This window comes from Arvicola amphibius, chromosome 1 (genome assembly GCF_903992535.2).
Source record: "Arvicola amphibius chromosome 1, mArvAmp1.2, whole genome shotgun sequence".
NCBI classification, from domain to species: Eukaryota; Metazoa; Chordata; class Mammalia; order Rodentia; family Cricetidae; genus Arvicola; species Arvicola amphibius.
The window spans coordinates 110611874-110674722 of NC_052047.1; the positions used below are offsets into that span (position 1 = coordinate 110611874).

The 62849-nt window shown below is 48.9% G+C and overlaps 1 protein-coding gene across 2 annotated transcripts; it reads right to left on the minus strand.

Annotated features, from left to right (window-relative positions):
- Positions 1-11824: 11824 nt before the first annotated feature.
- On the minus strand, positions 11825-48124 carry Lmo1 (LIM domain only 1). 2 transcript variants are annotated; one of them, XM_038345975.1, is made up of 5 exons: positions 47979-48084; positions 43352-43611; positions 16768-16981; positions 13943-14068; positions 11825-12191 (listed from the first exon to the last, which is right to left on the minus strand). In XM_038345975.1, the coding sequence occupies exons 2-5, from the start codon at positions 43374-43376 to the stop codon at positions 12086-12088; spliced, it is 471 nt and encodes a 156-aa protein (XP_038201903.1). In that variant the 5' UTR covers positions 43377-43611; positions 47979-48084; the 3' UTR covers positions 11825-12085. The 2 variants fall into 2 exon arrangements, with proteins under 2 accessions (XP_038201903.1, XP_038201909.1); XM_038345981.1 differs by lacking the exon at positions 43352-43611 and having other exon boundaries at positions 47979-48124.
- Between the last annotated feature and the right edge of the window lie 14725 nt (positions 48125-62849).

Genomic DNA, 62849 nt, shown 5'->3' on the forward strand with positions numbered 1-62849 from the left:
CCCCATTATTTTGACATTTGGGGAAACTGACATTACTCTCAACTCATTTCCCACCAAGCCCCAAATGCTCCGCTAGAGGACTTAAAAGAGAACCATGGCTCATACAATTTGGTAAAAGTCATCTGTCCAATATGAACAACTTTCCCAATTTTATTCTCTGGGGTGGGAGCTGTCTGAGGAGTGAAGAGTGATTGAAATCCCTGGTAGGTAATCTGGATTTCTAAACAGAAAAATAGACTTAGGGAACACTGGTTGAATGGGAACACCTGCCCTCTGACACCTCCAAGAGGGTTGAAGTAGGAGTTTTGATGGATATAGACAAAAAAGTAACCAAGGTGGCCGTGGGGGTGGATTAATAGAATCCCAGTACTTAAGAGGTGGAAGCGAGAGAATCAGGAGTTCAAAGGCATGCTTGGCAATATAACTAGTTTAAGGCCAGTCTGGGCTACAAGGGACTTGGTCTCAATTACCCCTCCCTCCCAAAAGAGTGCTACAGCTTACAGTCCAGCACTCAAGAAACCAAGGCAGGGGGTTGCAAGTTCAAGGCCTGGCTAGAATACTTAGCAAGTTCTGGGCTTGCCTAAATTATAAGAAGAACCCTTACCTAAATATTTATTTTTGAAAAACAAAACACAAAAATGTTTATCAAGGGCTCATAAAGAGAAAATAATGCAATGTAAACTCCTTACCTGGATGATAGTAGTGGTGTCTCCAAGGCTGCTGTCTACTCTGTCCCCACCCCTGATTCCCTCTGAGTGGCCCTTGATGTCATCCATGAATGATCTCTCAAAGAGTGTAGATCCAACCATGTCCTTGTTCCATTAAAAAAGCTTTGCCATTTCTCTGTGGCCTTGTGGGTGAAGGTTTCTCTAGCTTGAAATGAGAGTCCTGTTATCAGCCTTGCAGGTCACCTCCAGGGCCTCTGGATTGCAGGCATGCCAAGCTACCCACTCTCTCCCATCTCTGTGTCTCTACCTGCTGCCTCACGCTCATCCACCCATGTTTGAGATCTCAAAAACTTTCTTCTCCTGGAATGCTGGTCCCCTTCATGCAGCCTTCTTGCTGCAGCCTCTGTTCTGAGCACAATTGATTTACGACATTTCCATGGGCTGGCTCCTGACTCTTCTCTTTGTAATGGCTTTTGAGGAAAGGACCTTGACTTCATTTATCTCTTAACCTATGTTAGACATTGGTTAGATAAAAGGATAGATGGAAGGCAGGATGGAGGGATGGGTGGCAGTGGGGGACCAATTAAATCACCTCACTTTTCTCTGCCTCACACACACTCTTCTTGGAGCTGATTCCTGATTTTACAGGTGAAAGGTACCACAAATTTCCATGCAGGTAGGTGGTACCCAGGAGAGAATAGACATCAGCGCTTGTGGCTTCTTGGGATAGAGAATATTGTGGTACATTAGATGTTGTTGTGGTTTAAAACTGAAGTGTTCCTTATAGACTTGTGTTTTGGGTAGTTGTTTCCCTGATGGAACTGTCTGAGGAGGATGTGAAGCCTTTAGACTGTGGGACCCATGTGGTGGAAGTAGATTATTAGGGGTGGACATTTGAAGGCCATCGATGTCTGGCCTCTAGTTCCCGACTGTGTGAACAGCCGTGTGCTGTTAGTTTTACACATTTGCTGCCAGGATGGACTGAAACCATGAGCTGAAATAAATACTTCCTCCTTCCAGCTTTGTCCCACCAGGCATTGTGATTACGGTGACACAAAAGTGACCAACCCAGGTGTGGACCATTAGCATAGTGAGAGTGGGTCATGACAATTCTGGGGAAGGGCTAGCTCTTGTGACAGAAAATACCAAAGGATGTAAACATCAAGCTGCTCCTTGCAGATACAGCAGCTGGAGACACGAGGGAATCTGCAGTCTTGTCTGGATAAAATAGAAGGTAGGCCACTGAGAAGTGGGGTATGCTTAGACCAAACAGGAGCAGGAGTTGTGAAGATCTAGACATCACCCAGATGGGGTCAGAAGCCTGGAATATATATGTATTGGGGTACTCTGAAATGGGTACCTCTTCCTCTACATAGAGCTTTTCTCGCTTGCAGACATCAAAAGGCAAAGCTTGAATGTAGGCAGGACTGACAAAGTCCAGAAGGGGACTTAGATTATAGCGCCTCACTCTTTGAAATGCCTCTGCAGCTGGGGGTCAGCGGGGACAAAACCAGCTGTGGAATGTAGAGTCTGATTCCTGGTTGGCACACTGGGAAGGCTTTGGCATCTCCAACAGAGCAAGTAGCACCACTTTCCCATATACTGCCCTCCATGCAGAGATCTCTGAGGAGCTAAACACTAATGTGTATATTACACGGTGAGGCTGGGAGGAAGGCATGGAGGGACAGTTCATACCACATGTGACGGCAAAGGAAAGGCTTCTGACAGATGCCAGGAGAAGAACCTTAGGGACTGCATTTCCCAGGCCTCAATAAATACAGGAAACCAGAGCCAGATGGAGTTCAGAGTCTAAGTTAGAAACCCTAATTCAGAGAACAAATATTAGGAAATAAACACATTTAGACTTAAATTAAGAATGAGGACTGGGGATGCATCTGAGTTGATAGAGTGTTTGTTGGTCATGCATAAAGTCCTGGGTCTCAATCCCAGTGCTGCACAAACCTTGTGGCAGCACACACTTTTTTGTTTTGTTTTGTTTTTTCGAGATAGGGTGTCTCTGTTGCTTTGGGACCTGTCCTGGAATTCACTCTGTAGACCAGTTTGGCCTCAAACTCACAGAACTACCTCTGCCTCCTGAGTGATGAGCTTAAAGGTGTGTGCCACCACCATCTGGCCATCACACACTTCTAATCCCAGTACTTTGGGGGTAGAGGCAAGAGGACCAGAAACTCAAAGTCATCCTTGGCTACATAGTGAGTTTGAGGTCAGTCTTATTTATTAATTTGGTGTTTTGTAACTACTTCTTCTGAATTGAAACACCCCCTCCTGTGTTCAGGAGGGACCCTCATAAAACTAAGGAACCTAACCAAGATTACAAGACCAAGGAAGCTGAGAAAGCCAAAAGCTTCCCAAGGTTATAAAAATGGTAGACAATTTCTGGAAAGAGGAAACTGTTTGGTGCAGCTGCCCATCAGCTGCATAAGGAGCTGCAGCAATGCAACTTTTATCAGACATCATCCGATGGGGTATTCTTTTCAGTGATGCAGCTCCATTTAAGTTACTTCTGTTCCTGTAAAGAACCCCAATAAATCATTGGTTTCCCAAGCTAGACTTCGGTGGAATAATTTCTTTGGTCTGTCATCAGTGCCCCATCTAGGGCACTCTCTGTATTTTTCACATCTCCCTAGGAAAAGATAATAACTCTATTCATTTTATAATCTATTATTTGTTTGTTTGTTTGTACTTATCTGGTTCTAAATAGAGAACCATCTGCTCTTGAGCCTAAAGACTTGTCTAGGAAAATCCAGCACCCTGGAGAGCTCCACGGAGCATGGCCACCCCAGGCCCAGCCTTGACTGACTTCCCCTGGGATACAACACAGGTTTATTTAAGTTCTGGTCTAGGGTCAGGAGATTTTACTGCAAGTTGCAGAGTGCTGGTGTCCCCTCACCATGCAGATGTTCCCCCTCCTCCTCGACACCACTCTATCCAGCTTGATCCCATCTTGCCTGTTCCATCTAGCCTTTGCTTTTGGGGATTCAATAGGATGCTGTGGTGTAGTGGGTCTTCAAAATCCAGCCAAGATAGGGGAGAGCCTCTGCTATTGCCCAGGAAGATTCTATGGGGAACCAGTTCCTGAGGTGGGGTTGGGTAGAGGGTGAGAGCAAGGCTCCTCCTTGAATGGGAAACGTTTAGTAATTAGCCTTAATGAGGAGGAAAGGGTGGCCCATTTCATTGCAGGAAAATGGGATTTTTAAATCATTTCAAGGGCTGTGTCAGTTCTAAATGGCCTGTAGCTGGGCCTCTGAGGGGTGGTAATTAGCTCTCTTGTCTCTAATGAAAGCAGAGGGGCAGAGGAGGGGGGGTCACATTTTGAACACAAGGATTATTTCCCACATAGGCCCCAAGTAAGAAGACAGGTGCAGGGAAGGAATACAGTGAAGGCTGGGGCTGCAGGAGCCCTAGACAGAGGGACAGCCAGCCTGTGAGAACTGGGAGCAGGGGTTTCAGTGCTCCCGAGTCCAGGGTACTCACCCCTACTATCCTTTATTCAATGACAGCCTCACTCCTTCACTCTGAGAAACTATGTGTAGAAGACGGTCTGCTGTCCCCAGACAAGAAGTGAATGATCTATTGTCACCTTAACAGGGATTTGGAAACCCGCAGTCCTGGGTGAAACCCAAACTGAAGCAAAATGGGAGGTCCATAGGAGTCAGCCAGCCAACCCCTCCTCTAAGGGGCACTGTCAGTAGCAACAGGTAGAACCCTGTGGACACCCCGCCTCCCCAGCCCCACCTGTGAGTCACAGCTAAGGGGAGCTCAGCAGCCTCAAGCTAGTTTTGTTCCGGGAGGTACAGAATGAGTGCCAAGGCTTAGCCTCGGCTCACAGCCCCTCCCCATCACAGCAAACTGGGCAGGTTAAGAAGGGCCAGAGGGAAAGAATGCAGGACTCGTCCTGCCAGCTCCCCATGTCCTGTGGTCCTTTGGGCATTGCTAATTCCTGCTTTTATAGCAAACCGTCTTTTCCCCTAGAAAACTAGTCATGCAGAGTATAGTGAAATCCACTTTCTGGATGCATCTTCTGCTCAGGGTAGTAATTTTAAGTGTTCAGAACAATCTCACCAGGAACCCAAGAGAATCTCCAGAAACCATAGATCCAGCCAATGTGTCCCTAGCTGGAACTGGGAGATGGGTGATGACAGCCAAGAACCCAAACCCAATTACTTATTTGTGTTTTACTAATCTGGAAAGCAGAGGGTAGGGAGCACTGAGGAGGTGTCAGGGCTACATGGAGTAGCCTGTCCTCCACCCTCTGTGTCCAGGCAGAGTCTTAGACTGGAACACAAGGCATGGCAGGTAGGAAGCAGAGGCCCAGGGCAGCAGGATAAGGATACCAAGTCCTCAAGCTAGATGGATCCAGTGTGTACTTGCCAATCATTTCTTTGGACTGCAGTGTCCCCAGAGTGAGTCCTTTGGGTAAGGGAGTCTCTATGGGTGGGTGAGCAGAGGCCACTCTAGTCTATCTATCTGTCTATCTATCTGTCTGGCTATCTATCTATCTATCTATCTATCTATCTATCTATCTACCTATCTATCTATCTATCGTCTATCTATCTATCTATCTATCTATCTATCTATCTATCTTCTATCTATTTTTTCTATCCATCATCCATCTATATGTCTATCCATCTGTCTATCTTACCTACCTATCTTATCTAAATATCCATCTTTCCATCTGTTCATCTATCTATCTGTCTGTCTGTCTGTCTGTCTATATGTCTGTCTATCATCTATCCACCCATTCATCTATCTCTGTGTGTGTGCATGCTACAGTGTGCTTGTGGAGGTAAGACAACAACATTTGGGAGCTGGTCCTCTCCATCTGAGTGTCAGGGATTGAACTGAGGTCATCGGACTTAATGGCAGATACCTTTACTCACCGAGCCATATTGTCCATCCTAAGGTCTAAATAAGTTTCTCTCTGCTGCTCTATGACTTGGAATATTTCCTGTCCCTCCTCCAACCTCTACACTATTGCTTTGCACTTAGTACTTTCACTTCTCAGATCTTAGCACCAAACCTGGTATGTAGCAGACACTAGATTCTTGTCAGCTGATTGACTAACAGATTTGCTTCCTGACTGAAGAACGTTGCATTGGGGCCCACCTCCCTGATAGGCTCCAAGCTTGGGGACTAGATGAGGAGCCTGCCCTGGTTATCCTATCTTGCATCCAATGCAGGTCAGGCTGAGCTGACTCGCTTAGCTAAGACATGCACTGAAAGACAAATATGTCAGGCCCTGTCTTCAGCCAAGAACCATTCTGTGTGCATCCTCATGGGTATGAAGACCAGAGGACAACATTCGGCATCATTCCTTAGGAGTCATCCACTCTACATTTTGAGACATGGTCTCTCATTGGCCTGGAACTTGTCAAGTAGGCTAGGCTGACTGGCTAGATGGCCTCAGGGATCCACCTGCCTCTGTCACCCCTGTTTTGGGATTACAAGGTATAGTAATAGTACAGGCTCACTTTTTAATATGCTTCTGAGATCAAATGCAGGTCCTCTTCTTGCAAGGCAAGCATTTAACCAACTAAGCATCTCCCCATTGCAGCCAGGGCTATGCTTCTGTCTGAAGTGAAACTTCCTTCTGGATTCCCAGATACTCCTACTGGCCAGATCTTTGCCTCTGAGATTTTCATCACTGAATAACTTGCATGGAATGAAGAGTCTGACCAGCCTGAGTCCAAATCCAGATTGCATAACCCACAAAGTTCCTAGGGGCTCAGTTTTGGGTTTTTGTTTGTTTGCTTGTTTGTTTTTGTTTTTTTAACTTCCAAACTGCAAAAAGGCTGAAATGGGCCGGGTTTAATCATATCTGTGAAAGCCCATTTGGCTGGTGTGGGATGAACTTCCTCTGGTCCCCACTGTTCCAGAGCACAGTGTCCCTTCCAGAGAGCAGGAGGGTACCAGGGACAGCCTGCGATGACGAGGCCAAGACTGTGGAAGTGAGCCAGGCCTTTGCACAGGAGGGGCCCAGAAACTGTCCTGGAGGTAGACCCAGGTCAGACCAGAGGACACAGTACAGTTATGGAACATAAAGGGTCCTACACCACACGCTTGTCTGGGCTGACTACCATGTCTGAAGCTGGAGTGTTGTCTAAATCTCAGGAGAACTCTGAAAAATAGGTATTGTCAATATTCTTCTTTCAAGAAAAGAATGTAAGCTTAGACTCAGGTAGCCACCGCAGACTGCACAGTGGCTGAGTCGGGAAGCTCCAGTCCTAACCACCTGGCTTGCGAGTCAGCATTTCAGTCCCGCCACACTGCCCGTCTATCAGGCTCATCCCAGAAATCAGAAAACTTCTTTCTGGACCCTTCCCCCATCCCTGCTCTATCCATCTTCTTGTTCCTTTCATCCCCATCTCACAGTCTTCTCCTTCCCCAGCCCCTCTTTTGTGCTTATGAGGCACAGTCTCATGCATCCCAGGCTAGCCTGACCTCACTATATAGCTAAGAATGACAATGAACTTTGGATCATTCTGTCTCTATTCCCTAAGTGCTGGGATGTCAGGTGTGCGCCACCACGCAAAATACTATCTTATATTCTTTCTCATTTCTTTGCTCTGATCCCTGTGTCCTGTTTGTGTCTGGCCTCAGATCTCACCTATACAATGGGCTGGCAGATGAGCACAGAAGTTGAGACAGGAGAAGGGGAGGAGCCTTGAGATTCTGAATCTTCCATAGGAATTTTTATGTTCACCAAAATACAGTGGGGGAACCCACTACATTGGGAGGTATGACCCACAGCCTGCCTTAGTCCCTACAAGCATCTTCTGCCTCTGGGAGACAAAGTCTAACTTGTCCAAAACCTAGAAACTCCAGTCCCTCACCAGAGACCCATTACAGAGCAGACTTAGGCCAGAATCTGTCACTAACATTCAGGGAAGACCCTCTGGACCACGTCCTTTCTGCAATCAGTCTGTGTGCCAAAGATGGAAGGGACAAGGAAAGGACCACAAGCAGCCAAAGGGAACCAGACTCTCAAGGGGTCTTGAATCCTCTGCCAAGACCAGGCACAGGGGGAATAACTGGGTAGTTGCTTTTGCAGGACTCAGAACCCATGAACTCAGAGAAGCAGACTCTGGACAGCATCCATTGGAAGCAGTGGGTAGGTATACAGCCTAGGGGGGTGGGTGGTCTGAAAAGAGGGGAGGTGGGTGTTCTGAGGAAGCTCAGCTCACCCAGGGCATCCACCAGCTCTCGAGGAGGAGTGGTGCCCAGAACAAAAACCACCTGGGGGAGACAAACTGAATGCAAGGCTGTTTGACACAGCCCCCACCCCGACCTGCAAGGAATAAGAGTTTAAAGACTGATTTCTTTTCTGAGTGCCTGTCTCCCTTCTCCCTGAGCCTGCAGAGAGTAGGGACCAGACCTTCCTCTACAGCTGTGATCAGCAATTGCCTTCTTTCTGGGTCTGACTCAAACCCTGGAGTGTCAAGAAGGTGGAACCCAGGTACAAGGAGCTTCATCAAGAGATGTCCCAAGGTCCAAGAAGGGGATACAAGTGGCTGAAGGGGCAGAAATAGTGTAACATGAAGCTTACTATTTTAACACTGGACTCAGCTAGGAGTCCAAGAGAATCTAAATGTGATAGCAGGGGCCAAGAGTGCTACAAAGCTGAAGGCTTCTGGTGGGTGACAAAAGTCATGTAAAGAGCTCAAAAAATAATCTACTTTAGTGGTACCAACAGTCTGAAAACTGGGACAATCCTTTGTCTTCCCGCCCCAGGGGCAAGAAACTAAGACCCTAGATGGGCTAAAACAATATGAATGCCTGCCCCTGATCTCATGCAGAGATAAATAAAGACTGACTGTGGTTTCTGAGTAAGCTAATTCTTTTCTGGTTTTATGAGTGAGTGTGTGTGTGTGTGTGTGTGTGTGTGTGTGTGTGTGTGTGTGTGTTTCATATGATTATTCTCTCATGATAGACCAAGATTGACCAAATAAATTTTCTGAACCCACCTATCTTCATATCAGCTCATCTATATACATTCATTTTCAGGAAATTCAAGTTTTAAAGGTAAAGATAGCCAACTATTGACTCACCAGCACCATTTTCTCTGTGGCATTTTCTCCAAGGGTGATGAACGGTTGCAGTCAGGAAGCATCCTTCCTGGGTCTGTCCTCCCTTGGTAGTTCTGGGGATCATTCGGCGTCTGACTTAGTTAGCCTGGCCACGAATGGTCTCTGGTGGCAGAAACCAAGAAGAGCCAGCATCTCTTCATAGAGATGAGCTCCCCCAGACGGGAATGTCATGTGACTTTTGTCAGTGCGTCCTGAGTGAAAGGTTATCATGGTCAGGAGAGAGACTCGTGTGAGATTCCACGACAGGCAGCATCGAGATTGGAATCAGGGTCCTTCCTGAGCCCTGCCCTGGGGTCAATCTGCAGGTGAAGGACTGGGGACAAGAACAGTCTCCATAATATGAGGCCCAGGAACCCTGTGATAATATTTCTGATACCAGACCACCAAGGAAGCCAGGGAGGGGAGATGGAGGCCTGCCCCCACACCTGGGGCTGGCTAAGGAAAGGTTTTAAGTGTAGTGCAAAGTCAGTCCATAGTTCAAGTGCCACCCGCCCTAGGCAAGACCTGATGCAGCCCCCAATGGCTGTTCTCAGCGATCTCTGTCCCTGAACCTCAATCATCTGTGGGTTGCAGCCCCCAAGGGAACCAAAGTAGGACAACTTATACCCTGCACTTAATTAACTCCTCAGCAGTAGCTGGGGTGAAGGAGGCGAGGCTTTTCCTAAGTCACCCCCGGAGAGCACAAATCCCCTCCAGATGCATTACCCCTAGGCTGCGGCGGTCAGTGCTGCCCTGCCTCAGTTGCCCCATGAAAGAGGGCTTAGTCTTTGTCACCTCCTCTCTCCTAGTGGCTTCACATGGCTAAGGCCAGGCCTGCAGAGTTTGCTTTCAGAGCATTCGTGGGCTGGTGGGGGCTTCCTGGTGAGGTGCATCCAACTCAGGCCCCCGCAATGTCCAGCATGGTGAGGCCAGCTCATGCCAGCCAGCACAGCCTTCACAGTGTAGATCTGAGTCTCCTGGCTCACCTAGGAACCAGATCATTCTTCCTTCCTAAGCGAGGTGGTAAGAAAACAATAAATTGGGTTCGTGACAGTGAGCTTGGAACACACAGAGCTGGGAGAGCCCCCTGATAAGCTCTGAGGGTGGACAGACCAGGTCTGGGGCTTCTGAGAAGGGCAACTCCTCTACTGGGGGCTTTCAAACGCCGCCTGTCTGATTTTGAGTCTATCTTATTGTGAGTGAATTAATTGTTGTGCAACCTAGAGTGGTGAGACAAGTTAATTACATAATTACCGCAGAATGACATGTTATTTCATGGCTGCAATATGGTAACTCTGTTGGAAACAATTGTAATTGCCCAGAAACGGCATTCGAGTGGCTCCGTTATCTCTCCATAACCATGTAATTAACTTGTGTTACAACTTTATCTACAGCAAACTCTGAAGTTAGGAGTCAGGCCTTTGGAGCAGGCACCCTGGACCTTAAGGGCCCACAGAGGGTCTGGTGTAAAGGGCTGTGCTGCAATCCAGGGAAGTGATCTGCTTTTTTTCAAGTTGAGGGAGAAAACTGTTTATCGTAGACTGCAATTCCTCCATCTCTGCATGTACTCAACCTCCTTCCCAGCCCACTATGGATCCCGCAGTCAGCACCCAACCCAGGCACACCCAACACACGTCACATACACAAACACCCCCTGGCATGCTCGCTCTCTCTCTCTCTCTCTCTCTCTCTCTCTCTCTCTCTCTCTCTCTCTCTCTCTCTCTCCTCACACGTGCATGGGCATAGATCCTTCACAGAGAATTCCTACCCTGTGATCTTTGGTTCTACCCATTCCTTCCCCTGGCCACAAAACCAGGCCTCAGAGAAGCAGTTTCTTCCAGGCACTTGATAGCCTTATCTCCACACTTCAGACCGGAGGAGGAAGGCTGACACAAAGCTAGGGAAGGAGCAGCCAGAGCCGGAGGCCATAGCCAGGCTCCCGCAATCCTGGCTTCCAGGCTATGGTCAGGTAGAAAACAGGCCCTGAGGAAGAGAAGCAAAGGTCTGGGTGGAGAGCCTCTCCACATAGCCTGCCTGGCCAGACTTCTGCTCCCTTGGTCTGCTCTGCTCCCTTCCAGGCCCTGTGCCCAGCACTGTGGCATTATCCCTGATACTCTCGGTGAGCCCAGCTCAGCCAGGCAGATAGAAATGCCACACTGTCTGCCTGTCTGCAGGTCCTGCTGTCTTCTGGCCTGGGCTATCTGCCTGCTGGCTGGCCTGCCTGTCTCTTCTGCCTGTCGGCACATGTGTCTGTCTGACAGTATGTCCTCTGTCCCTGACTCTCAGGAATCATCACGGCCCATGTCTGCTGCAGGGAACGGGCCCATCTCAGGTCTCCCCAGCAGCATTATGTCTCCCCTGGTGTGCGCTGTCAGTTTTCCTGGCTCCTCCCCGCTTACTGAGGCTTCAGCTTTCTAAGTCCCTGGCAGACTCTTCAAGAGCAGGGACTGTGTCTTATCCATGATTGAACCTCATGCCTGATTCCCTTGGGGTTAACTCCAGTGACTAAGACCTGGAGTAGGATGAGGGTTGCTGAGTGGCTCCCTGGCCGTCTCCAGCCTGCATAGATAAGCTGAAGGGAAATAGAATTGTTCTTAATTGGTGAATAAGATTCTAGGTTCCAAGTCAGTTACCATGAAAGAGAAAGGGGATTAGGAGGGTACTGCCACACTATGGGGGCTTGGGATTTGGGGCTCTACTGTGGAGCACGGCAGAACTGGGTCCCCATCTGGTCACTTTGCTAGGGATTCCAGTGAGGAATGTGTAGTCTAAAAGAACATCAAGCGTCATGCTGGCCCCCTTCTTAGGGCTCTGCATAGCACCAGGATGCATGCTTTGTAGGAGGGGAAGGGATATCCCAGTTCTCACCTGTGGCTAGGGCACTCTAAGTTATTCCCTTCCTTCTGATCCCCAAAGCCAAGCTTGTTTTTCTCCAGCACATGCTGGAGTCTGCTTCCCCACGCCCTACCCACCAGAGGCAGAAGGTGGGGAGGTACAGCTGTATCAGTCACGTGAACAACACAGAGTCATGTCCCCGGAAACATTCATAAGTTTAATCCACGCCAGTAATAAAATCGCATTACATTTCTCATAAAATAAATGTTCCCATTTATATACACAAGACAGACTGTACAGGCCAAGCCTGGCCCCAGGAGGGCCCACGGAGATGGGCGGTGGTAATGGAGAAAAGCCACCTTCCCATTGACGATGACGTCTAACTTGTAGGACAGCAGCTGGCCAGCCCGCGCAGGCAGAGTGGCTGGCCGGCCTGCCAGGCAGGTGGTCAGGCAGGCGGACGGACAGACGGACCTGGAGGCCAGATGCAGGGCATTACTGAACCTGGGATTCAAAGGTGCCATTGAGCTGCCCCTCTTCATAGTCCATCTGACACAAGATCATGTTGTTCTTCAGAAAGAATTTGTCTCCCACGCAAAATCTAGAAAAATCCAAGCAAGAGGAAAAAAAAAGCTATAGGTGAAGTCCAGCAAGAGGAGGTCCCAGCCGGGCCCAGGAGGTGGGACATGGAGGGGAGGTGGTGGTGCTGATGAGCTAGCTCTGGGAATCTTCCAGAGATACAGAAGAAACATCAGAGCAGGCCTGGTCAATCTCTCTCCACAGACCCCTGCAGCCTGGCGTGGTGGGACAGACAGTAAAGCCATGGGCCTCCCACCATTGTCTACTCAAGGAGGTGCAGGAGGAACAGTCCCGGAGAAGGTGCAAGAGGGCACGGAACCAGAACTAGACAGAGAGGAGACGGGTGGAGAATGAGAGGTGAGAGGAAGTGGGGAGGGAGACGAATCCCTTTGCCATCCCAGCTTAGGGCTTGTGTGACCCAAGCCCACAGTTTATTCTCCAACACAAGGGAGATCACACTTTGGTCTCTTTGTCCTCCGGAAGTATTGAGGGATTTCAAGCTTCTCCTCAAAGATATCTACTGGTGTCTGAGATTTTTAAGCCCCAGCATCACCAACTCAATCCCAGCATTGGATCTCAGTCCAACCACCAGGTGGCGATAGAACTTCACAGAGCCCTGCTAGGAGGCAGTCTGGCCAACACACAGGGCCAGCCTAGTGTCCCCCGTGCTGCCTCTGGATCTCTCAACCTGGGAACATTTGTATGAATGCCTACCTAACCTGAGGGCTCCTGAGGAGATGTCCTGATTGTTGGTGGTAGGTTCCAAGCCAGGGGTGAAGGCCTTAAATCCCTCAAGGCTTCCCCCAGGACTGGGAGAGTGTATGGGACCCAAAAATTCACAAAGGAGAAATAGAGAACTGGAACCAGATACACACGAGTGGAGTGAGGAGGGAGTGATATTTCCTGAAGAGATCTCTCACCCTGTGGGCCTGGAAACCCCTTCTCACTAGACAAGACACAAAACACATGCACACTGGTACAGGATAGTACACACATGTTTAAAGCATGTGCATAAACATTCTCACCTCACCATGTACACGCAGTATACACACACTCGAGCATGAACAAGTACACACCAATCCGATGTACTAGTATCCATGCGTACACAGACATTTAAAATACATACACAAGCACATATATACTGGACATAGTGGCCTACTCCAACAATCCTAGCACTCCCAGAACCAGGAAGGTAGAACCAGGAGGGTCATGAGTTCAAAGTTATCCACAGCTACATTGCAAGTTTGAGGTATTGGCCTACTTGAGACCCTGTCACCAAACAAAAATAATAGAGGTTGGATTGGAAATGTAGCTCAGTTGGTGGAGAGCTCGCTTAGCATGCACACAATTGGGGTCAGGCCCAGAAATGAATGCACCAGGCATGGCAATACAGGCCTGTAATCTCAGCACTCAGGAGCTAGAGGCAGGAGTTTAAGGTCAACCATGGCTACCCAGCAAGTTTGAGGGTGGCTTGGGATACATGAGACCCTGACACAAAAACCCCTCCCCGAATGACATATACTTAATATACATAGTGTGAAAATGCACACATACGTTGTCTTTAAGTTCATATAGAAAGTTGCCACCCATATGTGACCACAGGGTATAGATACACATATGCACACGTATGGTAATGACAGCATGCATACTCAGCTACATACACAAAAGAAGCCATACTTGCATGCATGCCTCTCCAGCACTCCTGGCTTAAGCAGCAGGCCTTAGTCTGGGGTCTGGGAAGTGTGTTGGGTTGGCTGATGGCCTGGCACTCACCTCTGATTGCAGAGCTGGCAGGCAAAGCAGTCAAGGTGATACACATTGTCTCGGGCTCGCATCACCATCTCAAAAGCTGGGATCAGCTTGCTGCAGGCCGCGCAGTTTCCTGTGGTGCCAAAAAGCCTGCCAGGGGAAGGGCATGGAGGATTCAAGGGCCTGCCAAGGAACTGCCTCCACTCAAGGACCTGCCCCTTTCTCTAGCTCATGGGATAGCAGGTGAGCCTATCCCATGGACAACTGCTAGGTTAAGCTTAAAAAACTGGCATCTCCCTTCCCAGGAGGCTGTGTTAGCACACACAATCCCCTACACCATTTCAAGTTTTCACCAGGCTCCCTCAAGGCTGGCCCCTAAGCAAAGGCTCCAGACCCTCACAAGCATAAGTCTCTGAGGCAATCTGCCCATTATGGGCTGTGTATCCTCAGGCAGTCACTTGGAACCTCCCAGAGCCTCAGTTATCCTGACTGTCAAAGACTAAAACGTAATGCTCACAGGACTATGCACTTAACAGCGCCTAACCTTAACCCTAACTGAACCTGTAGCTCAGAGGCATGCTAACAGTTTACAAAAAAAAAAAAAAAAATCACCTCCTTTGATCTCAACACAGCCCTCTGAGGTCATCCCCATTCAAGATAAGAGTGACTCACAGCAAGCTAAATAGCTCACTGGGGGCACATGCCTGGCTCCTCTGGGAGAGTGATCTATGCCACTGACTTCTTGCTTAAATGCAGTGCTTTCTGGAGGCTGTAGCTCCGTCAGAGCGCTTGCCTAGCATGCGAGAAGCCCTGGTTTCCACCCCCAGTACCACATGAGTCCTATGTGGTTGCCCATGTCTACAACCCCAGCACTCAGGAGGCAGAGGCAGGAGAAACAGGAATGGAAGGTAATCCGTATCTACACAGGGAGTTCGAGGCCAGCCTAGGCGACACGCCTCAAAAATAAGATTATGGTGTTTTATGAAATCATGTTCTGCTGTAATCTCACGGTGTCATTCACCTATGTATCCGTTTCCTTCTTGGAACCTCAGTTTATCTTTTTGTAAAATGAGGCTGCCAGACCAGCACAGCCTACCTAAAGATGCTTCTCATCCTGAACTGGTCCCCAAAGTAAGTTCCAAGGGAAGCTGGCATGTGGTCTCTTTGGGAGAACATCCCTCCTTGTTGCTGCTGGCTGCAGAGCTCTGGGAACAGGGGGACAGCAAGTTCACTCCCTCCCCATTCATAGCAATCCTTGGTTGGGCACTCTAATGGTCTGAGCAAACCAAGCTCCGCCTTGCTTCCTTTCTGCTGAGTGAGCTCCGAATGGTGCAAGGGGGCTGAGAGGCGGGTGGTGGGCCCCTCTAATCCCCGATTTGTCGATGCGGGCTCAGGCACCTGCAGACCAGCTTGGCTCCATTATTCCCTGGCCTGAGCTGCCTGGTGGCTCAGATAAAGGCAGACAAAGGCTGGGTCACACCATCTGCCTGCCAATGGGGGCCTTTTCTGCCACCAGCAGTTGCTGCAAAGGGCCAGCTCTGGACAGTCACCCCTCCCTAACTTACTGGCCTACCTGGCTCCAGAAGTCATTCCTTACCTCTGCCAGAGCATAGGTACAAAAGCCGCCAGCCCCTATGGCTTCTAGGGCCCAGAATGCAAGGGCCCAGAATGCCATGGGTGCTTTGGAGTTCCTGACAAGCCCACACTACACCATGATGCTCCTCCCAGTCCTGATTGCAGGCCACCAATTGTACAGTCACCTCTCCCTAGTCTGCTAATTCAACTACCCAGGTAGATGTCCCAAACCTTCAGACTTGAAGGTCCCCTTTCCATGCCCTTGGGTGTTAACTTCCCAAGCATATCCTTAACCTTTCCTCCCAGCCTCAGTTTTTCTCTCCACACTAAACACTATCACTTAAAAAAAAAAAATCTGTTTCTAAAGCTAAAGGCAACAATTGAAAGGAAAGGTGCAGACAGGTAAATCTCAGGCTCTCCAGGGAAGGTGGGCATTTCTAGATAGCCCTGCCCCCTCCAACTTGTCCTTACTTGAGCAGAAGTCCCACCAGCTCTCACCCCATTCTGCTAATTAATGTGATGGGGCTTCCTTCCTCACAAGGCAGCCCAGCCACCATAGAGCAGCCAGTGACAGCCAAATGCAGCTGCTGGGTCTCAGCCAAGGCTCCTGCTTCATGGCCTCCTTCCAGCCTTGCTGATGTCATACATGGCCTAAGGGAGGGTTAATTGGGGAAGGCAGCCCCAGGGGATGGGATCCAGGTTGTGGCAGAGGGGTAAGAGCTCTGAAGAATGCAAGGTGGGGAATGGGGGTTTTGAACAGAGAAAAGGTTCGAACTCAATGCCCAGGGCTGCTTCAAACCCAGGTCTTCAAAAAGCATTGGCAGTACTGGCCTTGCCCTAGGGTATGACTCCCTGCTAGCCAAGATAATGAGACCCTAATCCTAGCACACCTGGGGAGAGGTGGGCAGGAGATGCCACCAGGGAGAAAGGCCCAGGCAAGTCTGGGCCATTTCATCTGCTCCTCCAGGCCCCTCTGAGGAATCCCCTCCAAGATACCCATAGGAGATAGGTAAGGCTGAAGCCAGGCTGGTACCCATGGGAAGATTATCTTGGTGTCCGATTGCTACTAGTGCCTGCTTGGATAGTGTGGGGCCAAGTCCAAGAAGTTAAACACATAGGCCTGCTTTGGGGTAGCTCATAGGGCCGACAAAGGGGTAAACAAGGAGTAGCCACAGGACTGTGCACACTGGTTGTCTGGTTTGGAGCTTGGGGCCGAGTTGCACCAGACTGGAAGGATAGGGGCTGTGTGAGCAGGGCAGAGCAGCAGAACCCACCTCAGGTAGTCACGCCGGCACAGGATGAGGTTGGCCTTGGTGTAGAGCGTGGAGCCCACCTCGCCCAGGCGGCAGTCACAGCAGGCACACTTGAGACAGTCCTCATGCCAGTACTTGTCCAGCGCCTTCAGCAGGTACCTGTCCTTGATCTTGCGGTTGCAGCCTGCACAGCCCTTCTGCTTCCCTTTAGGTTGGACAGAGAGCATGGGCACACCTGCAATGGGAAAACAGACGGGCACGGGAGTGACCTGGAGCTCCGGCAGACCCTTCTCCAGGGAACGGAGGTACTTCTAAGTAGAGGCTCCCTGGAGTCCTCACTTCCTACTTCCTCCCCAGGCCCCAAGTCTGGCCTTCCAGCAACATGCCATGCCTTTGTCCTGTCTAGACCCTTCAAGAGGTCTAGAGGCTGCTGGCCTTGCTGGGCCCTTCCCTTCCCAGCCACTGTGCCCTGTGTGATCTGATCCAGGCAGACTCACGTCCTCCTAACACAGTCAAAGCTGGCCACATTAGAGCTAAGAAGGAGTTCCACCAAGAGTCCCACCTCCAGCATTTCTCTTTTTTTTCTTTTTTTTTTTTTTCTTTCTTTTTTTTTTTTTTTTTTTTTTGGTTTTTCGAGACAGGGTTTCTTTGCAGCTTTTTTTTTAGAGCCTGCCCCGGAACTAGCTCTTGTAGACCAGGCTGGCCTCGAACTCACAGAGATCCGCCTGCCTCTGCCTCCCGAGTGCTGGGATTAAAGGCGTGCGCCACCACCGCCCGGCCACCTCCAGCATTTCTTGAAGTGCAAGGGTCACTCTGCGTGTACCATGGCAACCTCCACCCACAAGTACAGAAAGGCAGCATCGGGAAGAAAGGGGGAGGCTCAGGGTATCAGCTGAGGGGCTGTGTGTAGCTCCCCTCACACACAACCAAAGTCAAATTTCTATCTGTCCTGGTCTGAGAGAGAGAGAGGAAGGAAGGGAGGGAGGTAAGGAGGGACGAAGGTTCCAGAGCTACTGAAGCCTGGTTCAACCTCCCAGTTTAGGAATCTCCCTCCAGCACCTCCCTCGCAAGCTTCTCAGCATATAAGGAGCACCAAGTACCAGGCAAGACTCAGTGCACAGTCACTGAGGGCAGAACCTGCTGGGAGGTAAGCAGGAACACTCACACACACCCTTGTGCACAGCGTGATGTGCAGGTGTGGACAGAGGTGAACACACAGGCACACATGACTGGTCCCTTCCCCCAGAACCACAGGGAAGAGCAGCTGAGGAGGAAATGGGGCACACGGTGTCCACACAAGAGACCCCAGAAACCAAATGTCTGATTTCCCAAGGAGGGCTGCTGAAGTACAAGCCCCTTAAGAGAACAGAGGGTGGGCTAGAGGCAGACTTTATCCATGACTAAGGCACAGCCAGCAAAGCCTACCATTCCAACAGGCCAGCTGCCGACAGGCCCGGAGTCTCTGCTTCCACTGGCCTTATCCTGTCCCAAATACATAATTTCTTTCCAGGTGTATCTTCAGTTCCATCTCCGGGTATCTCTGTCATGCCCAGCCCCAACTCTGTACCCACCTACAGGCCTGGCTGCTGAGCCACCTCCCTCCTTTGCCCTTTCTTCTACAGAAAAGAATATGTATGTCCTCTGGCTTCAGGGGAGAAGCTGCCTCCTAGAGACCTTAGATTCATAGTTGTCTGGTCAGAATGGCCCTTGGCTTTCTGGGCAGACGTTCTCCCCTACATGAAGTTCGGGTGGTGATTGTGACGACTGTACATTACTGATGGAGACAGCTTCAGGATTTGCTCCTCTCCCGTGTTTCTCCAGCCAAGCCCTCTGACTTCTGCTGGAGAGGAGGAGAGGCCCTAGGTCAGGGAAACCCTCTCTGCAAGAAGAGAGCTCAGATCTATGGCAACACAGGACCAAAGGGACAGGTAAGGGCCTGGAGGAGGACACCCTGTAGCTGCCCCAGGCAGACAGAGGTTGACCCCCTCCCCCCCCCCCCCCCCCCCGACCTCCAGTCACCGTAGGACCATCTGTTAGCTGCGAAGTTCACTGCCTAATTTTCTTAATGCAGCTCTAAAGGTTAATTGGTCTGAATGAGAGATAGTATTCAGGATGATGGCCGTCCCGGGGTCAGCCTGTGTCTCCTCTGACAGAGCTCAGCTCTGTCTGCCCATGAAGCAGGCCTCATGACAAGTTCCTTCTAAGGCTTGGCCTACAGGGAGGGATGAAGTATAGGAAAATAGGGGGCGGCCTGGCGTTCCTAGGATGGGAAGACTGTCCCTGGGGCCTGTGGAGGGGCACCAAGTCAGTAGAGCTGTTCATATAAATACTAACTCAGATCTCAAGGTAGGGCCCTTATAGCCTCAACACAACTGCCCTCCTTCTTGTTCACTTGGCATGTAGTGGGCTTGGCCTCTCCAGGGCTCTGTACTTGGATGCTATCAGTAGGCGGGTGAGTAGCTGCACCATACCAGGGAAAGCATGCAGCCACTAAGTTTTACTCCTAAACGAAAAAGGGACAGTGCAGACCCCAGCTCTAAAGCATCTACGTCAGCTCTTCTGCCTGATAGTTGTCATTCATTCCAAGCTTGGGTTTCCGCATGCCTGGCCACACTTGAGGACCCAATGGAAGCCACAAGGAGTGATACCGCAGGCTGCTCCTACACCCCTTACATTTCCATCCTCCCTGTGCCCATGCTGGGCCTGCCACACATAGGTTACCTTAAAAAGTCTATGCAAGCCTCCGGGACAGTGTGAACTCTGATCCCTGGGCTCTGCCTAACTTTTACGGAAGTGGAAATCTGCAGAAGTGGAAACCTGCAGAAGTGGAAACCTACGACCCTGATTCTGGACACCAAGGCAGAGATCACTGAGATTTTTTTCACCTAGGAAAAGCCTATCCCAGCATGTGCCTGTGGGTGGACCAAGCTGTAGCCACATAGTCCAAAGGAAATGGTCTAGCCTTAGTTCCCCCATCTGCCCAGTAAGGCAAATGGAAATAACCCCTTGCTTCCCGCTGGAGTGGTTTTGACTCTGCAGGGCCAAATCCTGTAGGGGAGGTAAAAACACCTCCCAGGGAAGTAAAGGGGCTTTAAGGGGGTACATCTACAATTTCCTACTCCCCAAATGAGGCCTGGGCTCCCACTTCTATCTCCCCAGCCCCCTCTACCCTGCCAGCCAGCCAGCCCTTTGCAGACCCTCCTGCCCCTCCTCCGCTGGCTCTGGGAGCAGAGCCTCAGGCCACACACTTTCCATTAGGGAGATAGCAGCCCTCTGCTGAAGTCCATTTGGGATCCATTTTAGCGTTATCTAAAAATCAAATCTACATGGTAATCCTTTTAACGTACTCCCGACTTCAGGAGGGGGGGGAAAACAGCTTTGCACTCCTTCAGGAGAGGTTTTAAAGCATTACCCAATAATTACTACTCACGCATGAAAACACCCATCTTTAACAATGGAGGCTGCCTGTGCCCACACACATGCCCAGGCACATGCTTAGGTACACACACTGGGCCTGGCAAAACAATCAGTTCACTTAGCCCACGTGCCACCCTCAGTCTAAGGGTGCAGAGGGAATGATATTTGAAGGGACACAGACTGAACTCCTGTCTTCCTCTGTCCCAGGGAGGGGGCAGCAGGGCTGATGAAGGAGGTGGCCAGGCTGTGAAGGAAGTCTTCAGTTTCCAGGTCCCGCTGTCAGCAGTGAGTTACCTAAGAGGTCAGTGCAAGGCTCCAGGCCTGTACAAACTCCGATTCCTGGGCTCTGCAGAACTCTGACTTCATCCTCAGCTCTGCAATGTGAGCCAAAGTCAGACACCACAGTGATGAGGTGGGACGGGCAGAAGCTATCAGTCCTTCCTCCTACAGTGCTCCTCACCCTGGAGAGAGGCCTTCTACACAAGAAGCTGTCTGCCAACCAGACCCCATAGCCTCGGCAGCTCCTACCTATGCAGCCCAACCCAGGCTGCCCCTCTCCTATGAGATGTGGGTGTCTCCAAATTGCAAGGCTAATGGGCTCCACAGTGGACAGCAGAGAGAAAGCCCTGAGTCACAGGAGGGCCCCCTCCCCCCGCCACTTCTGCAAGGCCAGTTTGCCCCTGGTGTGTCTACTCCACTCTGCTGCAGGTCCCTGCGGGCCACACCTCAGGTATGCCCCCTACTGGATTGCAGTACTGCCAGTGACAGATACCTGGGGACAGAGACTGCAGATGCCAGCCAGCATATCCCGCTGCTCCTGGCAGCATCCTGGTGCCCTTCCTGTTTGAGCCTTGCCAGGGACCTTGCTTAATTTCTGCCCCAAGGGTGGTGCTCACCACTGCTCTGGGAGAAATGTCATTGTCCAGGCTATGTCCTCTGTGCCGTAAAGGACAGAGTCAAATGTGGGCCCTAAACTGGGGGCTAGAGGCCCTCTGGAGAGCTAGAGGCCTGGAGCAGCCCCTCCCTCCTGACCTGCACCTGTGACACAGAGCCATGGGTTCTCACTGTTTACAGACTGTAGGTCAAGATGCAACTAGGAACCTAAAGCCATAGCCCAGAGGTTAGAATGGGGTAAGGAACAATAATATACTCCATTAGGGTGTTATTCCTTAGGGTACTTGCTTCTTTAAAACTTTTTATCATTTTGAGCTTTACATTATTTTAAAAGATACATCTTTTGTGTTACCCTAACTGTTCTGAAACTTACTTTGTAGACTAGGCCGGCCTTGAACTCACAGAGATCCACCCGCCTCTACCACCTGAGTGCTGGGATTAAAGATGTGCATCACCGCCACCCGGTTTAAGGTTAATCTTAATTTTGTGTCTGTCAGTGTGTGGATATGCACATGTGAGCTCAGTGCCTGCAGAAGCCAGAGGCATTGGATCCCTGGAGGCAGAGTTCCAGGAAGTTGTGAGCCGCCTGGCATGGGCTCTAGGATGTGATCTCAGGTACTCCCTGAGCAAGCCATGAGGAGCAAGCCAGTAAGCCGCACCCTCCATGACCTCTGCATCAGCTCCTGCCTCCAGGTTCCTGTCCAGCTTGAGTTGCTGTCCTGACTTGCGTTGATGATGAACAGTGAAGTGGAAGTGGAAGCCACACAAACTCACTCCTCCTCATCCTCCTCAGGTGGCTTTGGCCACGGTGTTTCATCACTGCCACCGTAGCTCTAGCTAAGACACTCACTCACTCGAGGAATTCCTAGGTATCCATCAGCACTTCTGAGGCAGAAAAGCCAGCCATTTCTGGAGTTTCCCTGATCTAGATTTATCTGATACTTTTTCATTAACCCTGGGCCTTAGTTTTCCTCTTTGTAAAACGGGTATGAAAACAATATTCTTGCTGGCCGTGGTGGTGCCTTTAATCCCAGAACTTGGGAGGCAGAGACAGGTGGATCTCTTCGAGTTTGAGGCCACCCTGGTGTACAAAGTGACTTCCAGGACAGTTAGGACTGCCAGGACTATGTAGTGAAACCCTGTTTCAAAGAAACAAAACCAAAACCAAACAAAACCCAAAACCAAAGGAAATAAAGAAAAGAATCCTCAACTCAGAGAGCCCCCATGAGTTGTAAAGGAGTCTTTAGAACGAGCTGAGCCTGAAGGTCAAGCACAATGGGAAGCTCAGTCACAGCCCCACCTCAGGGGCCGACACTAGGGACAGACACTTCCTTTGCAGAGCAGAGGTCAGATATGAACCTGCCACTGTGGTTGGAGTCAAGTGGGCTCTGGCCAGATTTCAGAGTCATCCAGAAGCCAGAACAGTAGTCAGTGCGAGCTTGTCTAGGAGGAAGTCAGCCCCACTTGTTTGCCCACAGGCAGCTCCAGCGGCCAGCTGAGTAGGGAAGGCTGGCTATAGGGCTCAGGGAGGTCTCTCTGAGATTCTGAGCAGTGTTCTGGGGCCTCAGGCATAAAGAACCTTGGTATCCCTCCTAATCCCTTAATGAACCTCCCTGTTGGGTCCATAGTAGGCCAGAGAAGGAGACTCAGCTGTAGGCCCTTCCCAGAGTCTCACAGCACAACATGGATGTCAGGTGCCTTCTGGGGCTCCCCTTTCTCACCACGAGCACCCCTGCCCCTGTGATAAGCAGGGACCTGGGATGGGCAGTCTGACCTAACACCCTAAGGGTTTTGCTCACTGCTGAGTTAGGGCTGCATTCCTTCCATTCCAGCACCGGAAAGGTAAGGTGTAAGAAAGGCTCCCAACTCGTCTGAAAAGCAGACAAACCTTGGTAGTCTGTCTCTGGGCCCCACGGCAGTGCTGTTCGATGAGGTCCTAAGGACACTCACACAGGAGACTTCATGAACACTGGACAACACTGGGAATTATGAAGATGCATTCAGCCACAGGACACAGGCAGAACATACAAACACTCCTCCACGAGCAGGAATCACACAGGCCCACAAAGGCCACACAAGAAGGGTTTGTGTCTGTTTCATTCTCCCCATATCAGTTCCGTCAAAGCCCAGCTTGGAACTGACACACACCAGGTGTTCAGTAATGCACATGAAAACACATTCATGCGTGCAAGTGCGCATATGCATGGCTGGGTCCACACACATGTTGGTGCGGTGATGTAAATGCTCACTGAGGCACAGGTGCACACAGCCACCGGCTGTCACAGCCACCACGCTTAAAACAAACTCTGATTTGAAAAAAATCTGACACCTCCGGGACAGAAGGAAGCAGCAGTCACCTGAATCATTGCAGAGCCCCAGAGTCCCCAGCAGGCAGCCCTGTCAGCCTAGGACTCAGAGGTCTCACAGATCGGGGCTCTTGCCATCCACAGGGGCCCATCCCAGATGTGGAGCTGCAGAGAAGTACCCCAGCGGATCTTGTCTCTGCCCCTCCTAGGCATCAAGCCCCTCGAATAAAGAAATTTGAAAGTGTAATCTAATTCTGCCACATCTCTCTCAATCTCGTTTTCTCAGAAGTAACTCTATTCTGCACAGGCCCGTGCAGCCTGCAAGAAGGCTTCCATTTCACACCGGTTTTATCTCCACAATTTCTCGTCTGACTGCACTCCTATCCCAGGCCCTGCCACGTGGCAGCTGAGGCCTGAGCTAATAGCATTTCCTACTCATTTGGAATCAAAAGCCACAGAGAACAACCGTTGGGACCCACGGCCGTGGTCACCTAGTCCCCACTCATTACTGACCTCTCTGCCAGTCCATTCACAGCATGGTGCTTACTGGGTCAGGTAAGGGAGGGAAATGGAGGCTCCCATGGCCTCCACTGGGAGGGAAGACTGGAGGCGGGTCAGCTAAGGGGAGGGACTGATGCCTTTGCCTCTGAAGTTAGAGAAGATGGGTAGGAGGTAGACATTTGAAGACACATGGCCTCAGCTGGAACTCTGGTTCTGTTATTCTCCAATTTTGACTCCATTTAAAAATTTACTAAAGGCGGGTAGACTGTGCTAAATGATTGTTCTGAAGATTAATTTAGGTCATAGCCATGAAGTACTTTTAACTATGTTTGAAACAATAGCTTAGGACAATCAGCTAAGAGAAGGCACGTGTATGCTATGAGCCAGCGATTCTATTCCTAGGGTCCTGGTGAAGAAGCAGAGCTACATGCAGAGGTAAGAACTTGCGATTCCAACCCAGGGTGGAGGGGAGGCTCAACACATGGCTGCAGGCTTGTGTGTGAGTGATGGGTGGGGCCCTGGAGAGTTCTGGAGGGGGCCTGGCACAGGGTAAGACACTGAAATGTAGTCCTACAGCACGTGTCTTCTCTAAAGCACCCAGTTTCTCCGGACAGTCTACGAGAGTGTACCTAGCACCTGCTGCCAGTGTCACCTCACGCAGATGGATGGTAACACTCCATGTCACCATTGCCTGAGTTCTGCAGGTTCACTCATTGTGAAGCAGTGCCCAGAAATCTTATGCTATCTGCCCCATGGCAAATCTGGGAGTGACCAAAGATGCCATGGAGGCTGGCTACTGTGAGGGAGCACCCATACCCAGCCTGCTCTATCCTGGGATCATGGGTGGCATCACACTTTTTCCTAAACAATGGGGAAAGTGATATTTTTCTTGGGCTCCATGTGAACCGTGCTAAGGCAGAAAGCTCTGGGCTACACTGCAGAGACAGCTAACAGGATGGCTGCTTGGGGGTAGAGCGCTGACTCCGGCTCAGCAGGGTGGAGAGTAAGGGAAGAGTAAGAAGCAGGAGGCATGTCTGTGGTGGCAGTTGCGGGAGGCCAACTGTCCTTAGGATCTTGCATCTAAACCCTGAAAGCACTGTGACCTTCCTGTCTCTAGAGATGGAAAGCGCTGAGGCCAGGGTGGGAGAGAAAGCTGTACCCTGCAAGGCTTGGTGTGAGACAACCCCTTGCAGACAGACTTCATCCACCCAGGCACCTCTGACAGAACATCAGATTGGTGGACTGGAAATAACAGATTAATTTACCCAGTCTAGGTCCTGGGAAGGTCCAGACCAAGGCATTGACCCATCCATTGTCTGATGAGGGTCTGCTCCCTGCTCACGGACAGTTGCCTTCCCATTGTACTTCATACAGCAGAGGGGTCCCACGCATATGGATACCAATCCCATTCATGATTCTGCCTTCAAGGGCCACATCTTCTGACAGCACTACTGCGGAGTTTGGGATTAAGCTCCGAGATTTAGAGGAGACATATATTCCAGGAGCCAGCTGAGACCTTGTAGAATGGCCAGCAGGAGGAAACACTCAAGACTCTGGTGCATCTTCACGGGCTAACCTCCTACAGTCTTTCTAAGTCTTTCTGTGGGTCCTTAACCAGGACCTGGACATACAGGAAGCTGTGCATGCTCATTGGGGTTCCCTAACTAGAATGAGGCCTAAGTTAATGAATGGCACAGATATCCAATGTGGCCTCTCCCTCTGTGTCAGGAATGGGTGTCTTCTATTTTATTTTGTTTTTGCTTTTGTTTTTCTTGTTTCCCTGCAATCTCAGACATAGCTTAAATGCTATAGATCTAAGCTAGGAGCTCTGATTACCAACCCAAACCTGATCTCTGTGTTCTATCTCCCTTTCAAAGTATCCATTAGTACCATCCCTTCCCTCTGTTCTTAGAGGAACTCAGCATCAAACACCACACACACATACACACACATACACACACACACCACATACACACACACTACACACACACCACATACACATACCACACATACCACACACCACATACACCACATACCACACACACCACATACACACATCACACACACTACATACACACATAGCACACACATACCACACACCCACACACCACATACATCACACACACAGCACATACACACACCACATACACACACACCACACACACAGCACATACACACACCACATACACACACACAACACACATACACACCACACACACACACACACACACACATCACACACCATACACATCCTGCTCCCCATCCAAGCCACTTCTTTCCATTTCCAGAGCCAACTTTTATCTTTTTGAGCCAGGGTCTTATACGGCTCTCAGGGTGGCCTAGAACTCACTATGTAGTCAAGGATGATTTTGAACTTCTGATCCTTCTGCTTCTACCTGAATGATGATATAACAGGCATGTACCACCCTTCCCAGTTTATGCAGTGCTGGGCAGCGAACCGAGGGCTTTATACATGCTCATCAAAACCTCTCTCAACTGAGGCACATCCTCAGGCCCCCTTCCCATCTTTCACTATAATTTGGGCATAGGTCCCCCACGTCTAGTGTTCTGCAACCCACGCTTCTTTCACTCAGCAGTAAGAGAAGCCTTTCCAGGCTGGTCACTGCCCAGCTTGGAACCTCTCCATGGCTTTCTCTACCCTGAGCATGGCGCACCTGCTCTGCATGTAGCCTGGAATAGCTTCATGTGGTCTGGCCCCCTGCCTCCCCGTCCCATGCTGAGCTCCACCCCACTCCCGCTCTCCCTCTTTGCTTTAGGCTCTTTACACATTGCAGATTCTTTCCCTGATTTGTCGGTGGTTCCTGCCTTCCATTCTGGAGCTTTATCAATAGAGAGGACTTTTTACCCCCATTTCCTTATTTAAACCACCCATTCCCTGCCTGTCATTTCCTTTTGAGTTTTCAATAGCAACTGGTCATTGCTTTTGCTTTCCTTTGGAGAATTTACTGTGAAAATGATGGGCTTCTCTCCCAAGAATAGAAGCCTCTAGGAAGGTGCAATTCCTGTCTTATCTACCACTGTTCTCCTAGCACTGAACCTGACAGCAGTCCTAAGCATCGTTTCAATAAATGAATGAAGAGACTTAATAGCAGCTATCCAGATATTACTGGCAAGCATCTCTGGCTGGAGTGGGTAGATTCATATAGGCAGGTCCCCAGAGAGGGGGGCCTTGATGGCATACTGCTGCCCCCCGCCACATAGCCCAAGACACTTGTGGCTCTGTGGCCCTCTTGAAAAGAAGAGACAGGACTTAATCCTGCCTGCCACAAGCAACTTTTGTTCTCCTGTATGTATGCATGTATATTCGTACTTTTAATGGGTGCCAAGGATCAAGCTTGGGTCTTCATCTTCATACAGCAAGCACTCTCTTGAAGTACATTTTTGAGAGGTGAATTCCAGGGCTCTACTCCATGATTCTTTTACACACTAACACTCTGACCTCCTCAGGGAGTCGTAGGCAGCACTGTAGGGTTCAAGGGTCAGTTGGTGGGAGGCCAACAGTTCTGTCCTTTCTCCTTCAGTTCTGTCCTGGACTCTTTGTCTCCTCACACAGACCTGGCCTCCCTTGCTCTTATCTGAAGGTCCTCTAGGTGTATTAATGTTCTTTCCTCTTATAGCCTAGGTTGAGCCTTTAGCAGCCAATGGGAAGAAATGCTGCCCCACCCAGGTCCAAGCCTTTCTCTGTCCAGAGTCTTCCAATCTCATCCCAGGATGCAGACACAAGCCCCCTGGAGCCACACATCTGTGGGGGATCAGAGAGGATGTGTCTGGAAGCTGTGCTCCCCAGATGGTGACTCAGCAATATCCTGGGTCCCTGCAAAGCCAGAATCACCCATCTAATGAAACGGGGCTCCCACGAGGCCTACAATCTTCAGAGGAGGAGGAGGACCCAGACTCTCCGAGGAGTCTCAATTTCACAGTATCAGGGACGTGAGCAGCAACGCGCTGAACCAGAAAAGGAGAGTCTGGCAGGAGCTGCAGACACACATCGTGAGCATCGGGAGAGCAGAGATTAGGGCCCTTCAAAATCAATTTTGAATTCAAAGTTTTAAATGTGTTCTCCAGGCACAAAGAGGGGATCCTCCAGCCAGGCTTGGCCTACCCAGCTGCTGGCTTTGCTTCTCTCCTGAAGCAGCAGAGCACAGATAGCATCTGCTGGCTACTATGAGAAGGACAGCGGGGGGGTGGGGGGGTGGGAAGGGGGGGTTGCACCTTGTCACCAGGACAAAAAAGGACAGGGAACACTTCTCAGTAATAGCTGAAAGAGCATAGAGCTGGGGACTCCTACTGACATCCTGGGGGCTACCAGAGCTCTTCCCTGCAGGACTGGGAACATACCAATCTTCTGGGAAACAGGTTAGTTGGTGGACTTTGAAGAGGGATACCTATGGCTTCCAGACCAGCCACGGGCTCCTGGGGAGAAGATCCTTGTTCAAAAAAAACTTCCCTTCCAGGGAAACGGAGGAAGAAGACCTGGCATACAGCCCCAGGGAAGTAGGGGGCCTGGAGCACAGCCGCAGGGAAGCAGGGGGACCTATGTGGCAGTCAGCAGAACAGGCTGCTGCGAATACAGCCACCAGCTGTGCAACATGGTGTCTGTAGCTGGGAGCGCCTGTTGGTCAAGCTGTCTGTTATCTGTCAGACCATTCTTGGGGGACTGTGAAGTGGCAGCAATACACAGGCACCAGAAACCTGGGCAGAATAGACCACTGCAGCCAAACCATGGAGAAGACTCCAGAACGTGCAAGAGGAAGGCCTTGGGGGCCCAGATTATCAGTGTGTGCTCCAGATGTCCCAGCTTGGTCCTGTGCTCCTACTAGGGCTCCTCTTAGCTTACAGCTGATGTTTTCTCAGGTTCTGGGTTGGGAAGCTAGCCTCTAACAGTGTCCCTGCAAGCACAGCCTCCCTGCTTCTCCAAAACCTCAGGCCTCTTCATGCCATGTGCCTACAACATAAACCCCAAAGACCATGAAGCACTGAGCAGGAGACAAATAGCCACAGGAGTATCAGGGTCTTGCTCCTGCTTCATGGGGGAGCTCCTTATTTAAAAAGGAACACTGGGGATAGAGGCTGGGGTTCCCAGACCACATAGGGGAGAGGAGATAGGGGCCCCCTAGCTTGGGAGTGGGCGGCTGGCTTTGCAAGGAAATTGCAGCGAAGGCCTGGGAAATGCTCCTTTTAGTTACAGCATAAACTGCGGCGATAAAGCGTACCTGGGGAATGTTTAGAGAAAGCACTAATGATTTCTTCCCCAGTGGTTAATAAATTCACTTCTAGATCAATTTGTTCGCGATAGAGCCTGGCGAGCGGAACCCGCGCGGCGGGCACAGCCGAGTGTGTCTTTTTCAGTATAAATGATTTATTACGATGATTAGCGGCACATAAACAATTTAAAATACAACGCTAATTAGTTTGGGGAAGAAAGGGGGGAAAGCCACCCTGTCTCTCTCTCCATTATGCTCTACTTCTCTAAGTATGTACTTTTTAATTAAATCCAAATGTCACAATAAATTTAAAGTGTTTTATTATTGCTTGGGCTAACTGAGGCAGTCAGGCAAGCCCCTCACCTCAGGCATCAGCAGGCAGGGTGTGTGGAGGGGGTGAGGATCAGGGTTACCAGAAGGGCTGCTTACAACTCTTCTCCAGGGTGAGATCTCTGGGGCTCCTGCAAAGCCCTCGAGGTTTCTGGCAGTCCCGGACTGGCAAACACTGGAATCTGCCAGGTGCCTTCCACCTTCTCAGTCAGTCTGAGTAGAATCTCTTCCTTCAAGCTTGCTCTGAGCAGCCTAGACGCCAGTCACTTCTCCATGATGGTCCCATATTGTCTTCTATCCCCTTCAAGCACCCAGAGTGCTTTACCTGCTGCCCTCTGTGGGGGACACTTCCTGTGTTGTTGATCTGCTGTGGGTGCTTCAGTAATTTATCCACAGTCTCACAGCTAAAAATCGGGACTATGACAAAGGCTCTGCTCCTTCTCTAGCATGTTCTGCCTTGGAGTCTACACCTGACTGAATCTGGGTCTCATCTCCTGTGCTCAGGGCTAAGTAGAGAACTGGAGGCTTCAGGGAGCCTTCAGCCAAGATGCATCTGAGGCGGGGATCAGTCCTAGTTTAAGGATTTGGATATGTCTGGGTTCGTGCTCTGGTTCTTCCACTGACTTACAAAGTAGACTGGTTCTTTAGCCCCTCTGAGAGCTTAAGCTTTTGCCTCAGCAAAACAGGCGCAGCCAAACCCAAATGACAGGACCAAAGAGTGCAAACAGTGGAAGCAGGAACATCCTGACTTTCTTCATGCACCGCACAAGTAGATTGCATTTCAAAGTGCTTCAGGTGAGTTGAAGGGGCACGGCCCCATTTCACAGATCAGAACACTGAGGCATACAGTGAATCCCAGAACCCAGCAGGGATCAAATGTCAGGTCACCTCACTTCCAGAACTCAGACAGCTAGAATTCACCCAGAAACACTTATTTAAGAACAAATATCTTAGGCTGAGGAGATGGACAATGGGTTAAAGCACTGATCACCGAAACCCACCAAAGCTGGACACAGTGTCTGTTACCGCCGTCCTCCCATAGGAAGGTCGGAGGTGGAGACAGGAGGATTCCCAGAAGTTTACAGTCCATCAAGCCTGGTGTGCACACCTATCTCAAATAAGGTAAAACAAGGACCAATACCTTGTTTCCTCTGACCTCCACACATATGCCATGGCATGCACACACCCCTCACAAACACATGTGTACACACACCAACAAAAGATCTCTAAGTACAGAGTTCCCATAGGACCCAGCAATTCTGCTCCTAAGTATGTCCAAGAGAAATGAAAACATTGGTCTGAACAACATGTGCAACAGTCAAAAAGGTAGAAATCATCCAAATGCCAATCATTTATCATCTGACAAATGGATAAATAAAAAATATACTTATACACAGTAGACTATTATTGGATCATGAAAAGGAATGATGAACTAACTGTACTAGTTTATCTTCCAGGGCTCTGTTGAGTGTGCCAAATCTTAACCACTAGACCACGAAGGATGGGCTCGCTGTTAAAGCTTCTGTGTCCTTCAATGACTATTCCCTATCTACAAAGAGAGCATGCCTATGGGGAAGGGTCCCTTTCAGAATCTTGAGCCTATTTTTTATGGGGCGGTATGGCTATGCACAGAGGTATGTGAAGAGTGGCAAGCTCTGTGTGGGTCATCAGAGGTACAGAACAGCATGTGCACAATGACTGGGTTATAGAGAAGATTGTGGAGAGATGCTACCCTTTCTTGGGGTCTGTGAGCCTCACCTTGGGCAGGGTGTGAAGGTTCAGGTCCCAGGCACAGGGCCAAAAAGGAAGGAGGCAAGGATGCCCCTGGAGGGGCTAGTCTAAGAGGGTCAAAATAATAAAGTATTCTAGCCAGCAAGGGGTACCAGGCCCACACTGTGGCAGGAAATAGCCACTTGCCCCAGAATCTGGGCTGAGGATTATGTCAACAGCTCCTCCCCGCAAAGACAGGCTGGCTTCCATGCCTCTCTGTGGAAATGGCCTCGAGAAGGGTGCAGCATGGCTCTGGTCTATGAGAAGAATGTCTGGGCCTTCATGTCATTTTCTAAGCCTGAGGCTGGCTCCTGTGGGTCTCCATGGCTTGTCATGGGTACCAGCTTAGGGAGCTGCACTTTAAGAAAACTATACTTCTCTATACTTCTCGAGAATTCCCTTCTCATGTCCCAGGGAGCCTAGGACTGAGATGTCTAGAGGAAGAGATGGCTGGAGGTGTGGCCGGTACTCCTGGTTTTCCAAAGCCACCAACAGTGCCACCCAGACAACAAAGCACATGAAAACAGTGTCTCTCATTTGAGATCCATTCGCAGAACACTGAGCATGCTCTGGGTCCTGATTTATATGTGAGAAAAGCAAGGAGCAGGGAAATTAAGTGGTTTGCCCAGAGCCACCCTGCAGATCTCACAGACAGAGGATGGTAGAGCAGGAATGGGACAAACGCTGTAGTTGCCACCTCCTAGGCCAACAAGCCACCTCTGCCGTAGTCAGACCTGCATGGGGCTGTTATTTCTTTCGAAGATTTCTACAGATTTCAAATCTGCAGTGTCTGGACACATGACCCTAAAGGTGCTTCCCCTGTGGGTCAACGTTAAGTGCCTCTTTCATAACCAAACCAGGCTCCTCTTCACTGCCTTCTCCATAGATCTAGACTACAAGCTAGGAAGGGAACTAAAGGAAGGTCCAAAGGACATGTAAGCTGGAAGGGAGGAGAGTGGGCATTTGCAAGGCTGAAAGAGGACCCCTTCCTCCTACTGTATGTCCTATTCTCTGCTTTTAGTTTCGCCTTTCTAGACCCCTCCCCACAGAGTGATCCAAACGATCTGATAAAGTATCCTGATCCCACACAAAGCCTCAGAGTACTCCTGACCTCAACGTGAATCCTAGTCCTAACCAAGGCACAGCTCACAATAGCGTGATTCTGCCAATGGTGGCCCGTGTGGCTATACCAACGATGCTTTGGTCTCTAGTTACTCACCTCTTTAGCCACCACCTCACCCTCTCTCTGGGACAAATGAATCCTATGATTCCCACTGCCCTTCCACTCTGGATATCCTTCACCTGTTATCTCATGACCCACACAAATAAAGTCACTAACCTCCTGCTATTAGGACCTGGTTGTTGACCCCTGCATTTCGACAATAATGGTGGTGGTTTTAATTAAGAAAGTAATTCTTAATAAGCTTCATTAGGTCAATTGGATTTCCTAATCAATTTTTCTGTTCAATAGTATGAAGCCACACCCTCTATTTTAAATGTATTGGTATTATTTTCATCAAGATCAATTAATTTTTTAGATATTTTAGTGACTTCTTAGTCTACGATTTGTTTTTAGCTCATATCAAATCTTATAGATTAGTGTTTGTCACCGTTGAGACTTCGTTTGTGACAGCGATTTATCACAGAAAATATTTTCAGTGCCAACTTCTGCAGATCTAAATTTTGTCAGGAAGATTCAATTCTTCTGTCAATTTTTAGTCAATAACATATTTTACCAGGTGCAGGCTTAACTGCTGCCAGCTTTACTCTGTGTTAATTATTTCAACTGATTTTAATTTTTTCCTGGACTCTTTTTTTTACTTTGCATTTTCAATAATACTAATGAGATATTATTCTTGTGGGTAAGACAGCTTTGCCATGAAGTTGATAAAGTCCACCCGAGATCAAAGAGCAGCATGAAGGCATCCTTGGGGCAAACAAGCAGGTGAAAACACCACACTCTGCATTTGGGCGGGTGCCAGGTTGCAACCAGGTGCCCCAGGGAGCCCTGCCCCCTGCCCAGTGCTCCCCAGGGTCCTGGCCCCTGCCAAGAAGAGGCCTCACAGATGGCAAATGGCTTCTGGGTAGGGAAGGCAGGTGTGCAGCTGCCTGGAAGAGGCAGCCTCCCATCAACGAGCAAGGAGCCCAACTGTTCAGGTTGCCTTTGCAGTCAGCCACCCTGCCAATGTAAATGGGGACGAGACCTGCCCAAGGACACACTACTAGGCAATGGGCCAGGATGGGGATGCTGGAGTTCTGGCTTTCAGCTCCATGCTTCCTGGCACCTAAGGGAGTGCGCTAGTCTCCAGTTCTGTCCCCTCACAGGGAGCTGTGAAGCCATCTCTGCCTAGGTTTCCTTACAGCTTTGTCCTCATCTCACCTAGCAAAGCCACTGGGGATGGGAGTCCTAACAGCTAACAGTTACAGGTAGGCTGGCTCATAAAGGGACCACTTTCACTTCCTCCAAGGTGCTGAGAGAGGGGGCAGGCTCTGGGCAACTGGGTCCTATCAGACAGCTGCTCTGGAGGACAGCAAAACAAAAGCCCCCAAACCGCCAGATCGAGAGAGACCATCTAGGTATGCATGAGTAGGCAGAAGTGTGTCTGTGTGTGTGTGTGTGTGTGTGTGAGAGAGAGAGAGAGAGAGAGAGAGAGAGAGAGAGAGAGAGAGAGAGAGAGAGAGAGAGAGAGAGAGAGAGAGAGATTGATTTCCCCATGCTCCTGACAGGCAGGGGCCTCATCTCAGCCCTACCACTTTCTGGGATATTTCAGATGAGTGTGTTTTCTACTCTGGGAGTGACCTATTGCTCTACAAGATGGAGCAGTGGAAGGAAGATCAGGAGTTCAAGGCCAGCCTGGACCACATGAGACCCTGGCTTTGTTTGTTTGGTTGGTTTGATTTGGTTTTAAGACTTTGTGGCTTCTGGATAGAACATGAACAGGGGACAGTGGACAGTGCAGGTAGCCTGTTGGACACCTGGTCCCTAAGGCGCGTTTGCAGAAGCTGACTATGACTCTCTCCTTAGTCTACTGGTGGCTTTCAGGAAGCAAGCTGCCATAGCGCAGAGGCTGTCGTGCACCGCTGAGGCCTCCAGTCCAGTCCACCTGTGAACTGAATCTTCACAGGCAAATAGAGCTAAAAAGTGGTCATTCCCCCAGTAGCTGGCAGACATCCTTCATTCCCATCTCTGAGAGGCTCTGAGGACCCAGCCACACTGTTCCAGCCTCCTGTCCAACAGAAATACAATGACAGCTGTGTATTGTGTCAAAGTGCCAAGTTCAGGCTATCGATTACCCAGTGGTAACTAATCTACCACCATTCAGGCCACTGAGGGGAGCTGCAGACATATCCTACCCTGAAGTCTGGAGCTGACATCTTCCTTCTGGAGGACAGGCCTCGCTATTGAGTGTGAGGAAGTGAGACTTGAACCTAGTCTGTCTGACTAAAAGCTGTGTGAGATGCACTTGTTTTCCAAGATAAAACAGTGAACCGGAGAGTTCAAGCATTCTCTGGCAGTCATAGGCAGCCCTACCCATCCGACACTATGGATGGTGGTTCATTTATGTATCCAAGAAAGAAGAGAAGTTGGGTTGGTGCAGGGTGCTGGCTGCAGGTCCTGAGAGTTCAGGCTAGCACTGCCTGACTCCCCTGGAAAGCATGGGTCTCCCCCCTTTCTTTCAATGGAGTTACAGAGAGCCAACCAGCAAGGTTGAATTATTAAAACTCCTTTCTGGGGTACCACGCAGATTTCTCTCTACGAAGACTGAGAGCGGAGGGGTGGCTGCTCCCACCACACAATATTAAAATGTCACGAGTTTAAGGCCTGCGTCGGTGGAGGCGTAAGTTATCAGCACCCAGTGAGGGCCGACAGAAAGCCTCCCTTAAATTATTAAGCAGAGAGCGTCAGACTGTAATATTTTGCTAAACCAAAGTACAGACACAGACAAAGATGTCATTTCAATATTTGAAACCAGCAAGTTTAATTTAAAATAAGAGCAAACCAATAAGCTCAGAACATCGTGGCGCATGAGAGGAAAATTATACTGTGTGTGTGAGGGGGGGAGAAAGTGGAAGGACTTAAGAAATTTATAAAAGTAATCTCCAAGTAGAAATTAGAAATCAAGGCCTAGAAACAGAATAACACAAAAGAAATATTACTGTCCACTTTCTAAATCAATATAACACCGCTCCACGCCGGAATTACCATGGTAACTCAAGTAAAAAGAATCAAGCAATTCTTATTATTTCAAAATAAAATCACAGCCTGAAGCCTGGGTTTTATTACAACCACTGATAGATCGCTGGCTTGTATTTATCTGAAATATTGCTTTTCAATCAGCTGGTTTATGAATGTACACAGGCCTCTCACCAGCCCACTTACTGCCCTGTTTTGAGGCCAGGGGCCAACCAATGACTTTGGTGTGCCCAGCATCTGCATACGTGCTCCGGTTAAGGCTAACCATGGAGTTTCACCCCCTTCCAGACTGTTCTGTGACTTCATAGGACAGAGTGGAGACAGGAAGAAGCAGGGGAGATGGGCTCATAATGCTCCTACCCCCAAGCTTGCCCTTGGAGGAATGGGCCCAGGGCTCCAGAGAGTGCACAAACACACATGCACACACACAAGCACACACACAGAGCCCACCTAGAGAGCTCCTTTCCACTTCATGTCATCCTCAAACAGGCTCTACCAGGAGTTCTCCTAGGACCAAAGGGTGACAGATGGGAAAGCAAGTCAGAGAATGAGCTCAGGGCTCCACCATCAGACATCCTGGTTTTATAGCCCAGCGCAGGCATAGCAGGCTGTGTAGTCTGGGACCAGTCCACCGAACTCTTCACACTGTTTCCTCATCTGCAGAATGAGGGGAAGAAGAGTAGCTTCTTCCTGAGGTTGTTACCATTAACAACATGGGCACTGATTGAGATTAGGGAGGATGCTGGGATGGATGGAAGGTTGGTTCCAAAACTGCCTGATTTCCATACCTCTTGGTAGCCACGCCCTTCATGATACAAGCTGCTACCCCCATCTTCAAGAGTACTGTCTGTTCCCCAACCCCTTGAACCTGGGAGGACCTTGTAATTTGCTTTCACGAGTGGAATGTGTCATAAGTGACACTATCCCATGCTAAACAGTGGCCCCAGAAGTCTAGTATGTATCCATTCTCTCTAGACCTGTCTCTGTAATGATAACTAGCCAGATGACATGGCTAGAAAATGAGGGTCTTGAGTCTTGTTACCCCAGCATCTAACTGAGCAGGCAGCCATCCTCCATCCTCCAGGTTTGAATACACCCAGCTGAGAAGAGGAAAGCTTCTCAGCCAAGCCCAGGTTAAATCACCAGCCCAAAGATTTGTAAGCTAAATGAATGCTTATTGCTTCAACCCACTGACTTTTAGGTGGTGATGTAGCCGTCACTGATGTGAATGAATTGGACAGTGCCTTGTGTTTAGGGTTCAGTAAAATGAAAGCTGCTGTATGCTTATGATACCTAAGAACCAAGAAAAGCCAAGAAAATCACACAGCAGAGAGGAATGTCAGCTCACACAGGCATGAGGTATCCTGGTGGATTGCATCTGTGGACAACAGATACCAGGAACTACTCGTGCTGTAGAGACAAGACTAGTACCCAGTAAGTTGTCTGAAGTCATGCAGACCACACAGGTCTTCTGAGCCACGCTAGCAGACTGCACTGAAATCATCAGGTCCCTTAGGAAAGCCCCACTGATCCCTAGGAGAGGGGACAGGAGGAAGGAACTAGTTATGTGGCTTCCTAGGCCTTCCCATTAGGCATCTGCCCCTGAAACCTGGTCCAGCCTGCTCACTTCTCTCACCACCTGCCTTTATTTGTCTCCAGCTACATCAGTCCCAGTGGGCTTCTGCCTTGGAACATAAACACAAGCCAACCAATGACAGGCAAGCTTATTAGTAGGTAGGCACTGTCTCTGAGCATGACCAGCTAAGGGAGAATGGCATGTAGGGCAAGGGGGAACGACAGGAGCAAAAGGATGAAGACAAACACTGGGACTACACAGAACACAAGCCAGCATGGATGGATTGCTACATGGCTTAGTGTGACGGCTGGGGTGGCCATCAGCCTTTGGCAGAATGAATGTCAGAGTGGCAGAGGTCAGTTGTCAGGCTGTAATAAGCACCAGAAGACAGGTGGTAGATGAGATGGGAGATGGTAGCGGCAGAAGAGAGAGGGGTAGGTCCAAAGTCTCACTTACATGCAATTTGGGACATGTGCTGAGAAACGCCAAGCCACCAGCACCCCAGGAAGGACCTGATGTGCTGTCTGCCAGGTTCCCAGGTACAACTATCCACACCATTACCCTTTCCAAGCTGTTGATGTCATGCCATTGAGCTCAGAGTTGGAAGCACTGCACAAAAACTGCTCTTGCAAGCATTCCAAGTTGCCTTCATGGTATGGTTGTATCATGAGTAGGGGCCTGCCAGGAGGCCTCGTTTTAGGAAGAGCTAGGAAGCCTGGTATTGGGAGAACTCTTGCATGCCTCAGTGTATTTAATCTCTATGCATCTCAGAGAGGCAGGAAGACAGGATGGGCTGTATGTCGTACACATGTGTGGGTCTTCTCAGTCCAGAGGCCCAGGACAGACAGGAAGCCTTATCTTATCTTTTCTTTTCTTATCTTATCTTTTATCTTATCTTATCTTGGGACAGTCCCCTGGGATGTTGGTGACACGTCTAAGGCCATGACTAGGACACCCAGACAGGCGTGTTGTTCCAGTTCATCTGATGATCTGTGCCCAGATTCACCATACCTTGGGGCCAAGACAAAGGGCACATCACCTGGACATGAAAACCAGAAAGACACTGAAGTTCTGGACGGTATCTCTCCACATAAGCCTAGATTACTCTCTTGCCTTCTCTGACCCTTAATCTACCCACCCCCCGACACACACACATAAACAGAAGGACTTGGGAAACGTGTTCATGAGTTCTTTTCCCATGACGCCACTTGCCTCGGGAATCCAGACACTAGTAAGAAGTAAAGGTAGTTTGTCTCCCAGCAATGACCAAAAGCCAGGAGGGACAGTGGGAAGGGCCCAGTTTTTGCTAGTGAACAGGCCACTGGACTGGGCCCAGGGCTTATTACAGACTGTACTGAAACCTAGCAGGGGCAGCGATGCCTCAAATGGCTGTGGAGTTTCCTATTGGCAGAGTGTGTGCACTGACAGACAGCACCTCATTTAATGCTGGTGATAATCTAGGTAGGAGGAGCTGTTCTCGTTGTAGAGGTTGGAGAATTCGGAGGTAAAGCAGCCTCAGCACTGGGCAGAATGTGGCACAAAGAACACACACTGCACTGGCAGAGCCCAGCAAATGGTAGAGACTGCAGCAGGTCTAATAACCTGGCACACTGGGGTGGATACCCATACCCTTTTCTCTACCATCTGTCCTAACTCTCAGTCTGTCTAATGCCTTGATCAGAATTTACTAGGAGGCCCTGTGCCTGGGGTATGATCCAAGCAATAATTTGGTCTCCCTGTTACATAGATAAAGATAGGTTTGCCATGTGGGGGGCACAGTTCTGGGTGGGGAGCCCCAAATCGCTGAATCTGATTTTCTTGGAACTTTTCCAACATGGCCCAAGTCATTCATGAGCTCCCCATTCCCCAGTTACATCACCACAGCCCTGTCTTCTGCTGAAAGACGGCCCAGCCCATACATTCACGGCCATTTCCCAACACAGGTTGCCTCGAGCTGGCAGCCCAGATGAGGGTGAATCTCATGAGTCCTTCTCCCAGGACCACAGAGGGTCTTGCCACCAATGCTCATCAGAAATCACCCTTTTGTCCTAAGGGGGAGACCAAAGTAAACCACTTCTAAGCACTATCCATCATTGCTGTGAGGCTCTTTAAACTGAGGAAGGCAGGACCACACTGTCGCTAGGTCTGATTTCTATGGGACGGCGGGGGCTGGGGGATGAATTCTCAGAAAAGCTGAGAGGCAGACCCTAACATATTTCCATGTGCTAGAAGCATGTTTGTGGGCACATTCAGAGAGATGGAAGCAAGGGGGCAGGCAGCTCCTGCAGCCACAGAGGCCAAGCAGGTGGCCATGCCCGTGCTGAGCCCCGGCGCGCAAAGGGTGAAGCTTTTAGGCAAGCAGCGGCTAGTGATCTCAGCTTCCCTTGGTCTTAATGCTCCTGAAAGGCTCCCTGTAATTGGGCATCAGTAGTTAATGCAGTATTGACTGCATTACACGCTCCCGTGCCTCCCCTCGCTAATGCCAATTGCATCACCTTGTACAGTCACCGGCTTGCTTAGCCAATAGCCGTTAAAAGCAATCCAAATCATGAATCATATGGGAAACTTTTAGCAAGACACCGCCATCCAAGGAGACAATTTACAGTTGAGTTAATCTGGGTACATTAGTGAGACATGGATTCTGGACGACAGACCAATTTATGTTGTTTCTCTGTCCCCTACTCCCCCCCCCCCCTTAGTCCTCTGTGTGGGCGAATGAATGGAAGAGGAGGGGAACTGAGTGGAACACCTGCCTCTCTGCCCAGCGTTCCAGGAGGGGTGGGGGAGCCCCATCTTTGCAGACACTCTGCCTGGTTGAGTTTGTACAGGAAGGGGCAGCGACTGTCCTGCTGCTTGGGATTTGTGCAACCGCCCTCCCAGCAGAGTGTTGCTGCTGAGACTAGTTGTGGCAGGTGTGGATGAAGACATCCCCTCCTGCCAGGCACTAGGTGAGTGCCAGGTGAAGTCCCCGCCCTGCCACCCATGCCAGGCCTTTACTAGCTCTCAGAAGGCTGTAGTTCCTACTGGTTCTGCCTTTTTACCAATGGGCTAGGGTCTGTGACATGGAACAGTACTGGGGCCTGCTCCCCACCTCCAGCACCAGGGCCAAGAGACCAAGGCCACACTCTTCTCTGTGGTCCAGTGCATGATGGGACAGAGCAGGAGGCCCTGCTGGCAGCAACCTCTCAGACAAAGTGAGTAGGCTGCCGAGGCTGTGTTCCTAGCAGTCATTAACAATTGAAGACTCGGCTGCTGTCTGGTCTTCTTCAACCCAGTTCCACTCCTCCTGAAGCTTTTTTACTTATTAAAAATGCTCTGGGAGTCATGTCTGGTGTTTAGTTCCACAATGTGCCTGCTGCTTCCTGTGGTCACCCAAGCCATCCCGCTGGGCTTTACAGAGGTAGTTTAGACCCAGACCAGCCCTGCTCCAGCATGCATCTGGGAGCAAGCCTGCACTCCCAGCTGGGTGCCCTCAGCATCCTCTCTTGCCCAGGCTCCCCTACAGCTCAAGCTCTTACTGTTCAGTGTGTCCCCACTTGGGGGCCTTTCCTCCATCAGTGAAGGTCAAATTTGATTTGCAGGGTTCAGGGCAGGAGTTTTCTTTGCTCCCTGAGACTTCAGTCTCCCCCACCCACACTCAAAGTCCATAGCCTGGTGACAGCCCAAGCTGCAGGTGCCAGGGAAGGGGCTGCTTTTCCAGGAGAGTTGGAGCTTGCCTGGCTTTCACTGACAGGGAGACCAGGCAGCATTTAGAAAGCCCAGACCCTGAGTTCCAGTAAAGTGGAGATGGCTAGGCCAAGAGCAAGCGTCCAAATGAAAGCAATTAATCTTAAAACCCGAAGTTTAACCATTTGCAAACAGATCTTTCTGTCTCTGTGGTGACCCCTTCACTGCTCGACCTAATGGATTACTTTATTAATAATGCACTGTGCTTAAAAGCAAAAAAATTTTTTTTCTGACGATTCAATACTTCAGAAAGTCTCTTAAACCCGTTGCTAGGGCAAAACGATTGATATTTTATTATCTTTTCAGAAGTGCAACATGAAAGCCCTGCAGCCCAGCAGAGAGAGGGCTTTGGTCCTCTGCAGCTGGCAGACCTGACTTCAACCAGAAGAGCCCAGACTATCTCAACAAGATGCTGTCAGGTACAAAAAAAAGGTGTTGGGGGAGACTAATAGGAGCCCTGAGGTTCTGCTGCTGCCAGACAATGGGTGCTGGGTGCAGCACTGAGGAACACACCCCTAGGGCCCCGGGTACCACATCTGCCGCACAGTCCAGGTGGCCACATTCTGGGGAGGCGGGAGTGTATATGAAGTTAGGCAGTAGGACAGAGAGGCAGGTAAGTTTATACACAGCTCTTCTTCAGTCCCCAGTGAAAAGGCCGCCTCCAGGACCACATTTTCCTTATGTTGTCATGGATCTCAAAGTGCCAATGGTGAAGGGGACCATATTGTTGGACTGCACAGGTCGGGGATGAAGGGACATCTTGAGCTCCTCTATGAAGTTCTGGTGGGGACGAAAGGAATTACATGCAATACAGGATATCCAATTACATAGCAGTTCGATGGTCTGCAGACACCCACTAATGCCTTTAGTATTGTAAATCCCCAGAGCCCAAACCCTTCTAGGGCACAGATCCTTGGTAGAGGTGGAAACACCATTTGCCAACATACAACTAATCTTTCTGGACAGAGGAGTCCTACATACAAAACTCAGGTCTGTTGGGTTCTTGGCTTAGGCCTGGGGAGCCAAGAATATGGAATAACTGTGGTCAAAGATACATCTTGATTTCCATATGTGACAGTCCCTGTAGACACCAGAGAAGGGCCCGCTGCACTCTTTTTTAAAAAGAAAACTCTGGAGCTGGGCATGACTGATCTGAAGTAACACAGGATAAGGAAATACTGACGAAAGCAGCCAAACCAATGGCTCTTCTTTCCCTGTCTGGCCTGTCCCCTGGCCTCTCCTTTGCAGTCTATCTAGAACAGCTCCAGCCCGGTGCTGATGGCCTTCTTAGCTCCAGGGGTGGATCTGTGGATGGAGGAGAGTCTGCTGAAGATGATGCTTTCCTCCAGCCAGCCCAGAACCATCTAGATCCCCTCTTTACCTCTTCCTTCAATCATGCCAAGAGCCAGTCTTCGGGAGTTATGGTCCCATGTCTTCCCTGCATACACCCACCCAGGCCAGACATCTCAAAAGCCCTTTGCTGCTGATACCTCAGATGGTATAGTTAGTCTGGGATAGCTGGATGAAACAGCAGCCAAGTGAACATCTGGTATGACCTTGAACAAGTCACTTAACTTCCCGGGTTCAGCAGTAGCCATGGCAACAATGTCTCAATGGTCAGAAGGCACAGACCCAGTGGAGGATTCCTGAGGATGTCCCCAGCCTTTCCAGTCCCCACCCAAATGTCGGCAGCTGTTGTCTTGCCAACAATCTTGCCCAACTCTCCCTACAGCACCTACAGAACAAACAAGCCTTACCTACAGGGCCCAAGGGCTTAAGACAGCCATTCCCTGGACCTTGGTGCCTGTCTTAGGTCACAGGGCACGTGCTGCGTTTTCTCTCCAAAGCAGCTGGGATTCCCCAACCTTTGAGGCCACTTACTGCAAGGCACTCTCCCAGCTAAAAAGACGTCAGGGGTCTATGAGACCACCTGCTAGTGGGTACTATAAGCCATGTGACCCTCTCAGCTCCCAAGCCCTCCTGAATGCTCCCAGGTTCTTGACCATACATCCGGGCCACCCTCAAACCACTCCCTCTGGAGTGCTACTGGCCCGTGGCGGGACGATTCTTCCTCTGGATCAAATTCCCGCCTTCACATTCAAGGAGACGTGAGGTGAGATAGTGGCCAGCACAGGAGACGTCCCTCGCACCAAGTCATGCCCGTGGGCAGCTGTCCCCCTGAGGGCCCAGCTGGCCTTCTCCTTTCTGCCAGGCATCCTGGCTTTCGTGCGGTCGTCCGCGCTCCCTCTCGCCCCCAAGCTCTCTAGTCCGATTCTCCCCGAAGCTGCTGATTTGCTGGGCGCTCAGCGCCTCTCGAGTTACGCGGCCGGCGCGGGGGTGATGGCTGCGGTGAGCGAGGAGCAGCCGCAGAGACCAAACGCTCAGCGCCAAGCGCCAGGGCGCGGAGACCAGAGGGCAGCCCGAGCCTCACGGCGCCCCTCGGCGCATCGCCTCGCCCCGCCCGCCAGCCCGGGGGCCATGGGACCTGGGGGTGCTAGGCCAGGAGCTCACCCACCCCACCCGGGTCTGTCTTCCCGCCCCGGGCTGCAGGCTGGCTCCACAACCCGGCGTGGCCCCGCGTCTGTGTGCCTGGGTCCTGGTGCGTGGCATCCCGCGCGCCGTGACCAGGGCGTTGGGGGCACCGGGATCCCTGCCCGCCACTTACCGTCCTCCTTGTCCAGCACCATCATCTCGGACGCTCCGTGTCCAGCCGCTGTTCGGCTCGGCCGGGAAAAGGGCGCCGAGTCCGGGCGCGCTTCGGCTGGGAGGCCGGTCCTCCGGCAGCGAGCGGGCTCTAATTACCCGCTTGTCCGGCTCTTAACCTAGATTGCACTCAGCTAGAATTACATTCAGGAGTGAAGCACTTCGCAGATACAAAAGCAGTCTCACCTACTTTTGTGCCTCAGAATTGCAAGGAACTACGAACTGCAATTTAGAGAGAGAGGGAGAGAGAAGGGGGAAGAGAGGATCAGAGCCGTTTCTTTGATTCTCACCTTCTAAATGGCTCAATTTGCCCAGTATAATCTGTCTTAATGTAATTGCATTTGATAGCTCATAACCCTGGCTCTGGCAACGACACAGCTTTCAGCCTCATAAAGTGTTTTCCCCTCGGATTTAATCTGAATCTCAATCTGAAATTATATTCAAAGAGATGGGGGAATCTCGGCGGCCGACTCCCGCTGCCTTTCTCCCTCAATGTATGAGGTTTGCACTCCTGCTACTGAATAAATGCACACATTTCCCGAGGACCCCCTCCCTGCCGGGTTAATGGGGAGTGGAGACGCGCGGTTGCCCGGCTCTGCAGCGCCACCTGGAGGTCTCTATGCTCCAGCTAGGCGAATGACTGCGCTGGAGTCCCAAGGTTTTTTCCTGGTCTCCAATGTCAGTCTGGTGGACCCTTGCGGGTCCTAGCCCCTTCAAACCTGGTTTCTGCTTCCTCACAGGAGGGCTATTTCCCTCAGGACTCCTTTCTACCAGCTCTGCCTAGGGTTTTTAGTTGATTCTGTAGTTGTTTAGCAAAGTTAACTCCTCTGCTGGGCACAAAACCTCCTACTGTGAGTCCTACAGGGACAGAGATGTCTGCTACCGCGTCCCCACCACCCATCAGCGTCCTGATTCTGTGCAGAAAGCAAGTCCTGTTTCAGCTTCCCTCTGAGCAAGCATAGATGTCTGAAGGCGTTTTTCCTTCTGCAAATATTTACTGAGCATTTACTATGTGCCACACACTACTCTAAGGCGCTGGGGATACAGCAGAGAAGAAAACCAAGATTCTGTTATGGAGCTAATTCTTGCTCTGTAACTCACACAACAGGAAGGAAGACAGGCCCCATGCTTTTCCTCTTAGACCATGCTTCCTGGAAAAACTTGGTCCAGGCTGCCACATACTTTTAAAACCCCAAGAGCCCCACCCCCTCCAGATATTATAGAACTCCAAAATGGAGTGGAAATGGTTTTTCTTCATTTCAAGAAGGGCTCCAGAGAGATGTGTTCAGACCTTGGTCCTGGCAGTTGCAGAGAACTTCACTCTGGCAAGGTGTTGGAAGGTTGAAAGTCTCCTGGGGGGTGGGGGACATCAGATGGGAACCTATTCATTTGTTACCAATTAATAAATGACAGAGCTGGCAAGTCACTTCTCTTTTTGCCCCAGTTTCCCTATTTATGAACTAGTCACCTCTGTTCTGTCTCTAAAGATACCAAGAAAAGGTAGACTAGCGCTCCGAATAATGTGGGGTGGGGCACTGTCTCATACAAAGGAGGCCTGAAGGCTGTCTTGCCCCTCCCACCCTGGGAGGCCCCCCTACTTTACAGGAGTATGGGGGAGCTGCAGCCCATCTTCACTCCAAGGCAGGGAAGTCAAGCTTTGAGGAGACTGAAGTGCAGCTGTTTCTAATGAGACGCCTCACCCGCAGCTCCGAGGGTTCCGCGTTCCCCTTCATCTTGAATACTTAATCCTAATAGTCCTTGAGGATATTTGATGTTAAATATATCATTTTGCTCAGACTCGCTGTCCCTCAGGACTGCAAGCTTGATCTCTCCCCTGCCACTGCAGCCAGAGCTGTGCCTTCGAGGTGTGTGTGTGTTGGGGGGAGGAGCTTCATTGTTGCTGCCACCGCCACCCATCTGGTGCAGCCCCCACCCTCTCTGAACTGGGGCCAATCAATGTAACAAGTACAGGGCCTGGCAAGGATAGCATCGTGAAGAAGAAATCTCTGCGCTATCTGGAGACATAAGGACTTCCTCCTGGTCTCCAGAGGCCCACTTCTTGCTTTGGGGGTCTGACCCTGACCCACAAATCAGGACTCAATTAGCTGGAACCACATTCCCACTCTCTTGTCTGAACCTCAACTAACCCCAGCTTCCAAGGTACCCAACTGAGAGCCACATGGCTGGCATCCCTCTGAGGAGTCAGGACCCCTGCTTCCTAAGTCCGAGGCACAAAGAAGTGAGCTTCAGAAGCAGGTAGGGCACATCAGCAGGGGATTGGTGCTATACGTGAAGATGGCTCTTCCATACAGGTGGCTTCCTTCATACCCTAGCTATGAGCATGACATCCCAATCTGAAGGGAGAACCCCAGAACTAAGTAGCAGAGCTGCCCAGCAAGTCTTTGGGGATTTAGAGAATCTTGAAGCTCACACCTAGGAAGGAGCAAGATGTGACTTCACTTGCAGGGTGGCCTTACACTCATAGGTGGGTCTCACCCTTCTGCCCTCCCCCTTGCAGACAGCTTCCAGGTCCAGGGACATGCCAACAATGTTGAGTGGAATCCTAAGATGCCCTGGGGCTGGAAGAGGTAGTTTTCACTCGGTGCATTCCACAGGTGGTGAGCCATTGCTCTCACTTCAACACACCAAGAGTGCTTCCAAATGCCTCTGAGGACAGCGGGGGGACACCCATTTTTTCAGTCCCCAAGAATGCCTCTAAAAGAATGGGGGTGGTTGCTAGCTGCCTGACATATTTCTAAACAGGTCCCAGCAGTTCATCCTTGTGCCTGGCAGAAACATCCAGAGAAAAGGGTTTCTGCACTGGGGGTGGGGGACAATTCCACTTGATGCCTAAGGATCCAGGCAGATTAGATAATCCAGAACTCTTCAGAGGCTAGCCAACATGCCTGAGTCTGAGGGCCCTGCTCTCAGTACAGTGAAGTTATCCCAGGATGGGGTTACAGACTGGCCTCACAAGTGGTGACTGGAGTGGTATTTAGGGTGACAAGGACTCTTTCCCTGTGCACATGACAGTTACAGGACAGAGTAAACCATTATTTGTAGTGCCATCAGGATGCCTGTTAGCCAAGTCTGGGGCCCCTGCCTTTCCCCTGCAGACACAGAAGCAGCCAATGCATAGGAATTCACAACCAACTTATCTTGGAGAAGTGCACAGTCGGCAGACTCCCTAGATTCTAGAGAGGCCTTTTCAGAAACTACATTCACAAACACTTAGGCCTTAGACATGCCTATGCCAAATCAGCACAAATCTACCCTGTCCCTAGATGAAAGCCACCCCCCATCCCCCATACAAGAGGCCCTAGTCAGCTAGGGATTTAGGAAGACCCGGGGCTGTCCTAAGACTGAGGGGTTCCCTGTGCTACAAGACTCTGTGCTAAAATAGACTGCCCTGGACAAGCCAGGACAATTGATCACCACGGGGGAGATTGCATGATAAGACAAGTAACTAGTGAGAGCAAAGAGAAGGCCAGACAGACAGACCTCTTCCTGCTAATCAGCAGCTCCCAACCCTAAATTTCTGAGCCTCCTGTCTGACTGTGTCATACTCCAGGCATGCCTGTGTGTCTGTCCTCAGCCCTGAGGATGATACAGAGACGACTTCTCGAGTACCTATGATGGAGGGGGTGTTAGTTAGATCCAAGGGTAGACTTAGATTTTGTGAGGCCCAAAGTTTACAGCAGTTTAAGGGGTGAGGGTTCAGAGAGAGAGAGAGAGAGAGAGAGAAAGAGAGAGAGAGAGAGAGAGAGAGAGAGAGAGAGAGAGAGAGAGAGAGAGAGAGAGAGAGAATGATCCTGGGTTACACAGTGAGTTTTTGACCAGTCTGGGCTGCAGATCAACTGTCCCGAGTCTCCCACCCCAACCCACGCGGCAAAAAAACCAAGAGGAATATGAGATTGCTAATCAAACTGATCACCAGGGATCTGGCAACAGAAAGAGACCCCGGGAACCCCAAACTTCTCTTGGCTAGTCCACCCAACACTCACTACAGTAGTCTCGGTGAACTGATGGCATGCAGTCTCCTAGTCCTGCAGGGAGACGCGACAGCATCACTGACCAAGTAGGCCCTGAAGTCCTGGACCCTAGGCGAGAGACGGGAGACCCAAGGACCATACTGTTTAAAATGCACCTTCACCAGCCAAGTTCTCCAAGCACCCCCTGGAAGATCCCTTCCACACTGAGGTGTGGAAAAATATGAAAATACTCAGAGAGGCCCAGAAACTGGCTGGCGATGGGTACTAGCGGGAAGCCTATACCTCATGGGTCTCTGTGCGCTCCGGATGGGGGCAGGAGCGAGAAAGTTCCCTGCTGGAGCATGCTCTCCTCACAGGCTCTAGGATGCAGGGTAGGGAGGGGGCGACTCCTCATCGCGGGACGCAGAGCCTGGCACCTTACACACACACACACATACACACACACACACATACACACACACACACACCAGATCACACATCTAGCTTCCGGGAAACGACAACCGGCTCCAAGTCGGGACCGGTGTCTGGGCCTCTGCCACTCGAGTCGAGATGGCCTCGACAGAGCTCCCGCTGCTCCCAAGTGTCCCCGGCACCTACCGTCCTCCTGGTCCAACACCATAGTCCCAAGGCGGCTACAGCCGGGCGCGGGAGGAGGACGCAGAGAGAATCGCGGCTCGGACCGTCGCCAACCGGGCGCCTGCACTGCTTTCCGCGGTCGCGCGTGGGCCCCGCGCCCCGCGGCCGCCGACGGGGGCGGACGGAGCGGCGCCCCGAGCGCAGAGCCGCGGGCAGGGCGCGCGGGAGGAGCGAGAGAGGGTGCGGCGCTCTGGGGGGCGGGCGCCGGGCGGGGCTGCAGCCCTGTGGGCTGAGCTGCTGGGACCCGGCCCGAGCCGAGCAGGAGCCTGAACCGAGCTAGGGCCGGAGCCCGGGCCGGAGCAGCCTCCACAGCCGCGCACGCGGGTTCCCTCTTGCAGTCTGCCTCGCCCGCTCTCAGCAGAGTGCAGCTTGCATTTCCCAGAGCCCCTCAGATTCCCCTGTTAATTAAATCAATTCATTATGCTCAGATCTGATTAGCGGCCCTTCCCCCCCCTTTGAATCAATTATTCAATACACAAACATAATTGCTTGGGCCAGAGGTGCCCGCCATTAGCTTATTTAACTCCAAGGACACTAATTACCCGCAGGGCACGGGAACTTTTCTCATTAATTCTGACAAAACACAAAAGCACAGCCAGAGTGTGTGCATGTGAGGGACTGTGTGCATGTGTGTGTGCGTGTGTGACCGCATGCCTGAGTGAGGGATGAGTGGGGTGGTTTACCTCCGGAGAGTTTACCTCCGGTGGGGAGGGTGGCATTTGTGCCATCACATGTGGAAGTATGCAGTTTCCAATCTATGAACGTTCTGGTGTGAGTGTGGGACTCCGTGTGTGAGAGTTGGTGTGGGTGTGGCTCTGGGTCTGCGACTGTGGACCGAGGTTGGAGACCCAGCACAGGAACGCAGAGTGCTTCTGTGAGTGACTTTGAGGTTCTGTCTCGCTGTCATTTCACCCCTTCCTTTGTCATTACAGTCTGCGATTGCAGCTGCAAACCTGGAAAGCACGAACTAGGAAAGAGGAACCAGGCTGGGGCAGGGGTTGGGGACAGGGAGGACAGAACGGGTGAGACTGGAGCCAGTTGAAGCTATAATATCTACCCAGGCTTCAGTCACCTGCTCCTGTAGTGAGTTTTGCTACATGCACCCCACGTTCCCACCCCACCCCCAACCCTGCTTCTTTACCCTCTCACTGCCTCCCCATTTAATGCTACCCTCACTCTCTGCTGTAATACGAAAGCCCCCACTTCCACATATGCTTGACACCAGGGCAGCTCCACCCACCCCATCCTAGTTTTCCCCCAGTCGCAACGCTGGAGAGAGGGTATGCTTCTAGTGGCCTGACTCTACATTTTACCTCCCAGGAAATCTCTATTGAGGGAGCCAGGGAGAGAGTCCACAGAGGCAGGGACACAGAGGGTAATTGATTCCCCCAAATTAGGTTTCTGCTTTCCAAAGACTGGTATTGTTCAAGTTCTCAATGTGCACAGAGGTATTGAAGATTTCCTTTTTGTTTCCTCGGGCAATGAATGAGCTTAATCCATTTGGCTTTTATAAATCAGGAAACTAATATTCACTCCTTCCATGGAGGCTTAAAAAATTTAATTGGTGGTGGTGGGGGCTTAGTAGCCCTTATGCTGTCCTCAAGCCCCCACTTATCAAAACACATTCTGATGAAGGGGTGGGGGAAAGAGGGGGGGTTCACACTGATCCTCCTGCCCTCCTCCATCTTTGCAAATGGTCTCCAAATATCTGGGAAAGTTTCTGAAATTATTGTACAAATTATGTTCACTTTAGTGATGAAAAGAAGGCCCTTCAGAGGGTGCCTCCAAATTGGCTGCTTAGGTGACCAGTAGTGCTGAGGCCCTGGTGTATCCGTGCCATGGCGGGTTTGCCAATTCCTTTCTCTCTCCATTCTAAACAGTTCCAGAATTGTCATCTTCCTGGTGCCAAGTGTTACCTTGTGCCTCTCCTGCTCCAACAATCTTTTTGAGGGGAGGGGAGTGTGGGGGGTGCAGGGAGTTGGCTCAGCAAGCAAAAGCAGTTACAGCCAACTGGCAACCTGGGTTGGATCCTGGGCACCCATATGGCTGAAGAAGAAAATGAACTCTTGTTGGTGGTTCTTTGACCTCCATATGTGCTCCATGGAACGTGTTCTCTGCCCCACCAACTAACTAATTAAATGTGATTTAAAAATTTAAACAGTCTTTCTGTATGCATTTTTGTGTGTTCCCATATGTCTGTATGTGCCTGTAGGTGTGTGTGTGTGTTTGTTTGTGTGCACACACATGTACATAGGTTTAAGCACACATACATGTGTGTGTGTGTGAGTGGGCTCATGCATTTGGAGGCCAGAGAGAAATCTCAGATGTCACCTCCAGGAACACTGTCCACCTACATTGACACAAGGCTTCAACAATTAGGCTACACTGGCTGGCCAGTGAGCCCCAGGGATTCCTGTCTCTGCCTCCTCAATTCCTGGACTGCAGAGCCTCGGGTTTGTGAGGCAGGGACATCAGCAACTGAGCTATCTCCCCAGGTCCTGCTCACACCATCTGTGATGGCTCTCCAGGGTTTAACAGATAAACTTGAAAGTGCTTAATCCATCAGTTTGGACTCCTTGTATTCAGGGGACACCTGGCCACCATCACGCCCCTTGCTTCAGTTTAGATGATGTTTATGAAGTCCCATCTGCTTGCACTCCTGCCTTAGTGACTCTTCATACATAACCTTCTCCACAGAGGCCCCTCCCTGGTTCTCTGCATTCCCTCAAGCGGCTGTGCCCACGAAGGCGGAGGTTCCTGAGTGCTGTGTGTGTGTCTGTGGAGACATGGGCGATGAGGTCAGCCTTGGGGTCAGTGTTCAGTTCTCCTATTTTGAACTGTGTATTTCAAAATGGAGGCTCAGAGGCAGAACACCAAGTTTTCCCAGGATGTCAAAGAGATGGCCTGGGACCATAGACCCACGGCATATTTCTTCTACAAATGCAATCTGTAAGACTCTCTATGTTTAGTTCTCTGTGTGACCAGGCAGAGCCACTGCCTAAAATTGGTGTTAACTGGTCTTTGTACTTGGACATCTGGTGAAGGGAGCAATTGGGACCTGAAACTCTGCCCACCACTCCCTAAGCCATATACCCGGCATAGGCTGCACCTACTCCTTCTTGGTTAAAAAGTCATCTTTTGCTAATTGATACAAAGTACCATAGGGACCAGCATGGGGAACTCTGCTTGGGACCCTGGCCTCTTTGCAGCCATCCTGACTGTGGCAAGAACCTGTATGAACCTAAGGGACTAGCTGAGAGGGAGCACACACACTCACACACATACACACACACACACACACACACACACACAGAGAGAGAGAGAGAGAGAGAGAGAGAGAGAGAGAGAGAGAGAGAGAGAGAGAGAGCTAACTGCTACAGAATACCAACTAATACTGCCAGTTGATGACAACAGACAGGTAGCCCCATCTTACATTTGTATGGGGCCCAAAATCTTGGTAAAAGATACTGAACTTAGTTCATAGCTGGGACTGGGACATGAGTAGACCTGTCATAGGGCTGAGGTTCCGATTGCATGCGGGGTGGGTATGAAAACTGAGGGAGAGGCAATGCGCTGGGCTAGGCTGCAAGGCCTAGTTTGGAGGAAGCAATGGTTTCAAACATGCTGCTAGGCCGAAAAGGGACCGTACAGAAAGGAAGAAACTGGGTCACTAGGAACTCTATAATGTTGCTTTGGGAGCCCCTATGAAACAACTGTCCCTAGAAGCTAAGGTGTCACCTTGCTGGACTAAGAAGGGGTAGGGGAGGGAGGGAGGGATCAGCAGCATGGTTGCATTGGCAGAGAACAAGACAGCTGCTCTAACTGTAGGGAGGCATTGATCCTCCTAGCCCATCAATCCTACCTCTCTACCCTTGGATTGTCAGGAAATTACTCTTGGGAACTTGAAATCTAGTGGTGTCTAGAGGGCATTTGAACTGTACACATAAGCATTTTTAAAAGGTCTTGCACGTTGTGGAGGAGATGTCCAGGAAAAGAGAATTGGAGCAACAGAATTTGGGGTAAATTATAGGAACTGTTGAAGACTGGTACTTAGCATTTATATAGTCTTTATGTTCCAATATGCTTCACTTGTTCAACAGACAGGATGGGAAAGGCTTTGTCTGCCAGAATGGACCAGAACAACACCAAGAAAGCAGGCCCACTTCCCACTTCCCCTGGTGGCAACGGGGTTTCCATGCATCAGTATGATACAGGGAATGCAGAGAGAGAGAATTTCCCTACTGCAAAACAGATTGTCTGAGTAAGTTAAAAATTAAAATACAACCAAATGCTGTTTACAAGAAATTCTCCCAAAACAAGGTAACAAGAAAAGACTGAAAATAGAGCAAGGGGCAAAAAATATACCAAGCAAATGCAAGCAGAGAGGGAGTAAAAACAGCAATATTAATGTCAAACAAAGCAAACTTCAAGGCTAACAGCATAAACGGCTTGAAAATGAAATCATACGCTCTGGAGTTACTTTTGAATCAAAAATGAGATGAAACCTAAAATAGAAATCATCTAATAATGGATATGACAACAACAGCATGCCATGCAGAACCTATGAGACACAGCTGCAGTCAGAGGGGAAATCTATACCCTTAAATGCTTTTAATATCAGAAAGAAAATAGAAAATGGAGGGGGAGAGAAAGACCTAAAATAAATGATCTATACACACAATATAAGAAATAGAAAAAGAACAGACAAAGGCCTTCCAGATGGTTCAGATAGTCAAGATGCCAGCCTCCAAGCTTAAGGACCAGAGTTCATTCCCTGGTTCCCACTGGGTAGAAGGCAAGCTAGCTCGTGCAAGTGTCCACTGACCTCCACATATGCACTGATGCATGCATGCACATCCTTCCACCTTCAATAACAAATGTAATTAAGCCGGGCAGTGGTGGTGCATGCTTCTAATCCCAGCACTCGGGAGGCAGAAGCAGGTAGATCTCTGTGAGTTCGAGGTCAGCCTGATCTACAAGAGCTAGTTCCAGGACAGGCTCCAAAGCTGCAGAGAAACCCTGTCTCAAAACAAACAAACAAAACCCAAAAACTGTAATTAAATGTTTTAAGATGAAAAAGTGCAAACAAGTTTATAAAAACACAAGGAAGTGAGTCAAATTAAAGTTAGAAAGTGATTAAAAATATCAAAAATAATAATTAATAAGAAAAATTTAAACCCAGTCTACTTTTATTTTAAAAAGACCAACAAAATAGAAAAAGTCCTTCTGGAAAAGTTGACTAAGAAATGAAGAAAGCAAAAATGTACAATATCAAATACAAGGAAGAACGTGAGAGCAGAGGGTGGCAGGAGATCATCACCGGTACAGAACATGTTAAAGGGTTGTAACATTTGTATGTCTAGACCTATGAAAGTCAATGTGAAAAGCTAGAGGGAATGGATGATCTCGAGCAAGGTAGAAAATTATAAAAATCAAGCATAGAAATCAAAATTCACGTTTACACCATAGACGGAAGAGACTAATAAAGAAATCAACACTCTCTCATTAAAACATGGCAAGATTCCATGTGCTCCAGCAATTCCTCCTTTGGATATGCACCCCCAAAGAACTGAGAGCTAGTTTCCCCAGCAGCATTGTTTACAGTCATCAGTGGGTGGAAGCAGTTCCAGAGTCCATCAAGAGATAAGTGGGGGTGAACTAAGTGTGGTATATCCCTACAGTGAAATATTAGTCAACCTTAAAAAGAAGGAACATGTACAACACGGGCAACCTTTTGTATGTAATGGTAAGTGAAATGAGCCAGTTACGAAAAGGAAAATACTGTTTGACTTCACAATATGTAGTGCACGGGGTGACTGGTCTACTCAGCACATAGCAGAATGATGGCTGCCAGGGACAGGCAGGAGGGAGCAGTGTGGAGTTAGTTATTGCTTAATAGGCACACCATTTCTGATTTTTAAGACCAAAAAAGTGGTTCCACAACAATATAAATATGAACAACTAATCTATAAACCTAGGGAGTATAGGGACAATGAATATTATATATATATATATGTATATATATATACATACACACATATATATTATCACAGTTAAAACATTTTAAAACTCAAAGCAGAGATTGTATTGCTGCAAGTTTTACACATTTTTTTTATAATTTTAAAAATTCTTTATTGATTTTATTAAGCTACATGTTTTCTCTCCACCCCTCCCTTCCTCTCCTGTCCCCTTCAACCCTCTCCCATGGTCCCCATGCTCCCAATTTACTCAGGAGATCTTGTCTTTTTCTACTTCTCATGTAGATTAGATCCATGTATGTCTCTCTTAGGGTTCCAATTGTTGTTAGGTTGTCTGGGATTGTGAATGGTAGGCTAGGTTTTTTCTTCATGTCTAAAAGACACTTAATAGTGAATATATACAATGTTTGTCTTTCTGGGTCTGGGTTAGCTCACTCAATATGATGTTTTTTAGATACATCCATTTGCCCACAAATTTCAAGATGTCATTATTTTTTTCTGCTGTATAGTACTCCATTGTGTAAATGTACCACATTTTCCTTATCCATTCTTCAATTGAGGGGGCATTGAAGTTGTTTCCAGGTTCTGGCTATGACAAACAGTGTTGCCATGAACATAGTTGAGCACATATCCTTGTGGTACGATTGAGCATCTTTTGGGTATATACCAAAAGTGGTATTGCTGGGTCTTGAGGAAGGTTGTTTCCTAATTTTCTGAGAAATCACTATACTGGTATCCAAAGAAGCCGTACAAGCTTGCACTCCCACTGACAATGCAGAAGTGTTCCCTTTACCCCACAACCTCTCCAGCATAAGTTGTCATCAGTGTTTTTGATCTTGGCCATTCTTACAGGTGTAAGATGGAATCTCAGAGTTGTTTTGATTTGTATTTCTCTGATGGTTAAGGATGTTGAGCATTTCCTTAAGTACCTTTCAGATATTTTAGAATCCTCTGTTGAGAGTTCTCTGTTTAGGTCTGTACTCCATTTTTTTTATTGGATTATTTGTTTTTTAGATGACCAATTTCTTTAGTTCTTTGTATATTTTGGAGATCAGACCTATGTCTGATGTGGGGTTGGTGAAGATCTTTTCCCATTCTGTAGGCTTCTATTTTGTCTTGTTGACCACGTCCTTTGCTTTACAGAAGCTTTTCAGTTTCAGGAGGTCCCTTTTGTTAATTGTTTCTCTCAGTGTCTGTGCTGCTGGGGTTATATTAAGAAAGTGGTCCCCTATGTTAATGCGTTCAAGTGTACTTCCCACTTTCTCTTCTATGAGGTCCAGTGTGGTTGGCTTTATGTTGAGGTCTTTTACCCATTTAGACTTGAGTTTTGTGCATGGTGATAAATATGGATCTATTTGCATTCTTCTACATGTTGATATCCGGTTATCCTAGTACCATTTGTTGAATATATTTTCTTTTTTCCATTTCATATTTTTTGCTTCTTTGTCAAGAAACAGGTGTTCATAGATGTATGGATTGATATCTCGGTCTTCAATTTGGTTCCATTGGTCTTCCTGTCTGTTTTTATGCCAGTTTTCAGTATTGTAACTCTGTAGCAGAGTTTGAAATCAGGAATTGTGATGCCTCCAGAAGTTCCTTTATTGTACAGGATTTTTTGGCTATCCTGGGGTTGTTTGTTTGTTTGTTTGTTTTGTTTTTGCTTTTCCATATGAAGTTGTGTATTATTCTTTCGAGGTCTGTGAAGAATTTTGCTGGGATTTTGCTGGGCATTGCATTGAATCTGTAGATTGCTTTGGGTAAGATTGCCATTTTTACTATGTTAATTCTACCTACCCAAGAGCATGGGAGATCTTTCCATTTTATGGTGTCTTCTTCAATTTCTTTCTTCGAAGATTTAAAGTTCTTGTCATACAGGTCTTCCATTTGTTTGGTTAGCGTTACTCCAAGATATTTTATGCTATTTGTGGCTATTGTGAAGGGTGATGTTTCTCTGATTTCTTTCTCAGCCTGTTTATCATCTGAAGTTTTACACATTTTAAAGCCCAATGTAATGCTACTTAAACCATCCCAAGCAATATAAAAAGTTGGAGAGCTTCCTGGCTTGTTTTATGAGCTAGCAATTTCTTAATTCCCTAACCTTATAAAGATTGATTTTTTAAAAGAACGGGAAAAAAAATCACAGAACAGTTTGATAGGAGTATAAAGTCTGAAATAAGGTATTAACCAACTGGAGATGGGGAAGTACCAACATAATAGCACACTATAAAAGAGGTAGGTTTATTGACACACTACAAACCTGAATCAGCATCAGATTACCTACCTACATGAATACCCACATCAACAAATAAAGGAACAAAATATAGCAGTAACAGATGTCCAAATATCAGACCCAGCATGCTGGCACATGCTATAATCCCAGCACTAGTGAGGTGGAGGTAGGAGGACCAGGAGTTCAAGGTCAACCTTGGCTACATAGACAGTTTGAGGCTAGCCTGGGCTATGTTAGATTCTGTCTCAAAAGAGCCAAAACAAAAGTCAAGAATCACCAGATTCAGCATATGTTGCTAACAAAACATTCAGAGACACGGAAATAAAAGAAAACCACTCCATCGTGCAGGGCGGAGTTCAAATCCAGGGACTCACAGATGCTGGGTAAGTGCGCTACCACCGAACTCTAGCCCAGGCCCACTGTGGCTCTATTATTCAACATTTTCTGGAGACTATAACTCAGTAAGATGAGAAAGGGAACTAATGAGAATAAACAGTAGGTTTGTAAAAAGGACAAAACATGTTTATTTACAAGTTATGTCATTGTATAACGAGAGCCCAATAAAATTTAGTTTAAAAGCAACATAATTGACTCAGTAATTGAGAAAGTAGCTAAATACATAAGTAAGTGAAATCTGTAGTTTTCCAAATGCAAATGTAAAATAAAAATAATTAAAGAGATAGATTATTTGCGATGAAGGGATCGATTATCTAGGATTTGTTTAAAAACAAGAAGTACCATGACAAGTAAAAGTTTTCTTTGGAGAAAGTGACAAGATTATATTATAGGCATATGACAAGTTCTGAGCATACAGAAAGCCACGTGTTAGAAAGAAAAGAAAGGAAGGAAGAAAGGAAGGAACTGTATAAAACGCCAGTCCTCCCTAAATTAGTATATAGATATGATGCAATTTTTCCTTAGAATCCCCAGTTCAAAACCTTTAGAGCTAAAAACTTCATGTGGAATATATTAGGTGTGTATGTGTGTGTGCGCATGTGCATGCATGTGTGTTATACATGTTCCCACAGAGGCGTGAATGTGGGTGTGCATATGCATGCATAGGCCAAAGACTGACATCTTTAATCTTCATCAGTTGTTCTTCACTGTTTTCTGAGACAGAATCTCTCACTGACCCTGGTGCTCACCCACACAACAGGTTAACAGGGCAACAAACTCCAAAGCCCCACCTGTCTTCGCCTCCTGGTGCTGCACAGACATGCACAGTGTCCCTAATTTTTTACATGGATTCTGGAGGTCTAAATTCAGGTCCTCATGCTTGTGTAGCAAGCACTTTACCCCCTGAACCACCACACTCGTCCTAATCTGCAATGCATTTGAAAGAGAATAAATATCTGAGGTTAGTTATGAAAACATATCTAAGAAAGGCCTGTGTGAGGAATTTGTGTTATCAGATAATGAACTTGCTACAAAGCTACCCATAATCTAATGGTGTAAGCCAGAAAAGTAGACTAAGTCAGAGAACCTGAGAGCCAATCCATGGATTCAGGTACAGAAAGGAATTTAAAATATGACAAAACATTCATTTCTACTCATTAGAGGAAAAAAATAATCAATGGTGTTGTCATCTGCAAAGGTATCTCCACAGAAGACATACACAATAAAGCCAACAAGACCTGAAAGGACTCTCATTTCCATCTTAGAACCAAAGCAAAGCCAGAGAGGACTGGAGAGAATGCTCAACAGGGAATTGTGCTCGCAGCTCCTACAGATGACCCGGGTTGTGATCCCAGAATCCACATAGTGGCTCACAGCTATGTAAAAGCAGTTCCAGGGAATCTGATGCCTTCTTACAGCGTCTGTGAGCACTGAATGTACTTAAAGGCAGGCAAAATACTCATACACAGAAAAAAATAAAAATAAATATTTGGGGGCTGGAGAGATGGCTCAGAGGTTAAGAGCATTGCCTGCTCTTCCAAAGGTCCTGAGTTCAATTCCCAGCAACCACATGGTGGCTCACAACTATCTGTAATGAGGTCGGGTGCCCTCTTCTGGCCTTCAGGCATATATGCAGAAAGAATATTGTATACATAATAAATAAATAAATAAATATTAAAAAAAGGTTTTCCCTTTAAAAAAAATAAATAAATATTTGTTTAAAAAACCCCATTAACGAATATTGTCAAAGACAAAGACAGATATCAGAGCCTTCCCGTATGCCTAGCAGGAGTATAACATGCTACAGCCACTCTGGAAAGCAGCCTGATGGCGCCTCAAAAAGTGAAACACAGAGTCCCTATCTGTCCAGCAGTTCCACTCCACTCTATACCCAGGACTGACCGTGTGTGTCTGTGAAAAAACTTGCTCATTAATGTTAAAGCAGTATTATTCACAAAAACCAAAAGACGGGAGGAAAATGGAATAGCTATCAACCAAAAACAAATGTTGTTTGGCCATAAATAAGGATGAAGGGAGGCTGAAAACAGGATGTGAAGGGAAGCAGTCACACAGACCACAGGAGTCATTCCATTCCTATGAAATGCCCAGGGTTTGTGAGGGTGTAGAGGAGGAAGGCAGGTTAGCGACTGCCAGGGAACAGCTAAAAGACATGGAATTCTTTTTGAGGTCATAGAAATATCTTAAAACAGACTCTGATGGTTACCTAAGAACTGTGTACCTTAAAGGGGTATATTATGGGGAATGTGAATTACATCTTAATTAGTTTCAAAAATGATACTAATAAAGGCTATGCATCTTTGAGACAGGGTCTCATGCAACCCAGGCTGGCCTGGAACTTACTATCGTCACTGAGGATAACCTTGAACTTCCAATTCTCCTTCCTCTACCTCCCAAGTGTGCACTGTTGTGCCTAGCTTCATCTATCTTTAGAAATAAGGGATTCCTGCTCCCTGAAATATAAAAAATCTTATGTTCCAAGTGATATATTTACCTTAAGAATAAAATACAAAGTGTTAGAAAAATGTTGAGAGAAAGAAATTAATGAGTTTGAAAAGGAAAAGCACAAATAATTTGTTGAGAATAACAAAGGGGGAGAACATATTCCATATGCTTTTGGCTGTTGCTTATTTTAGAGACAGTTTTGCAATGAAGCCCAGGCTGGCCTTGAATCCTCAATCCTTGTGCCTCAGCCTCCAGATTTCTGGAGTTATAGGCATGTACTGCCATGATGGTCACCTGATAATTTAAGGCTTCTACGTCAAACAATAACATAAACAAATGAAGAATACAAGTACTTTTCTGAGAAAATACTTGCTAAACGTATGGGAGTAAAAGAAAAAAACATTGCTGCCTATATAGAGTCTCCCTGCAGTTTGCAGAGAAAGGAAGAAAGCCCTAAAGAAAGTTGCACCGGGCATGAAAGGGGCTCTCACAGCGGGAGGTTTCAAGGGCCCGTCAAATGCTTACCCTCATTATCCCCTGGGAAAATGCAAGTTAAAACAAAATAAGTTTCCATTATTCAAATTAATCAACTTTGGGGAAAAAAAGTGTAAAAGAGCAAAGTGTTCATGTTTACTAAAACTTTGTTGCTGAACAGGGCACCTGGCATGATCTATTACAGTCTGGGGTGTGGTGTAATCTTCTTGTAATCCCAGCTCTTAGGAGGTAAACACAGGAGGATCAGGAGTTCAAGGCCTCCCTTGGCTACAAAGGGAGTGTGGCCAGGGCTACAAAGTAAGCCCTAACTCAAAACACAAATAAACAAAACCCCACAACAACAACAAACCCTGAAAACCTTGTCCTCCAGCCTGCTGTAGAGTACTATGTCATCATCATTTATGCCCTGGCAATGCTTAAGCATGAATGGGCAGCCCGTTTATGGCAGTTCTCCAGTTGCTCCTATCCTGAGCAGTCCTAGATGCTTGTGTTACTGTCATACCCAAGGTTCCACAGTCTTCCTTTGTGCTGTCTACCCAGCGTTTATAGAGCCTTCCTCTTTACCTTATCCCATTCACTCCTACAAGCAGTGCTATCTTCGGGTATCTGCTGTCATTCATTCTCATAACGTGGACAAAGTATCTCAAGTGCCGTTGCCGTAGCCTGCAGTTTACTTCCTCCTGTAGATGGAGATGGTTCTTAATGTCATCGTTGCTCAGCCTGCCTCTTCGTGTGAGTACCACCTACCACTGAACAACGGGCTGAACCGTAGCTACTGATGACAAAGCTTGTCTGCCATACATTGCAGTGAGGCATTGCCTCCAGAGTTACGGGAGTAATGTCCCATTGAGGAAACACGAGAGAGGATGGGAAGGTCTGTTTCTGGTCGGACTGTCAAATTTGGAGGCCTTAGTGGAAATAAAGGAGGAGGGACTGCTTAGAATACTTTTGTTATTTAGAACGGCTAAAGGACGTACCATTTTGATTAAAAAAAAATTGAAATGTCCCTTTTATTTTGTTTTGTGTTGGTATTTTCAGACATGACCAAGCTAGCCTTACATTCATTATGTAAGCAACGATATCCTCAAATTCTCCTGCCTCTATTTCCTGAGTGCTGAGATTACAGATACATGCAACCAGGCCCCATTTATGCAGCCCTGAGGACTGGGCCTAGGGTTTCACGCATGCTAGGTAAGCTGTGTCCTCGACCTGCCGGAAGTTATTTTTGACACACTTAATCCTGGTCGCTGCTCTTGCCCCAGTTCAGGGACCATGACTTCTTGCCCATGACTGCAAGATCTGCTCACTGGTACCTTCACTCTGAGCTCAGTGCACGACCAGGAGTTGTTTATAAAATACAAATCAGAGTTTGTCAACCATCAAGCCTGTCGTGGCTTCCTGCTGCTCTTTGGAGCAAGCAACTCTCACCCCCATCCTCTGCAGGTTCTTCTTGATTCCTGACATGTTCCCACCACAAACACCCCCTCCTTGCTCCCATGATGAAATTTATTGACCCTGTTGCAGGTTACCCAAAGCACTGCCCGGCTCCAGGCTTGCAGAAGTTCTGAGTCTGGCCTGGAATGTCCTTCCTCTCCTCGTTTGGACCCCCTCTTGCTCACGCCTGAGATCTGGAATTTAACATCAGGGTGGCCCGTCTCTGCAAGAGTAGGCTGGATCTCCCTGTTGAAGTCTTCTTTTTTTTCCACAGCACTTATCGCAACGATCTAGTTAATTACATAGTTATTTGTATAATTATTTGTGTGACAAGGATAAAAGGAAAACTATTAAGCTGGAAGTATGCACATCATGCCTCTCGGCCTCTGACTTGGGAGAGCAATGGGTCAGATGATGTCAGACGAGGTCTCTGCAGTGTAACCCATGTCAGAGATTCTAAACTTGACCTCGCTCTCCACGCGTTGCCACCTTTGCCCTCCACTTATTTCCCTCTACTCTTTGATCTATCTAGCCAACTAGCTTGCTCTGACAATTGATTAAGACAAGAGTCTAAGTTGTTGGAGAGCTGATGGGCGTCTACAAAGCTGAGGTGATCTCCAGTCTCCAAATGGATTCATTTTTGTAGCTTCTATCCTTCAGGCCCTTACCCCAAAGGTCACCAGAACCCCAATGGTCACCTCTGAGACTATAAATACCCAGCAAATGAGCTCCAGCCTGACCGGATGCTTCAGAATCTCGACTTAAACTCCCCTTCTGCACAACGAGGGGGTCACCCGTTCCCATTTCTGCCTCCCTCTCACATGTCCACTGAAGACTGAGGCCCTGCAGAGACCCTGGGCTGGTTCTGAGAGGCCAGATGTTGCCAAAGGCTCCCAAGGTTGGTGCTGGTCCACAAGCTGCATGGACTGCCACGGGTTGGTCCATGGAGCTGGGCACTGTGACTCACTCCCAGAGAACAGACAGTTTCCCGACAAACTCATCAGAGTGAACACACCCACACACAGGTGGTCCCCTCCAAGCTATAGCCGCAAGTCCCGACAGCACGCAGATCTCAGAAAGAGTCTTCCCCAATGCTGCAGGCAGGGGCTGTGGTATGTGGAGATGGCTGGCTCTGGAGCACACCCACCCAAACTTATTCCTTCCTTCCTTACTGTCTGGTAGGGTCTTCACGTCTCATCTCTGACTTATGATCCAAGATAGGAAAGGAATTCCTCTTCCCCTAGCACCCAAGCTATCTGAGAGGCCCTGCCAACTCTTAAGTGATGTAAATTTGGGAAAGAGCCATCATTGTAGAAGTCTCCTTTTCTCTGCAGTCAGTGCTACCCAGGGCTTGTCTGGGCCCTGTCAGGCTGTGAGCCCCTGTATTTGGGCCACCTCCTGCAGTGAGTCACGGAGATATCTGAGTCCCATCAGGGCTGTGGGTTATGAGCAGCCACCACTCAGAGCCCACACTAGACTTGCCCAACCAGAGCAGATTGAGCCACCTTGAGGACAGGCTGCTGATTCAGTGTCAGGGCCAGCAAGTGCAACCAAGGGGGCATGTATCTTGGTGACACGGCTAAAGCCTGGACCCAAAGTTTCAAGTCTCCTTGCAGATCTAAGGCCAATTGCCTCTTTCTGGGCAGCGAAAACTGCTAGCAATGCTCCTCACAGCTGTCTTCCCCTTGTTCCTGCACGTGGCTACTCAGCTGGAGACCCCATTTCCCAGCTCCCTAGGCAGGTTAGTGACTCTGTGTGTAAGCAGAAAAGATCACCTGGTTTCACCTCTCTTGCATAAGCAAAATTACATGTCGAGAGCATACTCCTCTTGCCAGA

Bases quoted from the DNA above. Each gene is read 5' to 3' on its own strand.
- Lmo1 (XM_038345975.1), bottom strand. From the start codon at position 43,376: ATGATGGTGCTGGACAAGGAGGACG. The intron at 16,982-43,351 runs GTAAGTGGCGGG...TTCCCATTGCAG, and splicing joins GGTGCTGGACAAGGAGGACG to GTGTGCCCATGCTCTCTGTC. The intron at 12,192-13,942 runs GTGAGTGCCAGG...GGATTTTTCTAG, and splicing joins TGCCAGCTCTGCAATCAGAG to ATTTTGCGTGGGAGACAAAT.